A 66,595-nucleotide genomic window follows, 5' to 3' on the forward strand; every position below is an offset into this window, starting at 1 on the left:
ATGGGACAAGATAGAGTTGGTGGCGACCTCAACATCGGAGCCTCCATAGTAGCCGGTATTACGGAAACGTCAGGATAGGGTGCCATGCCAAATTGACAAATCTATATGTGCGGAAGAACAACATGGGGCCCACGATGACGGGAGGAAACCATGTCGTGTTCGTCGAGCCCCGGGGCTGAACCATGGGACCCGCCGCGCATTACCGCAGGGACGTCAACCATGAAGCTGCCGCAGGGGCGAGAGTAACGGGTGGCGCCATACCAAGATGCACTACTTCGTATGACCAGGGGAAGGGGGGGCCACCACAACAGACAAAGTACATTTTCTCCCTTTACTCTCTCTCTCACCCTCTTTCTCTCTAAAAGATACATCAATGTAAGGTATATCCCTTAAGATGTCAAAGGGAAGGCCCCTCTTTCTGTTACAGACAAGTACACAGATTGTAACACATTCTATTGCAATACTACGATCAGCACTACGCTGGACTAGGGGTACCCATGTTCTTCGCTCGAGTCCCAGCGATTCACATTTAGAGTGAGTCCGCGCTAGCATCCCTACCGAACATAAATCTTATTGTCCCCCGATTTTCGAAACCACGACACTAGGTCACTAGATTAACTAAATATATCATTACTTTAACATATTAATCAAATATTTAAGTATCTAAATTAACTACTGTCGGGTACCGTAATTAGGGATACCCCCAACACTCCTATACATGGCTGGTAACCACCATCAGCACAAACACTAACGGGCACGATTCAGGTCAAGGCTTCGTCTACTCAAGGGAAGTGATCTCGCCTCGCCCGAGCCCAGCCTCGGGCAGGAGCTGAAGTCCTGGACGAAGTTACGTCTCGCCCGAGGGCCTCCTCAGGCAGTGGGCACACCCTCGGCACGCCAGAGGCCCAGCTCGGGCAGGCTTCGTCGAGAAGCAACCTTGACCAAATCGCCTCTCCAACCGACCGTATCGCAGGCGCATTCAATGCGAGGATCGCTTGACATCTTATCCTGACACGCGTGCCTCAGTCGTCAAGGTCGAACTGACCGCAGTCACTTTGCCCTTTCACTGACCGACCTGATAGGAAAATAGCGCCGCTCGCTTCGCTCCGACTGCTGTGCCACCCACCAGGGTGAGGCTGACAACAGCCAAGTTCAGCCTCAGGTGCAACAGAAAGCTCCGCCTCGCCCGACCCCAGGGCTCAACCTGCACCTCAGCCTCGGAAGGTGGTCTCCGCCTCGCCTGACCCCAGGGCTCGGACGTTAACACACAGGCTCTTAGTAAATCTTCGAGGATCTTGTTGACTCTTTCCGTTTGACCATCTAACTGGGGGTGATAAGCGGTGCTGAAATCTAACTTGGTGCCCATCGCTTGTTGAAGGCCTTTCCAAAATTTTGAGGTGAACTGCGTCCCTCTGTCTGACACTATCTTTCGCGGAATACCATGGAGCCTGACTATCTCCTTAAGATATATCCGGGCAAGGGCGGCTCCTCCAAAAGTGGTTTTTACTAGAATGAAGTGGGCCACCTTGGTGAGACGATCGATTATTACCCAGATAGAATCATTCCTTTTTGTGTTCGGGGCAGTCCGGTTACAAAATCCATGCCTATTTCCTCCCACTTCCATTCAGGCACTGGGAGGGGTTGCAGTAGGCCTGCAGGCTTTCAGTGTTCGGCCTTTGTTCGCTGGCAGGTGTCACACCGGGCCACATACTGTGCTATCTCCTTCTTCATCCCTCTCCACCAGTATCTGGTTTTGAGGTCCAGGTACATCTTGGTGGTTCCTGGGTGGATGGAGTAAGCTGAGTTGTGGGCTTCATTGAGCAGGACTTCTCGTGCCTCTCCCATTGGTACACACAGACGGTTTTTGAACCAAAGAACTCCTTGTTCATCTGTCCTAAGGTCCGGAAGTTGCTCCTTGCGAGCTCTTTCTGTAAGTCTTGCAGTCTCCGCGTCCAGGCATTGAGCCTTGCATATGAGCTCTTCTAGCATTGGCTTGACTTTCAGGCTACTGTTGTCTCCCAGACATGCATTTAGCTGAGTTGATTCCTTCTTCCAATCTTCTAAAAAGTTGGTCCCCTTTATCCCGAAAGGTTTTCGGCTGAGGGCGTCTGCTACCACGTTGGCCTTTCCGGGGTGGTAATGGATCTCGAGGTCATAATCCTTGATCAATTCAAGCCATCTTCTTTGACGGAGGTTGAGGTCTGGCTGAGTGAAGATGTACCTCAGACTCTTGTGATCGGTGAAGATGTGGCATTTGTTCCCAATCAGATAGTGCCTCCATATTTTCAGGGCGTGCACTATGGCTGCCAACTCCAAGTCGTGGGTGCGGTAGTTCTGCTCATGCGGCTTGAGTAAGCGGGATGCATAGGCAATAACTTTCTCATTTTGCATTAAGACACACCCTAAGCCTTGCCTTGAAGCGTCACAGAAGATGACGAAATCCTGGTGTATATCTGGTAGTGTCAAAACGGGCGCGGTCGTAAGCTTCTCCTTGATGATCTGGAAACTTCCCTCACATTTTGGAGTCCACACAAACTTATTGTCCTTTTTGAGAAGTTCGGTCATAGGTTTTTCTATGCTGGAGAATCCCTTGATAAAGCGGCGGTAATACCCTGCCATTCCCAGAAAGCTTCGTACTTCACTGACGTTGGATGGTTGTTTCCATTTTGAAACGGCTTCTACCTTGGATGGGTCTACTTCTATTCCTTCTACGGTCAAGATATGCCCAAGGAAGGCTATCTTTTCTAACCAGAATTCACACTTGCTGAGCTTAGCATAAAGTTGATGTGCCCTGAGTCTTCCAAGGACGATTCGAAGGTGACGCTCATAGTCCTTGCGATTCTTGGAATAGATAAGGATGTCGTCGATGAAGACTACGACAAACTTATCCAATTCTTCCATAAATACCTTATTCATGAGGTTCATGAAAAAGGCGGGTGCGTTTGTTAGCCCAAACGACATCACTGTGAATTCATATTGTCCGTATATGGTGACGAATGCAGTCTTCTAAATATCTGCTTCCTTGATCCTCAGTTGGTGATATCCTGACCTGAGGTCTATCTTGGAGAAATATTTGGCTCCCTGCAGCTGGTCGAAGAGGTCATCGATCTGAGGGAGTGGGTACTTATTCTTGATTGTAACTTCATTCAAGGACCGGTAATCAATACACATTCTCATACTTCCATCCTTTTTGGTAACGAAAAGGACGGGTGCTCCCCAGGGAGATGAACTGGGACGGATGTACCCTTTTTGTTGCAGCTCTGCAAACTGGAGTTTCAATTCTGCTAACTCAGTGGGGCCATGCGGTATGGTCTCTTTGCGATGGGCGCAGTGCCAGGAATGAGATCTATATAGAACTCCACTCCTCTTTCTAGTGGCATTCTAGGCAACTCTTCCAGAAATACATCCACGAACTCTTCTATTACGGATATGTTTTTGCTGCCAGATTAAACATCATTGGATCATTGGCGGGCGGTTGGGCCTAACAGGAAACTGCTTTTCCTTGGCGGCCGATGAGAAGGACGGTCTTACTTGCGCAACTTATGATACCCTTGTGCTTAGTTAGCCAATCCATTCCTAGGATCACATCAATCCCTTGGGATGGCAAGACGGTTAAGTCTGCCAGGAACACTACCCCACTTAAAAGGATTCTGACTTGGGAGCACCTGAGCTGGCATAGAAGGTCTGACCCTGGGGTTCGGGTGACCAAAGGAATTTCTAGGGGTGTAGAGGGGATGCCATGCTTTTCCACAAACTTAGTGGCTATAAATGAATGGGATGCTCCTGAATCAAAAAGCACAGTAGCGGGAGTAAATTCAACAAGGAACTCACCAAGCACTACTCCTGGAGCTTGCTGGGCCTCTTGAGCGTCGACGTGGTTGACTCTTGCTCTGCCCTGGTACTGGGTCCTGCTCTGCTGACTGTTGGAGGGAGGTGCCTTGGAGGTAGGTGCCGAGGGAATCTTGGGGCCATTCACTGAGTTGGAGTAGGTAGGTCTGGGTGCCTTCAACTGGGGGCAGTTATTCTTGAAGTGACTCGGGTCTCCGCAGTGCCAACAGACATTTGCTGGCGGTTGGTTGCTTGCAACAGAGGGGGCCTGAAGGGAGCTCTGACTCTGCTGACTATAGCGTGATGGAGTGGGTCCAGCTGGTCTATTGAAGCTTGGTCCCCTGGGTGGAAGCCCAAAGGGTCGAGCTCTCTGGTGACGATCTTGCTGCTGAGCTCGGAGAACCTGGAATTTCCTCTTGAGGTGCCCTTTTTCTTCCTCTTTTGCCCTTTCCACTTGGATGGCTTTGTTGGAGAGGTGAGAGAAGTTGAGGAAGTCTTGGCTGACGAGGATGGTCTTAAGCTCGGGTCTTAGCCCTTTCAGAAAACGGGCCATCTTCCTGGACTCGATGCTGACATCGTCAGGCGCGTAACGGGCCAACTCTGTGAACTTGTGCACATACTCACTGACAGTTCTTCCACCTTGAGTTAGCTCCTGGAACTCATCTTCCTTGAGTTGAACTATCCCTTGGGGTACATGGTGCTCACGGAAGGCTGTTTTGAATTCTACCCAGGTAGCATCTCTGACGGCCTCGCTAAAGGTATCCCACCATGCTAGGGCCATCCCAGAAAGTTGACGAGCAACCAGTTGAACACGCTGATTTTCGGGGCATCTGATGGCTTCCAGTTTCCTCTTGATCGTGCACAGCCAGTCATCTGCATCGAGGGGATTGCTGGACCCCGCGAACGTGGGAGGCTTGAGTCTCAGAAATTCTCCCATCCTGTCCTGTGGTCTCCCACCACCTGGGCGCTGGTTTTCCAGACTTCTAGTGAGGACTTCAATGAGTCGGGTTTGATTGGCTAGAACTTGGGCCAAGTCTAGTGGTAGTTCTGGAGGTGTGGGGAGGTGGGTCTCACCCCCTTCTCCGCCAGCTTCTCCTTCAGCTCTTAGGGGAAAACCTGCTCCAATCCCGGAGGCGGTAGGCGTGGTTTTATCCGAAGCCATCTGCCAGGGGAAAAGAGTTACTATCATGCACATGCCAAATTGTTTTCAACCAGTTACTTTATTCATTACACCAGTTCATTACACATTACAGCACACAACTACCATAAGTTCATTACACGCGAGTGCTATCGAGGGTACTCCCGAACTCCTTCTCTAAAGTGTCCCCAAATTCCTTGAGAAGGTCATCAAGGCTGGCTAGGGACATTTCCTCGGTGTCGGACGAGTTTCTTATCCTGGTAGGAGGTAGGGCCTGAGGGGCTTTTTCCTTCTGCTCAGTCTGACATCCTTGACTTTTGGTCTTCTTGCGGATTTTTCTTACAGGGGCAAGCTTCTTCAACTTCTTGTCGTAATCCATTTTCAGTGTGCGGTAGGCCTCACGGGTGTTGGTTTCCTCGCCTTCTGCTATCTCAAGGTTCTCTTGAAGGGACGCCTTTTCCTTTGTAAGTTCCTTGACTTTTTGCTCCAGGCTTTCCACCCAGGAGTTTAGGTGAGTGCAGTGGGAGGCAAGGTCATCATATTGGTTATCGAGGGTGTGAAGGTATCCAGCCATGTAGACGATGGTGGGGTCATCCTCAATAGGGTCTCCTCCTGACAGGGCCTGAAGTCTTTTCCTCCAGGCAGGTGTATTTTTGTTGCTGGGTGGGAAGTAGCGAAGGGGGGTTTCAAAGATCACCTTGTTGTAGCTCTGGCATAGTTGTCGGAGGGCTTTCTGGGCAACATTTTGGCAAGTATCTGGGAAGCAGTATCCGGTGAAAGTGACTTGGAAAGAAGGATGGTTCGGATAGTTTCAGCTTTCTCCCAGGTAGACTGCCATAGAGCACTTTTCCATCCCATTCTAGAGATACTCCTTCCAAACATATTCTGGCTTTTTGCGGATTCCCATGCGAAGCGCACAACTTCGCAACAGATGTGGGAACCCCTCCACCTCTGAGCAGTAAGATGTCCTAATGACCAGAGAGTCTTCCATCTGGAATAGGAAAAGAAGGGTATGTTAATATCGGGGGAGAGGAGAGAAGACTTTTCTTGGGGTAAGAGGTATTTTCTTTTAAGGCAAGTTTTAAGGTCAGGGCTGCGACCTACGGCCAGTCCTATGGCTCTGATACCACCTGAAGCGTCCCGATTCTTTGGGACTCAAATGTGAAACAATTACTAGTCCTAGGAGGCTAGTAAACACATTCCTTACTTCAAATAGTACAGAGTTTAAATAGAGGTTATTACAATACCGGGGTACAAGCTCGAGAGAGCCAGAATAAAAAGCGTAGTAGGAAAATATACTAGCCCAAGCCACAGGCAGAACTGGGTGCAGACACAACCCTCTCAATCTAGCATAGCAGAAAAGAAGTCTTCGGCTGCTGAAAAACATAAATAAATCTGGGTGAATACACTAGGTATTCCGCAAGCCCGCCCCGCTCCCGTAAAGAGAAAGAGACCTATATCATACATGCTTTATTTGGTGGAGTTGAAGTCACTCTTCATTTTCTTAGATAAAGGCAGTTGCGGTAGGGTTTTTCCCAAGGACTTAAAAGTAACAAAATACTCAACCACCACTGAGCTTCCCGCTCCTGTGGCCTTGTTTTCTCTTTCAGTAAGCACTTACACACATTTCCCTGTTCTCGGAGGTTATAAAAACTAATTGTCATACCACACCAGACTCGTCCATACCAGTGGACACGGACTATTCGAATAGGTTTCAACTCTGCGCAGAGGGGTACACTTTACCCACTAGTCCGGTTTCTGCGATCTCACCGTCGCGAGACTCGAATGCCGAATCTCTTTCCTTCCTCACACGTCCTAACCTTAACGGTTATACCAGAAGGAGTCAGGCCACCGCCATGTCCAAACCGGACAAAACATTCCCCCTCCTTATCCTCCCGGTGCTCCCCAGCCTTCATAACCATGGGGCTGGACCGTACGAGTTCAGATTGAGTGACTGCCCACACAGTCCCGAGTGGTTGTACTTTTAAAGAGTACAGGTAGTGAAGATGACAAACCGGTCCTTATATGAGGGGACAATCCTTCCGCTCACGCCTAAACCAGCTGAGCCAACACCTTAGGCCCTCCCCTAAACCAGGGAGTCCTTGATCATCCCACTCCCAAGGTGATGAGGGTGAGTACCCTTCATCGCACATCCCTTTTTAAAAGAAACCTTATTTCAAGTATCATATTCCCCTTTCTCCCAACCCACATTTCGTATCGAAAGATATATGTGAATGCGGGCTATCTCTTTGCTCACAATGCAAGTATCCCACCCTGAAATCCCGGCTTAGGTAGTGGTAGAAAGAATAGGTAATTTATGCATCAAGGGAAGGATGGACTTGCCTTTGTCGAAGCTTTCCTGGCACAAAAGATCTACTTCTGGGAGATCGGGCTCCGGCCCTTCTTCCGGGGCTATGGGTTCCGGATCAACGGTCCCCGCTTCTTCTAGTAAAAACAGTCAATAAAACAATACATCAACGGTGGTTTACCAATTGTAGTGTGTCATTTTCTAACATTATTATTACATGTGACTTTAGGAATCATTTTGATAATTTTTGGTGCATAAAATATTGAGAAATACTAATTAAATGAGAAAAGGTTGGGAAAAGGAAAAAGAAAATGGATTCCCTCGCTGGTGGGCCGGGGGGGAATTTTGGCCCAGCCAGGCGCAGCGCGCGTGCGAGGGCGCCGACCCAAGGCGAGGTGACGGCGCGGGCGCGTGAGGAGAGGACGCCGTCATCGCGGGCCCACATGCCAGCGAGAGCGGAGGGGGAAACGGCGCCACAGGTCGACGGTGCGGGCGAACCGGTCGTCCGCGGGGGAAGAAACCCGGCCGCCGGTGGGCTCGGCGGCGATTCGCCGCCGGTGGCCCGGTTCTTGGGCAATGGGTGGTTGCTTTAGCACTGGGAGGATCTGGCGAACCTAGGGGCGGGCTTAATTTAGCTAGAGGGGTCCGGGGGGCTGTCCGCGGGGAGGTGGCGGGGCTCCACGGCGGGAGTCACCGTCGGTGAGCTTCGGGCAAGGGATTGGGGTGGGGGAGTGGTGTTCTGAGTTCACGGCGATGTGATGAAGCTGGTAGGCCAACCTAATTGCTCGCTGGACCAACAGAGAGGAAGGGAGAAGAGGGGGACGTCTTACCGGAGAGGAAGACGACGACGGCGCTTCCGCGAAATTTGGCTCGGGCGAGGGAGGAGGGTGGTGGCTGAGGCCGGTGCGGGGAAGGAGGTGCTTGGGGCAACCTTTTTATAGGCGCCCGAGGGAAGGGGAGCGGCGGAGCTCGGTGGGCACTGGTGAGGTGCACAGCGCCGGCATTAATGCCGCACAGCGGCGACGACGAGACCTCACGGCGGGGGCGGTACTGGGCAAGGACGCGGTCAAGCGGCGAGGACGGGGCGGTGCCAAACTCTCCTGTGTGGCGAGGGGATGGGCGAGGGGACGGCGATGGAGGGGACGACGATGGAGGGGACGGTGGCGAGTCGTACGCGAGGAGGACGACAAAGCGGCTGACCGGTGGGGCTGGTCTGCTAGCGAGAGGGAGCGCGCGAGAGGGAGCGGCTTGCAGGTGGGGCCGACTCGTCATCGAGAGAGAGGGAGGGGAGCGGGGTGGCTGCGCGCGCGCGGGAGCAGGCTGGCAATGGGCCGTAAGGGTGGAGTGCGGGCGCGAGGGGGGGGGAGGCGGCCGCGGAATGGGCTGAATCCAGCCCAGCAAGGGGGAGAGGGTTTTCTCTTTTTCTTTTTATTTTCTAATTCCTATTTCCCATTTTTGTATCTTTTTCTTTTGAACAATTTATTTAGTAGGTAATCTAAGTGCTGGAAAATAAAATCTAAGTGAGGTGTTCATATTCAAACAAAGTGTATGCATATGATGGGAAAAATCTAAGGGAGTTTTGGAATAGGTAATAAGAAGGGGAGGGGTTAGATTAGGGTTTCAAACCTAGGTTAGAAATTGGGATGTTACACTTGCGGTCACCACGTAGAACCTCGAGCCCTCGTGGGGAACACCTTCCGACAAGGCTTCTACTGGCCGACCGCAGTGGCCGACACCACTAGGATTGTACGCTCTTGCCAAGGGTGTCAATTCTACGCAAGACAGACGCACCTGCCCGCTCAGGCCCTGCAGACAATACCCATCACCTGGTCGTTTGCTGTGTGGGGTCTGGACCTCGTCGGTCCCTTGCAGAAGGCACCCGGGGGCTTCTTGCACCTGCTGGTCGCCATCGACAAATTCTCCAAGTGGATCGAGGTCCGACCCCTAACCAGCATCAGGTCCAAGCAGGCGGTGGCATTCTTCACAAACATCATCCATCGCTCCGGGGTCCCGAACTCCATCACCACCGACAATGGCACGCAGTTCACTGGAAAGAAGTTCCTGGACTTCTGCGAGGACCACCACATCCGTGTGGACTGGGCCGTCGTAGCTCACCCCATGACGAATGGGCAGGTGGAGCGTGCCAACGGTATGATTCTGTAGGGACTTAAACCGAGGATCTACAACGACCTCAACAAGTTCGGTAAGCGATGGATGAAAGAGCTACCGTCGGTGGTCTGGAGTCTAAGGACGACACCAAGCTGAGCCACAGGTTTCTCGCCGTTCTTTCTAGTCTATGGGGCTGAGGCTATCTTGCCCACAGACTTAGAAAATGGTTCCTCGAGGACAAAGGCGTACGACGACCGAAGCAACCAGACCAACCGAGAAGACTCACTAGACCAGCTTGAAGAGGCTCGGGACGTGGCCTTACTACACTCGGCGCGGTATCAGCAGTCTCTGCGACGCTACCACGCCCGAGGGGTTCGGCCCCGAGGCTTCCAGGTGGGAGACTTGGTACTTCGGCTGCGGCAGGACGCCCGAGGGCGCCACAAGCTTACTCCTCCCTGGGAAGGGCCGTTCATCATCGCCAAGATTTTGAAGCCCGAAACTTACAAGCTAGCCAACAATCAAGGCGAGGTCTACAACAACGCTTGGAATATCCAACAGCTACGTCACTTTTACCCTTAAGATGTTTCAAGTCGTTCATATACCTCGCTCTCTTTACATACATAAATAAAGTATAACCGTTAAGGAAGGGTTAGCCTTGCCTCGGCAAAGCCCGACCCTCCCTCGGGGGCTAGAAGGGGAGAACCCCCTCTGCGTCAAAATTTTCCTCAAAAAAGTTTTCTACCAAAATGACTTTCGTGCTTTCCGACTATATCGATAACAGAATCCTGCAAAGCGAGTAAGAGCGCACGTAAGCAGCAAGGCCGATCGAGCCGAGGGACTCCTACGCCTCCGGGATATGGATACCTCACTCGTCACCTTCCGCGAAAAGTAACTCTTGCTCGGATATGCGATTCTGCTACCGACGAACAAGTCCGGATACTCAAAACGAGAGGAAAAGAAACACAGCTTTATAACACGACAATAAGGTGTTTGGGCCTCGGTGGCCGCGAAAAACACATGCATACTCCAAACAAACTGCTCCGGCAGAATCAGACATCGCCCGGGGGAGGAGCGGCACCCTCGGCGTCGTCTCCACCCTCGGCGTCGTCTCCACCCTCGGCGCCGTCTCCACCCTCGGCGCCATCCTCAGACGGCGACGCGAGCGGAAGGATCTCTACCTCGAAGGAGGATGCCAGCACCGCACTTGGGCCCGCGACGGTCGCGTCAAGCCTCTGAACCTCGGCTAAGGCAGCCTCATCTTCGTCGGGTAGACAGTACCCCTCGCTGACCCGCTCCAGATCCACATCGTAGTGGGAAGCGAGCACGACGAAGGCACGCCTAACGCCGTGATGCAGCGCCCCGCGGAGTCTGCTGCGCACATGGCCGCCCAAGGCCCGCAGGCGACTCTGGGGGGAGCTACCCGAGGGGACGTCATCGAGGCCAAAGGCCTGGCAGAAGGCCGAGATAGCCTCGGACATGGCCACGTGGTCGACCTCCTTCTGCTCAGCCGCCTGGGCAAGTGCCTTGACGGACTCGTTAAGAGTTGTCTCGAACTCTGCAGACAGCCGAACAGAATTCTTCAGACACAAGTTGAAGAATGAAGCTGAATCGAAGTCGCAAAGTGGTCGAAACGTACCTTCAGCCCGGGCACGCTGCTCCGAGGCTACGGCTTGGGTGGACTGAGCAGACCCGACGGCCACGGCTAGGTCCTCCGCAAGGGCTCCGACCCGAGCAGACACCTCGGCCAGTTGACCCCCAAGGGCCTCAGCCCGGCCTACAGCCTCGGCAGCCTGGCTCCAAGATTGGTCCCGCTCGCCAATGACCTGGCCAAGCTCCAGCTGCCACTGCTGCGCCTCCATCCGTGCTGACGCGGCCTCTGCCTGCGCCGCCGCTGCCTCCACCTCCAGCTCGTCACAGAGCAGCCGAAGGTCCGCCACCTTGGTGCTCCGTTGGGCGAGGCGTTCATTAGCCTCGGCAAGCGCGGCCCTCAGGGACCGCAGCAAACCCCAGACGTCGGTCTCACGGCAGATGAACAGCGACTTGGTGGTGCTCACATCCGTCAGTTCCTGAGGAAGGGAAGCAGGGTGTTACAAAGAATGCCTTGGTCACGCAAGGGGTATGCCTAAAATCCTTACTTGGAGGACCCTGGGAACGTCCCTGGAAAGGATCTCCATGGTCGACCGAAGCGACCCCATCGCCGCCTCGGCATACTCACGGAGCTCATCCCGAGACTGCTCCTCCCGCTCATCGTCGAGGACGAAGAGGGGTTTCGAGGCGCCGCGGGTCCAGAACCGGAGCGCCTACCCACACCACTCATTGGGGTTGCGCTGCATGGAGATAAGGTCGTCGCTCCCCAAGATGGGCCGCGGTTCTGTGTGCCCCTCCTCCAAGGCGTCGGGACCCCCTGCAGTCGACACATCGGGTACCATCACTGACGACATACTGGGCCTCCCCTCGTCTAAGGAGGCGGGCCTCCGATCACCGACCTCAGCAACGGTGGCTGCCCTCTCCTTATGGCCGAGACTGGGGAGGTCGAAGACGACCTCGAGCAGCGGCACCTCAGCCATCCCAGCATCAGCGGCGACGGGTGGCTCCACGGGCAAAACAGCGACGGCCTCGACAGGAGCTATTGCCGGCGCTGGCAACACGTCAGGTGGGCTCGGGGCCGTGGCCACGTCAGCAGCCTCCCCCGGCACGATGGCCGCCCCGATGGAGGGGTCAGCCTGGGAGGCTTGCCCCATGGCAACTCGTGCCGCCTGGGCCCCCCGCTCGAGGGCGTCTTGTGCGGAGGCCAGCCAACCGGCATGGCGCGCTGCAGCACTGGCTACAGAAGCCGGCACTGTCTTAAGGGCCTTCTGGGGGGCCAGACCGGCCGAGCCCTGCCTCCGTTTGCTGAAAGGAAGAGATAAAGCAGGATCAGGGCACATGGAGAAAGAGCCAAAACAGAGGTATCTTCAGATACTTACCCGCTCTGGACCAAGGCCAATCGGGCCTGCGGGGAGGCCCCTCGGGCCTCGGTCCCCACAAGCGCTACCGAGGATTGCCCCACTGCCGGCTTCGGCGCCGTTCCCGCCTCGGGCGCCCGAGGCGTCGAAGGGACGGCCTGCCCAGGGGTCGTCATGACGGCCCGAGGATCAACCTCCTGTACAGCCGGCGCGGGCGCCTGCTCTTGGGGGATAGGCGGATCAGCCTGACTCCCTGGAGTCACCTCAACTACCTCGGCCAAGGGGTCAAGTACCCCCTTAGCCTACCCCCGCTCCTCGGACCGGGACCTTGATGTCCCGGCCCTAGATTCTGATGGCGCCAGCCCACTTGGAGGCTGGCTCGGCGACCCCTGGCCCAGCCTCAGATCCGGGCTAAGGCCAAGACGGGCCGCCATGTCATCGTCCTCATGATCATCGTCATCATCATCGTCGTCAGGCGTCTCCGGCGACGGCTCCCTTGGGAGCCCGTCCCTCTCCTACCTTCGACGACGCCTCTCCAAAGCTTCTCGAGCCCGCATCCGCTCGCGAGCCCGGGCCTTTTCCACGTCCTTCTTCTCCTTTTTCTTCTCCGCGGCGACCCTCCGCACGGCTCGGTCCACCACGTCCTCCGGGACCGGTGGCAGGGAGGGCTTGTAAAACCCCAACCCCTGGAGACGAACGGAAATCCCGACGGTAAGAATCAAAGGCAACTCGGCGCAAGATAGGAGAAGGAGTGGACACTCACCAGGGACACGTACCCACGCTCGAGACGCATCACGGGCTAGGTAAGGGCGTCGGCATCCAGCCTCCCTACCGTGCCCGCTACCCGCCTACGGAGGTCGGAGGCGGAGAGGGAAGCCGAGGACATCTGTGAACCCTCCAAATCAATCCCCGGCTTCATCTCCGAAAGCGGCAACCGCCGCTCTGCCAAAGGAAGCACCCTCCGGCGATGGATGGCGGCAACCACCCCCGCGGCGGTGAGCCCCCCATCTCGTAACCTCTGCAAGGCCTCCAGAAGAGGCTGGAGCTTCTCCTGTTTCTCGCGCGTGGCCCCCCAATGTCAGTTGCTGCCGGCGGCGGTCACCACTCATTGAGAAAACGACGGGAGCCTTCCGTCGTCGTTCCAGAGGTAAAACCACTGGTGCTGCCACCCCTTGTTCGAAGACACAAGGATGGCAGGGATGTACAGCTGCACGCGCCCCGCCCTCAGCTGGAGGGTGCATCCACCGGCCCGCACCACCATATGGACCTTCTTCGCCTCCGTTGTTGAGGCAAAGAGCTCCGCGGAGAAGAGATGGGTCCACAGATCCCAGTGGGGGTCAATCCCCAAAAAACCCTCCCAAACCGCCGCGAAGATGGCCGCTTGTGCGATGGAGTTGGGGTTGAAGTTATGCAGCTCCACCCCGTAGTAGTGCAGGAGCGCTCGCATGAAACGGCTCGCTGGCACTCCAAAGCCCCGCTTGTGGAAGGAGACAAAACTGACCACATACCCCGGTGGCGGAGTCGGGTCGGCCTCGCTCGCAGGGGCCATCCACTCCAGCTGCGGGTCACCGGAGAGGGGACAGAGCAAACCATCGGCGACGAGGGCCTCCAGATCATCCACCGTGACGGTGGAGAAAGGCCACGGATCGCACGGCGGAACAACGGTCACCTTGTCAGCCATCGCTGAACGAAGGGGGTGGAGGCGGAGGGGACAAGGTGCGTGGTTTTCTTTTCTCTGGCTATTCTCTTAGGTTGCGGAAACCAAAGTAGAAGGCAAGCGCAAATAGCAGAGTAAAGAACCACTGTCGGCCCCTCTTCCGGGTATATAAAGGCCCGGGCAAGATCCATTCAACACTTCGCCCGAACCCGCCGCGAAATTCAAATTCGAAGGCAAAACGCCCGTTCCTCGAACAGCTCGTGCACGCGGCCGCCCCGCGAACCACCTGTCCCGTCGCATTAACTCCGCGGCAAGGCAAGTAACACCTTTGGCAGGCGAAGCGGGCGTCGTTTCACCTCCGCCATGATGACCGCGTCAGAAAAGGTGCGCCACACCATTTAAATTCATATCCTTTTCCTCCTCCCCTTTCTCTCTCTTGCTATAGGGACCGGGAAAGGGGATATTCCGAAAGGGATCCTTCTCCGCGAAGGAAGCGGGCCCCGAGCCCTCCTACTGATCAGGGGTTTGAAGGCTGGCCCCTCGGAAGGGTTTGACAGCCGCCCCAGAGCACTCAGGCTTCAAGCTCATTACTGATTAGGGGTTCGAAGGCTGGCCCCTCGGAAGGGTTCGACAGCCGCCCCAGAGCACTCGGGCTCCGCGCCCACTACTGATCAGGGGTTCGAAGGCTGGCCCCTCGGAAGGGTTCGACAGCCGCCCCAGAGCACGCAAAGCGAGGGATGACTCTGGGTACGTCCGTTACGTGGCCGAGGCTCAGGCTACGCTCTCGAGGTACCCTAGGACATTTCCGAGACCAGCAGGAGCGATTTTGTAACGGAATCCCATCAGAGGGAGGCATCGAGCCCTCGGACCCTATCAAACGGGTCCGGTCCGGCAAATCACCTAAAGGTACTTTTGGAGTGCGCCTCTAGGCCACTAGCCGACCCTTATCGAATGGGGCACAGGCGTCCAATCGGATCACCCGTTAGCAACTCACTGGAGACACCATGTTCGGCGCCCTCCGAGGGCAACATGGCGCTTTCCCCCCTTCCTCCTTGCGGAAAGGCGACGAAGGGGCGTATAATAAAAGTCGAGACAGTCCTTGATCGTCCTCTCGCTCCGTGCAGAGGCTCGGGGGCTGCTCTCGCAACCCGACTACAGCCAAACCGTTGACAACGTCAACAAACCAGCCTGAAAACTCGGAACCTGACCATGCACCCGGGCTACAATCAGGTCGCATGAGGGAACAACCAGGCCAACCAAGGCATCACGAAAGGCATTAAGACATCAGAGGAGTCAAACCACTCCTCCGAGGCCTCGGGGGCTACACCCGGCGGGTGCGCTCGCGCGCACCCACCGGAACAAAGTGTAACCGAGAAAGGCCGGTCCCCTCGCAAAAAAGTGCGACAAAGCCTCCAAGCGAGTACCAACACTCCCTTTGAGGCTCGGGGGCTACTGTCGGGTACCGTAATTAGGGGTACCCCCAACACTCCTATACACGGCTCGTAACCACCATCAGCACAAAGACTGATGGGCACGATTCAGGTCAAGGCTTCGTCTACTCAAGGGAAGCGATCTCGCCTCGCCCGAGCCCAGCCTCGGGCAGGAGCTGAAGTCCCGGACGAAGTTACGTCTCGCCCGAGGGCCTCCTCAGGCAGTGGGCACACCCTCGGCATGCCCGAGGCCCAGCTCGGGCAGGCTTCATCGAGAAGCAACCTTGGCCAAATCGCCTCTCCAACCGACCGTATCGCAGGCGCATTCAATGCGAGGATCGCCTGACACCTTATCCTGACACGTGTGCCTCAGTCGTCAAGGTCGAAGTGACCGCAGTCACTTTGCCCTTTCACTGACCGACCTGACAGGAAAACAGCGCCGCTCGCTCCACTCCAACTGCTGTGCCACCCACCAAGGTGAGGCTGACAACAGCCAAGTTCAGCCTTAGGCGCAACAGGAAGCTCCGCCTCGCCCGACCCCAGGGCTCGGCCTGCACCTCGGCCTCGGAAGGTGGTCTCCGCCTCGCCTGACCCTAGGGCTCGGCCTCAACCTTGGCCTCGGAAGGTGGTCTCTGCCTCGCCCGACCCCAGGGTTCGACCTCAACCTCGGCCTCGGAAGGTGGTCTCCGCCTCGCCCGACCCCATGGCTCGGCCTCAACCTCGGCCTCGGGAGGAATCGTGTCCTCGCCTGACCCCGGCCTCGGCCTCAGGAGAAGTCTTCGCCTCGCCCGACCTTGGGCTCGGACTGACCGCGCCACGAGGATACATCATTACCCTACCCCTAGCTAGCTCAGGCTACGGGGGAACAAGACCGGCGTCCCATCTGGCTCGCCTCGGTAACAAGTAATGATGGCTCCCCGCGTGCGTCCATGACGACGGTGGTTCTCAGCCCCCTATGGAAGCAAGGAGACGTCAGCAAGCTCCCAGCAGCACCGACAGCTGTGCTTCTACAGGGCTCAGGCGCTCCTCCGACGGCCACGTTACCGCGTACACAGGGCTCTAGCACCTCTCCGACAGCCACGTTGGCATGTACACAGGGCTCAGGCACCTCTCTGCCGGACACGTTAGCGCATAGCTACACCCCCATTGTACACCTGGACCCTCTCCTTGCATCTATAAAAGGAGGTCCAGGGCCTTCATGTGGGAGGGTCGCGCGGGAGAACGGGCTGACGAACAGGCTCACTCTCTCTCTCGCGCGAACGCTTGTAACCCCTACTGCAAGCACTCCCCCCTGGCGCGGGGTAACACGAACCGCGTTTTCCCCCTTGTGTTCCATCTCGCGGCAACCCATCTGGGCTGGGACGCGCAGCGACAAATTTACTCGTCGGTCCAGGGACCCCCCGGGGTCGAAACGCCGACAACTACTACACTACTTGATGCAAATTAACCAACTAACTACATTGCATAGTAGAAAATTTACTTGGACTACCATGGCAGTGGTGAAACCTCGACGATGCGGTGGCACAAACAAGCCCTACATGATGACCCTGGCTAATGTTGATTACGTGTGCCCTAGCCCCTCGTTAGGCCCTCAACAATGAGCCATGGACCCCAGTCACTAGTGAGGCGAGCTCCCGCAGCGAGGCATGCCATAGGCCACCTTACACCCGACCCCCTAATGGGTCCTCCCTAGGATGTGCGGATGTGATGGCCACGTGTGAAGGGTTAGAGGTGATGCCTGCGGGGTGAGGTAGGGAGGCACCCTAGTGAAGTGCGAGAGAGTGGGCGGGGGGGAGTGGGCAGGCTTAGGATAGAAAAGATGAGAGTAAGAAGAGAAATGAGATGGCAACATGAGTTCTTATGCCAATCGGCTCAACACCAAGGTTGCACGCCAAGATCTACGATGTCAAACTGACCGCCAGGTCACCACCACTCATGTAGTCATGTTGCCTCCCTGGCCAGAGCATCTAGTCACGACATTATGTCTCATGGCACCGAGACTTGTTATAAATAGAATTAAGATGCCTAAGGGTCCAAATATGAGTAATTTGTTCAAATGGAATGAAATATACTCTATCCGTCTCAAATTATAAGCTATTTCGGGTTTTAGAGTCAATATAGCTTAAGTTTAATTAAATTTATATAATAAAGTAAAACATTTATGTACTAAATATATATAATTTGATTCTTTATTATTTTATAGTATGTCTATTTGATATCATAACTTTTATATTTTTGTTGAAACTTTAAATATTTTAACTATCTAATAAAATTAGAATAACTTATCATTCGAGATGGATGGATTAAAAAAAATAATAATGTTCTTATAACCTTGTGTTGTATGCCCGACTCGGGCACGCAACCTCGCTGGGCGCAAGCTGTATCCGACTATCCGAGGGTGGTGCTGGACTGCTGGTACCCTGGGCCCTTGGGGAAATTCCGTGCACTGTCACTGTTCTGTATGCTGAAATTTGTATTCCAGAACTTTCAGGTATGTCACCACATTTGAATTGATTGATACCCAGAAATTGAACGTTGTTGTCTTTAGAAACCAAATTCTCAGTTGAAAGTCTATTTGATATCATAACAAATGATGTCTGAATCCTGGGCGCCGTTCTTTGGATCCTCGTATCATGGCGTCATTTGGTATTATTGGCATGGACTTGTTGATAAGAAGAAGCCAAGTGAGCGTCCTAGTTTGCGGAGAACATCACGGAGTTTTGAACACATCCTGTTATCTATGCCTGTGAAAGCATTAACAAGAACTAGCAAACAAAACAAAGGATAAAAGTGATATTCCTCTCTGTCTCTTCCCCATCGCATATCTTGCATTCTCTATTTTTTTCCCGTTCTTTTTCTTTTTCAAACACCAGCTTCATCGTTCCAATTGCTCTAGACAATCATGATATCTTGCAAATTGGAAGATTTCCAGGTCACAACATCATGCTGCAATCTCAACTCATGGTGGTAGCTAGGGATCGACCGATGGATAAGATAGATACTACTGTCTGTAATTTTGGTATACAATATTTTGATTAACTGTTTCTTAGAAAATGGCATTCTTAGAAATTAGAAAGTGAAATACATGCTAATCAGAGAGTATTTATGGAGACGGATGTTTTTTTTTGGAGACGAGTAAGGTATCCGTCTCTATTAAAGGCATTTGCTCACCTGTGATAATGGTTCACCAATCACCACCTCTATTAATTGGTTTTTTTAGAAACCTAAAAAAATAAGCTATGTCTTTCTTGGTTCAAACATAAAACCTTTAACGCACACATAATCTCTACTAACTATTAAGGGGGCAGTGTAGACTGCCCCCGCTCCTACCCGCTCCCGCACGCGCAGTCCCGCACGCCCCGCTCCTACCCGCTCCCGCACGCCCCGCCGTCCGCCGCGCGCCCACGCGGCCAGACGCGCCCCGCTCCTACCCGCTCCCGCACGGCCCGTCGTCCGCCACGCGCCCACGCGGCCAGACGCCCACGCGCCCAGACGCCGCCGCAATTCCCGCAACGGCCGCATCCGACGCACGACCTGCCGCACGCCCGCGCCGCGATTTTGCTGCGAATCCCCACGAACCGCGCCAGCCCGCACTCGTGCCGCGAACCCCGCCCGGCGCTATCCGCCCGACCCGTACGCCGCGAACCGCCGTGATATGCCAGCCGCGAACCACGCCGCGAAGCGCCAAGTGGATGAGGCCCCGAAGCTTCCAAAACCCTAGCCGCCCGAAGCCTTTGGGTCACAGTTAACGGCACCAGTGGAGATAACGCGGAGAGAGAGAGAGGGGTTGCCGCCTCGACGATTCCTCGAAACGTTGCCGTTCTTGCTTCGGGGAAGGCGAGATTGGAGTTCACTGGCGCGTGCGGATTGTGTGTGTGTGTGCGCAATTTGGTGTGTGCACCACCGGCGTCAACCGGATTTCTCGCCGGTGTTGGGTGGCGCCGCGGATTCGTCTGCTGCCGTGGCCTGAGCTCTACACTGCGAACGCGCCGGTAAGAATCCCCTCCTTGTGCTCGCTTGGTTCTCCTACTTGTGTACGCGTCTCGGATTGGGTTATTGGGCACCGGAGGGCGAGCTGTGGGTGCTCCGGCGGGCGCTCCGCCGTGGTGTTTGGTCGCCGCCGCGATGCCTTCCCCGCCATCCGCCGCGAACCGCCGTGATATGCCAGCCGCGAACCATGCCGGCCCTGTTCCCCTAGCCCGCACAAACCCCCGCATCCGCCCCATCCCCTCCCCGTCCAGCGTCCCCTCCCTTCGCCCCTGCTCCCTCTGTAGTCGTCCAGGACGCCGCTGCTTTCTTCGACGAGCAGCATGCAGCCGTCGCTTCCCCTGTCGAAATCCGAGCAGCACTCGGCCGCGACGGCTCGGTCGCCGCGTCAACCTCCCGCGTCTGATCCTGTGAGAAGCGCAGGGACCGCAAGCCGCCGGAGCGCTTCAGGCACAGGGTATGATTAGATCATTCTATCGCCGATCGATTTAGCATTTATAATGAATATCCTGTGAAATCTCTACTAACTATGAAGAGAGTACCGTAGACTGCCCTCGCCCCCCTCCATCCGCCCGCCTGCCGAGAACCCCGCCGCACATGCCGCGACCGCCGCAAACCCCGCCGAGCCCATCGCTTGCAATTTGCAACCAAAGCATCGGGGGCAGCAGCCGAGAGTCCGCTAGCGAGCTTACCGAACCCAGCGGTGAGATCCAAGGGCCGGTCCAGGGGTAGCGCTCGTAGAGGTCCTCTGGGTCGTCCTTTCCCGCCCAAGCACGCAACCGGTGGAGCGAGCGCGATCTGAGCCGGCAGCGGCGCTGGGAGCGAGCCCGGGCTCTGGCGTGGAGAGGCGACGAGAGGGGCCTCCTGGACGCCAGAGAGCAGGGGAGGGAGGTGGAGAGCACGGTTGAATCGGCCATGGAATGGTGCGGCGCTCAATCCAATTTTTTGTTTGACCTGTAATCGTGAGTAGGTGACGTCCACCTGTGTGCACCAGATAGGTTGCATAGGGATTATGATTGTGTTCTTCCGTGGAAATTAGAAATTGCTTGGTTTCGACAACTGTTTAGTTTCTTGCGCTAGGTGTTGTGATTGTTTGCTACCAAAAAAATCTGCGTTGTATCCAATTAGAGATTGTTATAGCTTCCTGTTAGAAATCTGCGTTGTATCCAATTACAAACACCAGAGATTTCCTTTTTGTCGACCCTTTGCCTGAGTTTTAGGTTTGCTCCTCGGTGGACAAGGAGCAGACCTTCAGGACTTCAAGCAGCAGCTACAATGGTGTCTCGTCTCTTACAAATAGGGAATGACCTTGTCCAGAATGCATCCTCACTGATACAGGTTATGTGTTTGCCGTTGGTGCTGTTGGGGATTCTCTCTTCCACTTTGTCAAGGGTCTCCTCAATGCACCTTTTGGTGCATGATTTCCAAATCCTGGTCATAGTCCTGCTAGAAGTGCAAGTGCTTGATCTTTTGATGACACATCTGTAACTGCGGGTTAGTGATAATCATGTATCGAGTGAACCAGTATGTGCCAGTAGCATTTTATGAGCTGCTATATATGGTTCCACACTTGAGTTCCCTCATTGTACATTTTTCTTTGCTATCCGTGTTTTGCAGATTACACCGTTTGACAATAAAGTGCAGCTGAAGGAAGCTTTCAATATTAGGTATGAATATGAATTTATAGTTAGCAGTTATTTGCTGAAAAATATTTATATGATCTGGGGTATATTTGGTACTTCAGATTCAAAATGTGTTATAGTAAAAATTTATGTCCTTTGGATGCCTATTTACTGAGCTATTGATTTATCTTGTGGTATGCTTATTTAATAGTTTTAGAATAGTTGAAAATATATAAAAATATAAAATGTGTGTCATCCATGTAATATAATTGTTGTTATGACCTATGAACCAATAATATGGCTAATTGGCTATGACATACATGACAAACTAATTTAACAATTCTTGACATATCTTGCTATGACACTCAGGGCATGAACAGACAGCTATGTCAGTGAGTCAGTCATTATGCATAATTTGCTTAAAAATCAAACAGTAATAAAGGAGATACGAAACTATTTGAGAAGCCTGAGGTACATATTACCCACTTCGCGTCTCAGATTTCACCTCCTCTGTGCCTATCTGTGGCGCTCGTTTTGACGGATTTGATTGCACACTTCAGGGTATGCTCACTGGGCTGCTGCAACCTCTCGCCCCTCTCCTATTTCACCAAGAAGAGGGAGACGAAGGCTGTCATCTCCACCTATGCGGTCCTCGTGCAGCTCGCCATGGCGGAGTCCATGCTGGTGCCACAGTTCGTGACCGCCTCAGTTGTTGTGGCCATTGAGCTCATCCTAAACTTCCTCAATTACTTTGGCTGGCTCTCTAGAACCCTCTGGCTGTTGTGGGAGGATTACATCATAGCCGGCGGTCTTGTCGTGCTACCTCAGGTGAAAATGACTGTTTTTTATTTGACAACTTACAAATCTAGCTGATTCTACTATTCAATACAGTGTTGATACGAATTTTTCCTTCTATCTCTTTTTGGTGAATTGAAAATGCAGGTCATGTGGTTAACATTTGTTCCCTTCATCCACAATAGCGTACTACATGGCATAATTTCTGGTTCTTTGGCTGTTGCGATGGTACGACACATCAAATTAACTTGCATTAAGCAATATATGTTTATTAATTCTGGTGTCACCTGAATGACTCAAGTAAAACTAGAAAACTAAAAAATGTATTGTCTTTATGACTCTGAAGCAACCTTTTATCATTTGCATTGTACCAAATTTGTTGACCATGCTTGATGTCAAATTTAAAGCAGCCAATGTATTAGGAGAGACATTGTTCTAAGTAATCATGTGAACAATAATGAAGTCCGTGCAAATTTGTTTCCGAGCCCAGAGTACAAACGGCGCCTATGGCTTCACCGGTGGTGATGCTAGACCTTACATGGTTCTCCGCGTGCAAGATAGAGGCGACAGGTATGCTGTCTACACAAGCAATCACCCTAAATAGCAGTACACAAACCCTTCATCGGACTACAACGATGGAGCGCTCTGGAACAAGGTGTGGACAAACTATCCTACCACATGCATTCTGTTTCGCTTGCTATCAGATAGCTGTACAATCTTTAGATTATGAAAACTAAACTTTTTGCCTTGCAGATGGTTTCTGTCCCCAGTTACTATGGAGATGCAGGAGCTGTAGCCGTGAGCATCAGCCTCAGACCTATGGTCCCTGGGGCGGGAGTGGCAGCACCATATTTGATGACGGCGTGTGGCAGATCAACTAAACGTTTCGATGATCTGACGGCTTTTGTCTTAGTCTTGGCATATAATATTCACATATATATAACCAGGTTCTATGATTCAACAATAATCATGGGCCCGATCGTGGTCAGGTCTCTGACGTTTCACACGAACAAGCGGACGTATGGGTCGTATGGCGATAAGTACGACACGTACTTCTCCACGAGCTTTACCAATGTCAATGGGTAGTGGGGTTTCATAGCATGGAGGGGTGGTACATCGACGACATTGGAGTCTGATCCATGTTCAAGAAGGCAAGGTGGCACAGCAGCGGTTTGTTAGCAGGCCGAAGACACCGACTAGCCCACAGTGCATTACAACATGGTCGCTCAAGTGTCGAGCGCTACATATACGGACGACGAGGTAACTAAAAGGTTCTTGCAAGTCCGAAACTCTAAATCCGGTTCGGAAATGTGATCGATGCATTGTAATCGTTTTTGCAGGTTGCTTATGGCATGGTGAAAGAACCGGTTCCGATGAGACCAGGGCCATGGGGTGGGGAGGGAGGCTGGGAATGGGACGACTGGGTTTACACCGGCGTGAAGTGTTGTGCCGAATCAAGTTGCCAGGATATGCAATGAGCCTTGCATATATGTTTTCCCTTGAACGCATCTACAAGTGAAGTTGGACTTCTTGCACGAGGTGCTGACGTGCGTGTAAGGCTACTACAGCACGCACGAGCAGGGAGGGCGAGCCCCGGGTCCTGAGGTCGCTGACGTTCGTCACCAACTAGGCAAGTATGGGTCGTTCGACAACAAGTTTGGCGCCTACTTCTCGTCGGCAACGACGGAGGGCAAGGTGGTGGGGATCCACGGCCGCAGCGGCGTGCACATGCTAGCACTGGCTCGAGGACTGGAGGCCTGCCCCCAAGTACGTGTTGTCCAAGTACCTGTTATGATCACCGAGCAGCTGCTCGGTTTACACGTATCTTGTTTTGGGCGAGTGGATTTTGATTACTTGTAGCATTACCATTTATTTGTTCGGGGCATAATCATACGTGTCGATTTAATTGAAGAGATGTAGATGTCCAAGTATATCCTCTTTCTTGAATTTCAAGATATTCTATATTGATTCTTTAATATTTACCACACGGATTTTACATATTATAGTTATGCTTGTTGTTTCGTATCTATGTTTATACAATTTTTTTTAATCTCGTGGCAACGCACGGGTATAAACCTAGTACTTCTATATGACTAGACCACAAACTATTTTATGAGTATACATCTATTTCTAATTAAAAAATTATAACTCTGTATTAAAAATTTTAGCTCCTAAATAATTTCGAATGGAAATATAATAGTTTCAACTACAGAGTTTTAAGTCTCATCGAGTCCTACAATTTTAGGGGAGTGTCTCTATACTAAGTTATAATAAACATTAAAATTTTTAAATATCAAAATATATAAATTTAAAATAAATATTCGACATACTAAAAGACTTCAAATAACAAACTAATCAATAATAGATATGTAGATCAAGTCGTATTAACTATACGAATATTTAACATTACTTAGAAATTCTAATTTTAAAATTTTGAAATCTATGAACTTAAATCCTCTTGCCTACTTATTCGCTTCGTACCACAATATTGATTTGGGCCATTGTGACTTGTGATTGTCAACCGCATTCGCGCAATATTCTATATCACCTTAAAGACATGTTCGATTAGAAAGGGATTAAAAGGGATCAGAACGAATGAGATCTTCTCCTTGACGAAATTAAATTAAAGAAGATTTAATTTTCTCAATCTTCTTCGATCCATATACAATCGAACAATACCTTAACAAGTTGTATCCCATCGTCGCAACAGCATGTAGTGACCACATAAGAACAGAGCACCGAGCTATCTTAGGCACCAAAGATTCAAAAATAACGCAAAAAATTTCAAAAGTAAAAAAGATACGCAGTAGGATTTATATACTCATTTCCGATTGGCCAAACAAATAAATTCGATTATTGATGACGACAGTGACAGACATGTGCACAGAAGTTTGGTGTGTCGCTATCTATCCCTGACTAAAGGCCTAACACATTCCCTTGTCTTGTTAATTCAGATTTGGCGAGATGCCCTGATGCTTAAGAGCATGACCATGGTCCATGGGAATCGCTTGAAGATTTCTGTACTCTGACTAATAATTTGGTGTAATATCAAGTAATATCACAACATTATTCTTACAAAATTCCTGTAATCTTTAAGGTGATCTGAACCGCACATACCAACGCTAGTAGGCTATCCGTAGCGTTTGCTCTAAAATTTCTACCCTTATATCTCAATATATTTTACATGAGCACGAATTCTCCCTCTATATCACTACTCTCAACAGTCCTTCTAAGACCATGTTCGTTTTAACCCTAATCTATATGGATTGAAGGGAATTAAGTGATTTTCAATTCCTAGTAAATTAAAATCTCTTCTAATCCATATCAATCCTCTACCATCCATATAGATTAAAAAATAACCAAACAAGTCCTAAATCATCTCCTAAATCCTACTATACACATATAAAATAACTAGGTGAGTGCCCGTGCGTTGCAACGGGACCATATAATACCATGATAACTTATATATATAATAGCCAGTTGCCCGTGTGTTGCGATGGCACACAATCATGAAATCAGGGCGCGGAATATTTTTCAAAAACTGCAAGAAAACATCTGGGCTTTCGCCAAAGTTGTTGAGTGACTCACTGTATGCTCAAGGCTGCATGTATCACGCATGGTTAAACCAACCTCAGTCAATACTCAAACAATGCCTCACATAATGTCATGAAAAGGCAGTGGTGCTTTCAGCCAGCTCAAGAAAACCTGGGGGCGACATTGGCGGCCTCGCTGCTCCTTCCTGGGCATCAACCATTTCTAGGATCTTTCTGACGCTTACCTGCACCTTCCCGTGACCGCCTTCCAATTTGGACTGACCAGCAGTTCAGTTTAGCCGGATGTGGTCCTTGTTTCCGAGACCCATGTTTGATGACTTTGTTTTTTATTGTGCTTTCGCTGATGTTATTGCATTGATAGACGTCGGATTCCTTGAGGCCACCGATGAATGCCTACAAAGGTTAGGCATAAAAATGTAGCAGCAATAAGAAACAACCCCACCCGCCGAGCTAAAAGCCTATAAGATTGAGATTAGGACTAACCATGGGCACATATATATGTGTTAATACATCCTTCCTTAAAAGTTTCAAGTTGGTGTCTCTATCGGTCCATGCAACATGTTCCCGGTACCTAAAAAATATAGTCAGGCAAATGTTACCTTTCTTAATTCAGGTAGTAAATGATAGCTAATAACTAATAAGAGCCACATCCGTTTTATTTTGGGGGGGGGCAAATGTATAGCTGAGAACTTTGGTATAGTGACCATATTGGTCCTTAATCTAAATAAATCGGTGAAATTACAATAAGGAAGGCTATATGGTTCTCTGGCATGGATGGCTATACTTGTAAAGTGGAGAATGTACCATGCGAAACATTTCTGTGTTTTGTATAAGGCACGCAATAGCTACAACCAGTCATCCACTTACAGTTAAAAAATATACTACATGCACACTATAAAAAAATGAAATTGGCTCCACTCGTGACAGTTTCCTGTATCCACATGAAAAAATAGATGATATGCAGATACAACAAAAGAAAGAAAAGCTAGCTCACCAAACGGTCAAATTCCAAGATAAAACATTGCTTCACATCTTCTTTAGTTGGTTTGCAGCCACATCTATCCCTTCTTGAGGTTAGGTTTGAGAATTTTTTGTAGGTGTAATGCAGAATTGCAGCCTCCTCCAGTTTGATTTCACAGTACTAAGTACATCAACGCGCTCATCTCGTGCTCCTGGGTGACCAGTGTCAGCTATCAATAAATAAGCAGAGCACAATATCTCACATGAATGAGAGTGAATTATTGATAACCAAACAAAAATTCTCGGCTAGATGTCAAAGAATTTCACTGATCAACTCATTTTAGTATATTATCAATGGCACGCTTCATTCCAAAGCTGACAATTAGGTTGGCATTAGACATGTCATACACGCAAAGCCAGCTTTACTTCCACACGCTAGAGCTATGGCTTATTTGAGGTGATGTGTCACCATACATCACGGAGGTACCTGCCTTCCATCTGCATGCTCTTTACATAGCTCTCGGTTTTGGAGCTATCCAAAGATCTCTGAGGTAAAATACAAATAAGATGTTACAAACAACATACTGAAGTTTATAGTAACGTATTAGATGATGAATTGCGGTTGTCATCTACCTGCTCTTGGACTATTGTATGAAGCATTTTGTGTACATCTCTAGCCATTCCCTTGGCATCACCGCAAATATACAAGTAACCACCATTTGAGATGATGTTCCAAATTTCTATGGCCTGGTAACAAAAAGAAGTAAATCTAGTTGAGCACATTTTCTAGTGGACATTGAATACTCAAAACACTTGAAAAGTGATAGTATATTAAGGAAGGGTGAATGTTGTATCTGACCTTTTCCACCATCTTATGCATCACATATTCTTTCGTTGGCCCTTACCGAGAGAATGCAACAATTAGCTCAGAAAGCGCCCCCTCCTCAAGGAAAGTTTGCAACTCATCTTCATATATGTAGTCCTGAAGGGTGGTAATTCAGAACGAATTCCATCATTTTTTGCTGATAAACACAACAATAACACAATCAATTGTGCCCATAACCAGTGACCCTTACCATATTACGGTTCCTGCATCCAAAGAAAAGGATTGAAGTGCCCAGTTCTGCCCCAGATTGTTTCAATGCTAACCTTTCCTGCCAGGAGGGAGGGAGTGCAAGAATAAGTTAAACTACTCTCAAGCAGCCTTGCAAATACACACCCACTGTATTCTTGGAAAACAAACCTGCAAGAAGCCTCTAAAAGGAGCCAGCCCTGTCTCAGGACCAATCATGATAAAAGGAGTGGACAGATCAGCACGTAACTTGAAATTTGACTGCCTCACAAAGATGTGAGCCCAGCTGCATTCTTCGCTATATTACAGAAGAATTGTATTCTGTCAAGCATATGATCAAATCAAAGAATAACAAATCAGACTATTAGGAACTTCATTATTGCTGGAAATTCAGGAGCTCAATGACCAAAAAAGGAATTTTTACAAGAGCCTACCTTCATCCATGTTGAACAAACTCCTTGGTGGATCAAATTTCTGAGCTAATTGTTGCATTCTCTCGGTAAGGGCCAACGAAAGTTATGTATGTTTAGTATGATGTGCCACGTTACAGGAAAGCTTCTAGTCCATTTATCCATGCACCAAAAGTTCAAGTCATTTTGGTAGTCAAGAGGACCAACCATCTAAGCAACGCCACAAAATGGGAACTTTCATTGACATGCTAGACCATAATTTTGGACTCAATAATTCAAGTTCAAGAACATGGAATTGAATGAAAGAGGTCAACTACCTTTAAATTAAGATCAACTCACCTAAAGAACAAGAAAACTGGGCACAAGGTAGAACTACTTGCAGCTATCACTTGAGCCTCTCTGAATGAAATATCCAACATTATACCATTAATGCTTTCATTCTGCAAGAAGAAATGCATAAAAGAAACGAATGAATCAACCATACACACATCTAGAAATTAGATGAAGACCATCAATTGGCAACCAACAAAACTTTTATACCAAGACATTACAAATTTCAATATCTTAGATGCTCCAAGAGCAAGGTGTTTCAAGTAGTCATCTGTCGTGTGTTGTTTGTTGTACCTGAGACTGCATCATGATGCTGGGCAATTGCCATTGGGTCTTCCAAGCTGGTCGTGAACAACCCTAAGGAACTCCTCCTACCTACTAAAAATTCTATTTGACGTGCAGCCTGCAAACAAATACAGGTTCCCAAGGATTCTTCATATATAACATAATGAGTAGAAAATCATCATGAGTCATGTAGCTGTAGAGGGAATATCATACCAGGTAATAACCACTCAACACTCGAACATATCGCTTGAAAGTTGGACGGCTTGTATAGTACCCAGTCCAATATGAATTTTTTGAATCAGCATAGCTGCAATTTGTAGGTAAACAAGGTCATTATGTTTTTTTAGCATAGAATTTTTCATGCTGCTCAAATTAAATCAGTTCAAGGACTCACGGGAAATACTCATCATATTTTACTGGCCAAGATACATTTGACAAATGTTTTGCATCTGTGTAAATGGATGGGGTAGAATACAGTGCATGCACTTGGCCATCCTGCAGCAATCCGGGCATTATTTTCTAATTCATTGGTTCCACGACATCAATTAACCGTGGCATATTGCACATGACTAATGTGCTTAGGCAGCATCTTACAGAAAAAAGACTTTGTACGTAGTAGTATCATTGCAGAAAGGTAAATTAAAATGACAGTTGAACATGAAAACTGTGTATCAAAACTTGAGAGCTTCAGTTTAAAATCAGCAATACCTTGTTCACATGATAGATAAGTTTGTCCATATTCCGGAACCAAGATTCTGCATACTGATAACTAAAATCATCTCCCATGGTCCACATTATGTGGTTTGTACGCGTAAAATTTGCCTGATCATCACAAGTTAATTAAATCCAATTTCTTACTTTGAACGAAGCATAATTAATTGCTCTAGTGAACTACAGCCTGTGGCAACAATATTGAAAGTTTACCTGTTCTATGGCTACAACAACAAAATCATTAACTCGTTCTTCAACATTATAGTCAAACATCAGTATGTCATCCTACAAATTTCAATCTAAGATGCATGTAAGGTTCGAGGAGCATGGAAATGGTTGCGTACATGTACCTAGACATGCAAGATATTTTCATCTAAAACTTCAAAGCCAAAGCCATCTGGAGGGCTATAATCGACAGGAAATACATTTGTAAATATATGCAATTTAACCACCACAGAGTCAAATTCCCTTCAAAAAAATCAAAATTCGATCCATTGTGCTAATGAATGGAATAGACAGAACTAATTGTGGTGTAAGAAGAATAAGAACCTGTGAAGATGAACCAAAAGTTCTTGAGCCACACTATATAACCTCTAAGCCTTTGCCAGCTTTACACTTTTTCTTATCTTGGTAATCGATTCTTGCAAAATGCAAAGAATCGAAGCCAAGCTACAGTTTGCAATAAAAAATGTTATATTCATATGTTTTGCACAGTCGCATGTTGATTGTCAAGAAAAAAAATGTATTGAGAATTAAACACAGGAAAATCACTAAGGCTTAACATTTGCATCCACCGTACAAATATAATATTCATTTAGTAACTTTAATTAGTATATCATGTGCCTACAATGCCAGACTGAAAAATGATAATTATGAGAATTGTATTTTCTGTTTAGAAAAATGTAGGAGCTTATCATACTGGTTTTGGTAAAAAAATGGCTTCATCCCAAATATGATGTTAATAGTAGTTACCTCTGCTCCAAGCAAATAAGCTTGAACTGCAGAATGTCCAAAAGGATCGATTTGCCAGCCAGCTCTTGGAGTCTTGTTGAATTGTTTCTTGATCATCCGGTGACCAAGCGTGGTCTGATCAATCATGTCAATATAATGGACAACAGCTTCATCATGCATGCACCATCGCCTGGCATTTCTGAATCATAATACCCACCATTAATTTTGTAGAGAAAAACAGTATCGAGACAAAGCAAAAATAGAATAAGGAAAATCACATTCCATACATGAACTCTAGCTGACCCGAATGCTTATACATGGAACCTATATAGCAGTGGGGAACTGTTTGATTTTTTAAAAAAAAAGAGAAGAAAAACTAAGGGGATGAACTTCAGGTTTGGAGCTGTCGAAGAACAGCAAAACATTGTTACAAGGTGCAGTTACCGCACTCTAAAAATGCTCTAGTTTCACGCCTAACCGGTATAGCCCGCAGTCCAGCTGTTTCGAAACATTGAAAAGGAAAGTATGTCGATGAGACCCCAAATATCTGAAGTCATTTGCTCAGTTGCCAATATGTGTCTCACACTACCTCTTTGATTGACATATAGCGAAGAGATGTCGCCATTCCAAAAAAATGGTAGAGATGAGTGAAAACTTGTTATTAGCTAGCAGGTTGGTATCCAAAAAATAAGAGAATATGAAAAGGGTATATCAAACAATTGTTTTCCAACTCCAAGTACCTTATCTACTATTTTCCCATATGCAAAAGATATGTAACAAGCGACTCAACAAGTTGACTTAGTTAAGCTCTGTAAATCTTGTAAAGACCGGAGCAACTTCAATGATGGCATGTCTAAAAATTTTGGCATCAAAATACCTCAAAAGTCCTACTTTAGAGCCCATAATGTTCTGGTGATCACATAACCGACTGAAGCCTGAAGCGACATATTGTGCCTGTTATGCCAAAAGTAAATGATAACTAAATGAACCAAAAAATGAGTGGCATGCATGTGCGTGTATGTGTGGTTGCAGGTTTCCTCTCATAGAGGAAAACTACACCAGACATGACAGAACTGAGGAACTGAGGAAGTGGTAATTTGTCAACGAACCAAGCTAGAGCAAGCAAGCCTGCCATGAGAAACAATGAGGTGGTCTTCGACGACAGATCTCCGTCCTTTGTGCAAACAATGCTAAAAATCAATTGGCAGATTGGAGTCCAACGAGAAAATACATTAATCATGTACTAAACTCGCGAATGAAACTGAAACCCTAAACTATTTGCAATATATTACCCTGATGCATGCCATTGCCTATTGCCAGCAACGTCTGCCGCCTGCTAGTGGTTGGTGGCGGTAGAGATGCCCTCTTTTTTCAGTCGAGAAGACTACAACGCAGATCTGGGGTTGGGGCTCGCCTTCTGGAGTTGTTCTCTGCCCTCTTTTTTCAGTTGAGAAGACTGCATCGCAGATCTAGGGGTTGGGGCTCGCCTTCTGGAGTTGTTCTCTGCGTCCTGTGTACGCGCTGTGGTAGTACGGTTGCTCCACCGCCGCCAGTTGAAGGACTCCTGCATTGAGCGCAGGACCAGCACGCGGTCGACGCCGTGGATGATGTCGACCACCGCACTGGGGCACATGACGGCTTGGCAAGCTCCAATGAGGTCGAGCGGCTCGCCGGTAAGCGTGGGGTGCAGGAGGGAGTGGGAGCATGGGGGCTGCAGGGCTTCTCCCCCTAAGATCTCACTACCGACTCAAGCGGTGGCGAGCAGCGTCTTGTTGGCCGCACCCTAGCGCTGGTGGAGCCTCCCATCGACAATCTCCACAATCGCACGATGATTTCGCCTTTTCTGGGAGTCCGCATAGCTTCTCTCCATGAGATCTTGCCGCCACTATTCTCAACTGCCGCGACAACGGCAACAGGGAGAAGGGGAGCGGTGGAACAGAGCTAGGGTTTTGGGGTGGGGAGGGCGACAGCTTTGAGGCGGTTGAGCTACAGAGGGTCATGTGTACGATGCGGAAGAGGCGGAACAGATGGGGCTTAGCGAGCGTGGCGAGAGTGCGACGGCTGCTGGGCGAGGAGCGAGCACACGAGCGTGGGCAGCGTCCGACGCACGATACAATTAGACGGTCCAGATCGCTGGAAGGCAGAACATAAAAAGGCAGGCTACCCTTCCACTCTTAATAAGTAGTATAGATATAGATTTCTATTCCAAATACCATTACCATACCATCCTCCTAACTTTTTTTCAGGTCTTTGTTTTTTTACATTTAACTGACTCATACATTAACGTGCAAACTAATTATAGTTTAAAAATGATAACAACAATCTTGTACGTCCGGGTGCCAGACCTTTTCGTCGTCTCTGGATTCCGTTTCGATTCCTCCTGATTGAGCACATCTGTCTCCTTGTCTGGTTTCGGGCGGCCGCCAATGGCCTCCGCGTCCGCCGCCTCCACCCATCGCGCTTACACCAGCAACATCTACACCAACCAGCTATTGAGCCCCCGTTGACCCTCTCCTCCTTCCGCTCTTCATTGGCCGACTCCATGGCTCATCGCCAGACGCAGACGCCAGGCTAGAAGATGAAGCGGAGGGAAGGAGGGAGACATGTTGCGACCAGGTGGGTTCGCTGCGCCAGCGGCCAGGGTGACAAGCGGGGCTAGCATGGATGCAACTAGAACTAGATATCAAGCCAGCTAGGACTAGATATCAAACCAGTTCGGCTCGACTCTTTCGAGTTTGAGCTGCCCCGTTAAGTTAACAAGCTGTCTCGGCTCAGAATCAATAAGCTAATGATAACTCGACTCGTTTACAAGCTCGAGCTAACTCGTTTAGCTTACGAACCAGAGCAGAAAAAACAAATGTATATATTAATTAATTTCTAGTTGATTTTAAACTAATTTAACAACATAAAATAGTAATTATACTTATAGTTACATAGACCACATCAATGTAGCACCAAATTAACACAATTCAGCACTCACCAATTCATAATTCACACACGTGTTTATTAGTTTAACCCACAATTATATTCGCATAGACCAATTTAATATAGACATAATTCATCAATCAATAGTTTAACTCATAGACAATAGACACCACACATACATATAACATGTCCATCAAATGTGACGTAAATGATATGCATATAGTTTCATTTTGAAGAAATGTGACAACTCGTTTAGCTCGCGAGCTGGCTCGTTAACAAACCGAGTTGAGATTTCAGCTCAGCTCGTGAAAAAATTTAAACAAGCCGATCCGATCCGAGCGAACGGACGAGCCACCGGCATTTCGTCCAGCCCTATATGCAACCATCCTTGGGTCAGCCACGTGCGGAGTCAGAAGACAAACGATGACGCTGGGACTGGCGACGGGTGGGCACGATGGAGTTCATGGCGCGCGGGGAACGAGATGTAGGGAGACGCTAAATCGAGAGAGAGAGAAGCACCCCTTATTCCTTGTTCCGTTAGAGATGGATTGAGGAGGATTGGAGGGGATTAAATTTGTATAGGAGGGGATTTAATCCCTTCCAATCCTCCTCAATCCACTCCTAACCGAACAAGCCCTTGGATGGAGGGCCTAATAGACGACATCGCTGCAGGCAGTAGGGGCATGATGTATCCTTTAAGGGCTAGTTTAGTAACTTCATTTTTCCAAGGGATTCTCATTTTGGCAAGGAAAAATGAACTAATTTCCCTTGGAAAAAATGTAAACCTCTTGGAAAAAATGTAAACCTCTTGGAAACCCCATTGGCATTCAAAACACGAGAAAGCCCCCCCCCCCCCCCCCCTTTTAAAGCGCACTTCATAGTCGTCCTCTAGGAGTTGCAAAACCGAAATTAGATTGAAATGGAAATTAGAAACCTTAAAGTTCCCTTTGTCAGGGGGTGAATAGGTGAATGAAATAAAACACCAAAAAACTTAGAACTTCTTATTCTACTCGAAGTCTGGATCACAGCGAAATGATCAAGTCGAGTAGATCGCAACAGAATTGTAGTCTCTGTCAAAATAGACTGCACTTCAAGAACTGCTTATACCACAAATGAGTAGTGAAGTGCAAAGAATAAAGCAACACAACAACAGAACAGAGATAGAATCGAACAGAGCAGAGCAGAGACAAGACACACAAATTTATCTCGTGGTTCGGCCAAGCCTAAAATGCTTGCCTACATCCATATTGGAGTTAGCCAATCTGGCTCGGAGTCTATTTCAATTCATTCCTCTGTTTGCTCAGATCTATCACCGGGTAGCAGATTGAGGCTTCCACTACGTCGATGTCGGTTACAGCAGAGTGGCGGCTGTTTACAAGTCTTTACGACACTCCGATAGAGTAACACTACTCACTTGCTCAAGATCTTACTAGCTCTATCTCCCAGCAACACTTCTTTTTCTTTTAGCTTATAATTGCGTCAAGCATTAAATCTATCAAATAATACAATAGAGAGGGACATAGAATGATTCTACAATTGTTTGGTGCCTTGGGGTATCACTTGTGTACTAGTTGAGGTCATGAGAGGGCCTATTTATAGACTTGAGGCCTCCCATAGCCGTGGCAAAAAAAAATGTAAAGTGGTCTCGTGGGTGCATCGGACCGGTCCGGTGCACTAGACCTCCAATGGTCACCTGCCTCCACGTGATCAGATTGGTTGTTTCCTTCTCTGAAAGGTCTAGCCGTTGGTGTACCAGACCTGTTCTGTAGCAGGTCCGGTGCACACAGGACCAGTCCCGTAGAAGGTCCTGTTCACCTAAACAACATGTTCTAAGTCATTGTTCCTCCATTCTTTCTCCAATTGGCTTTCAACTCTTTGGAGGACTTTACTGTGACTTAGACACACATAATAAGAGAGTACTCGAATTGACTAAGTCTTAGGAACTTACCTCTTTCTTAATCTTTCTCCAACTTTTCTGTTTCTTCTCAAACAGAGCCTGGAATGGCACTTTCTTTACAAATTTATTAGAGAGCAAACCAAAGTATCAAACACATAGTAAAAGGTGTACACAACTTATCTAAACACGCAAACTTTACATACTTAAGGATGTTTGGTTTCTAAGAGCTAATTTTTAGTCACTACATTTTACACTAATTTTAGTCCATAAATTATTAAATACGGAAACCAAAACTCTACAAAGTTGACACATCTACTTGCATCGCACATCTATGTAATTTCCAATAATGAAATTTATTAAAAGAAACTCCATTTGAAGAATTTAACCACCACGAACTTGGCATTCGAGCACGTATTCTGAGTCGGACGGAGGCAGAGACCAGAGAGAGATCACGATTCAGTCGATACTTGCTGGTGAATCTGCCAGCTGCCGGGCAGCGCAGTTGTAGTTACAGCAGTACATTTTTGACGACGACTTCGTAGCCGCAAATTATTTTCCATTAGCAAATTAGCGTCGACACCGAGGATACATTAGCGAAGCGAATCAATCGGGCGTTTTAGCCCCCCGCATTTGCCATTTATCACAAATCTACCCTACCCTACATACACACAAGAATGCCGAACGAAATGATACAGCAGCTCCGTGCTAAGCTAGCTTCCATTCCACTTCCACCACCGTCGGGCCGCGCTGCGTCACGGCCGAGCTGGCGGCGTGGGGCGAGGCTCTATGACTCTGTCTCAGCACGCGTAGTACTCGACGAGCTCGTCGAGGGACTCCGGCGGCGGGTCCGCGTTCTCCAGCATCCACAGCAGGTGCTCGAACAGCACGACCTCGCAGCCGACGACGGTACCCGCCGCCGCTGCCCCGGTGCCGCCGCCGCCGATGCGGTCGAAGAGGGTCTGGAACAGCGGGTGGCCCACCAGCTCCTCGGCGACGAGGTACCGGCGGCGCGACTTGCCGACGTACACCGGGTGCAGGCCCTCGGGCACCTCGTCCGCGCCGTGGAACGACGCGCCGCGCGCGGCGCAGCGGTCGTCCTCACCGGGGCCGGGAGACGGCGGCGCGCGGGCGATGCGGCTGGACGAGTGCCACCTCTTGATCATGCACCGAAGCTTGGACAGCCCGCCCTTCGCCATTGCCTTGCTTCGCGTAGCTCGCTCCCGTGCGCCTCTTTCTTCGATCGACGCGGCGAGTAACGCGCACACACACCAGATGGTGCAGAAGAGAGAGGAGAGGAAGAGTTGAGGAAGACGGTGGTGAACTGGTGATGGAATAACGAGGAAGGGAGGTCGAGGCGACCGGCCTGCTTATATATTCGGGAGGAGTCGGAGAGGAGGGACGAGGGGACCGCATGTCGGCGAGAGGTGGAGCGCCAGCTTGCAGCCGCTATGCTAGCGACAGTGCATCGGCAACTGGCCGGCTTGTTATGCCCAGGGGCAGCTGGCAGCTGAGGGACTGGACTGCTCACTGCTCGGAGCATAGCAGAGAACGTAGCCTAGACCTGGCATTCTCTGTCACTGTCACTCAGCGTCAGCAAACTCCTTTTTCTCGCAGGAATTTTACAGAGGTCTAAACTGCACGGAATGCGTAAATATAGGGGGTGTTTGATTACCACCTTCTAAACTTTACTGATTAAAGTTTAGTCACTTTTAGAATATCTCTAGTAGTTTTATAAAATTAATAAAGCTCACTAAAGATAGTTGTGAGGAGTTGCTAAACGATACTCCCTCCGTCCCAGTATATAAGGCGTAATTACGTCTGGTTCAAAGACCACAAAATGTATTTAATTCTCTCTATGTCACTGCATTGATGTATTTGTGCTTAGAGAGAGCACGCCTTATATTATAGGGGAGTAAAAAATTTTATGTTCTCCCGTAGTTCTTTATTTTTAGTTACTAAATATTTTAAATTATGCCCGCCATAACTCCTGTCCCTCTAACGTTCTAGAAATTTTATGTTCTTCCCATCAAACATGATATTGTTCTTGCAATGGTTCTAAAGTTTACGTACATAGTTCTAAAATCTACGTACAAAATAGACACAAATCTCTACGATTCATCGATTCCAAATATGGCCTAAATTGCTTGATTAGATATGTCGGTGTTTCGAACCTCGCTCTAACAAGTAAATTTATTACGTGTATTCCGGGCTCGAGAGGGTTGCGTGGTGCGCTATACTGGCTTGAGCAGAACGTCCTTACTTCCAGTCATCGACGGCTTACGCTACCGGCACCAATGATGATCAAAACTCGTAGTAGGGTCTACAAGCGGGCGAGAGAGGAAGTAGAGGCTCTCAATTCACTTTATAGGGGTGGAAGTGGAGCTTAAAAGCTACAGAGTGGAATCCTAGCTAAGTCTTGGCTTGGCGGCGGGGCTCTGGCCTCCTCGTCCTCGTTGGCGCTACTCCTCCTATTTGTCAGTTTGTCAGGGGTTCGTCTTTGTGGGTGTGTGTCCAGATGAACTCAACTCCGTCTACCGTAGTCTCTATGTTTTGTCCGTCTGTCCTCCCTTTCATGAGGGCTAACTCCTCTCATTTATAGGCCTAGAGAGGGATCGACCAGCGGTGGCTTCCTTAAAAAGGAGCCATGAGGCAAGGTTAAAACAAATGTTATTTCTCGGGGTAAAACCACACGTACTCGTGGACCCCTGGGCCACCCGGCTATCTCGTATTTACTGTGGCAGACAGCGTGGGGCTGCCTGGGTTCCAGGCTCCATCATTTAGGCTAAGCCGACCCCTGACCTTCATAGCATGGGGATCGATGTGGCCGGTCTTGTTGCATTTTGTCAGTGGTCTGCGTACTCAGGTCTAGTCCGATACGCCATGAGTGCGCCGCAAGCTGAGGGCGTGCGGACCATAAATACGCCGCAATCTTGGGGCTCGTAGATCATGAGTGCTATGCAGACGGATGGGTTTATAGGTCATGAGTAGAAAGCGGACCGGCGCCCGCGCTGTGGTTGGGTGCCAGAGTGGTTAATGCGACTTGGTATTCATGGCGGGTCAGCCTGGGGCCAGGCACGGGATTCACTCGAGTGATTCCCCTCTGACACGCCCAACCCCTTTTGTTAGCTTCTGCTACACTCGACCTTAGGCTCGGTGCCGCAGAGTTCGACCGGGGGTGGGTTCTTTTAGGGTTGACGCATCAACCTCTTTAGGCTGACCAACGGGCCCCAACGGCTAGGTGCTCTTTCTTAGCGCGCTCTCAAACCGATGGAACCAGGGATCATTTCGCCGACACGATGCTCTCTAGGGAAATATTGCAAACTGTAGAAATAACAAAATCAAACACGCAACAAGATTCTTTTCTACATAGTAGCTCAAAGTTTATTAATAAAAAGTAAAAGAGAATAAAAACAAAAGGCATAGAACACAAATTTCGCACGAAAAAAGTGCTTTAGAGAGTCCCTCTCGACTTGCCAAATGTAGGGACAAGAAAGAATAAACTAGCAACTTCTTATAGGCATTTCCAATAGGACTTTTAGGGATTAAAATTTAGTCACTAAAATTTAGCAGGGTGATTAAAGGAAGCAAACACCCCATATACTCGTATGATATGATGAAAAATTACTGATCCACGGTGTCGAAGCTAGAGTTAATGAGAGGAAGGTGCATATGTTTCGAAGGTGTATAATAATAATTTATAAATGGTGTATATATAGTAAAAAAATTAGTCCTTTTGTAAATTTGCATGGGCACAGTCTAGCTAGCTTCGCCCATGATGACCCAAGAGAATAACCAGCAAGTAGAAACGGTGAATTTCAAGCGCCGATCGTCCGCCTCGTCTCGTAGAGACTGATTTCTGCAAGCACGAAAGAAGATCTGCTAGCTAGCTGGGTTGCAGCAAGGTTGGAGAAGACACAAATCAAACTCTGTTTGGAAAGACCTCCTGAACCGACACGTTAGGCCTGGTACTGGTAGAATGGGGAAAAGGAGGATGAATTTGAATGTGACATATATCGAGAGGACCTTCGGGGAGCCAACGATCAATCAAACCAAAAAGACGTGGAAGTGCCGTTGTAGACATTGACACATAGATAATTGACGATCCAGTAAATGTAAGACGGAGAGCCATTAGAGGGAGTGTTCGATAAAATTTATCTGGGTTCAGTACATTTTATGATTTTCATGTTTTTTTAATCAACTGCATATATTTTCATGATTGTTTTTACAAAACGTATCTGTCTTAGCTGCACGACAGGTTTATTGTTGGTCCTGAAAAAAAACCATTGCTACTTGCTCTAGCCTATAATTTTAAACCATAATAATCTTATATATATATATATATATAAACCATAATATATATATAATCTTACATATACATTATTATGGTTTATATATGTGTGTGTGTTAAACTTCAAATTATTCCACTCATCGAGAAACAAAAATCGTATTTTTTAGACTGCATTTTTCTAGACACATAAGAGATTTTGTTGACTAGACTGTAAATAATGACATAAAGATATAGAGTAACCGCAATGGAGATAGTCTAAACCGTGCTACGGCTTACGCCAAATGGTATGCATGAGGGACTGTTTGGGGACTGTATTTCTTAAAACCGTAGTTTATTATATGTCATGTCATAACTATACTATATTTTATATCAGTCCAAACTAGCACATGTTTGGAGACAAAATATTTTAGTTGTAATGTAGGAGAAGAGAAGACCGCAGCTGTATGCAAACCAAATTTTTTGATCTATACTAAAGTTTTTTTACCTAAAAATACCGTGGTAGCGTGTAAAACCATGATTTAAAATATAGAGTTTTTAGATATGCTCACAAACATCTTTTAGTCTAAAATATTATGGTATAATTAAATATCATAGTATTGTTTCAGGAAAAAAATGTTGTGTTTCCAAACATACTCTTAATGGCGACGAAAGAAGACAGCTGCTACTCTGCAAATCTGTAGTAGAGTAGGCAGATTCCTCGTAGGACCGAAGCACAAAAAACGTGGCCGACTGTCATGCAAGCTGATGTCCAAAACCAGTGCTCGTACGTCGTACTGCTAGTCTGTAACTACAAAACGCCATGGCTTATAGCTGGAGCACTAGGTGCCTGGCCCCTACTAGGCAAAACTTGACTGGAGCAGCCAGTAACATATATATACTGACATTATATATAGGCTGGTACCAAGGGTATCACATCGGACCTGTTCATACTGGTCTAGCTTCAGAATAGATCAGTACCGACGGATCGGTACCGATGGATCAATATACATTATACAGGCTTGTCAGTACCGATCCAAATTGATTGGTAACAATTGTTTTCAAAGAGGAATGGACAAATAAGCTACTGTCATATAGTTTTGGTGATTAATGTTTAACACAATCTATTGGACTAACTATTAGCTAAGTCTATGAGCACAATTTTATTTCAAAGCAAATTGAGTAAAGAAAAGTTCAACTCAGCTCAACGAAGGCCTAGAAGTGAAATATTTGGTGAAAAGGTAAAACTGTGAGGTTTGAACCTTTAAATATGTTGCACTTACCTATTTGAATGTTTTTATCACTTTGGTTTGGTCACTAACGAAGTCTTTAGCAAAAAAATTGCATTTTGGCTTGAGTTTGAGTTGAAATAGGAAAATTACAAGGGAGATGGGCTAAAGGTATGAACCAATGACTTAGGCATTTCAAACACACTCTAAATATGTTTGTCTAAGTCATAAAATAACTCTCAAAAAAAGTCAAGTCGATTTTGTCGGCGTTTCGACCCCGGGGGTCCCTGGACCGACGAGTAAATTGTCGCTGCGTGTCCCAGTCCAGATGGGTCGGCGCGAGATGGAACACAAGGAGGAACAAAAAAAGGGAACCGCGGCTCGTGTTATCCTGCGCCCAGGGCGGATGCGCTTGCAGTAGGGGGTTACAAGCGTTCGCGAGGGAGAGAGAGAGAGCCTGTCCGTCAGCCCGTTCTCCCGCGCGGCCACCTTCTCGTACGAGGGCCCTGGACCTTCCTTTTATAGATGTAAGGAGAGGGCCCAGGTGTACAATGGGGGGTGTAGCAATATGCTAACGTGATTAGCAGAGAGGAGCCAGAGCCCTATGTACATGCCGACGTGGCTGTCGGAGAGGTGTTAGTGCCCTGTTCATATGATGTCGTGGCCGTCGGAAGAGCGATTGAGCCCTGTAGAAGCACAGCTGTCGGGGCTGTCGGGACCTTGCTGACGTCTCCTTGCTTCCGTAAGGGGCTGAGAACCGCCGTCGTCATGGGAGCACGCGGGGTGCCATCATTACTCGTTTACTGGAGAGAGCCAGATGGGACGCCGGTCTTGTTCCCCGTAGCCTGAGCTAGCTAGGGGTAGGTGTAAAGCCCTAAAATTGGTATAATAAAAAAAATAAATGCATATATTGATATAAAAGTGTTTTGGAGTTGTGGAACCTTTGGAGATTTATTAGGTTTTATTTCTTTGTGCATATTCAATTAATAGGAATTAAAGTAGTCAAATAACAAATAAATAAATACGGAAATAGGCATCTAACACTGAGGTTCTTGTATTTCTGTATTTGTGCTCAAAATTGTGAAAGCAAGTTTAAGTTTGGAAAGTAGGAATGGAAAATAGAAAAGAAAAGAGAAGGGAAATGATATACACTATAGCAAGAAAAATAGTATTAATGCAAATAGCAGAAAATATATCATTTTGGGCTACTACTTTTATTTGAGCACTTGATCCCAGTATGAAACCTATGAGCAAATTGAATTCAAGTTATGAATTGAGTAGGAATATGAAATTAGAAGATAGAAATGATAAAAAGGAAAAAGATAAGAACCTAACTGCGCCTGCTACCTTGTTTTCGGCCCACTTGCAACATGCCCTCCTGCGCGCGGCCCACTACTTCTTCCGCCGCGCATACCGTTTTTGGCAGGGCGGGGCCCCGTGTCATCCACCCAGTCTGCGCGCGCATTTTCATATTGCAAATCGCCCCTCTGCCGGGTGGGACCGTCTCGTCAGAAGCTCCATCTCAACCGAACGGCAACGCGACCAGAGCTGTCTTCCGCCGACTTCGCCGCGGACTTCTCCAATCCAGCGATTATCTCGGGGTCGGGCCGGCCATGGATGTACTCATCCCCGTCTATAAAACTATGACGTGATCCTCTTCCTCCATGATGAGAATCACCCATCTCGGGCGCCAGGGAGGTAGTGAAATCGATGGGTGGCGTCGACCACACAATTCCGCCGTCGTCGCAATGGAGCCCGGGTTACGCCGTCGATCTGGCCTATACTGGTGGATTGAGAGTTTCGTGAAATTGAGCGAATCAGGCGTTGGGTCGTCGAATCTGGGAGCCATGGCGTGCATAACTGGGACTGCGCACCGAAGAAAGAACACCGCCGTGGGCCGCGCGACACCGTGGCCGGGGCGGTCTGCGCCCACATCACTGGTGAGAAGTCCTCCTTTGAGTTCGCTTCGGCCTCCTCATCGCGTCGCACTGGTCGGGCAAAGCTTGGGACATCGACTCGTGGAATGGCGTGTCGCCGGTGCGCCCTCCGCAGCAGAGCAGGGCGGCGCCGCCGCGTGCTGTCTGCGGTAGGAGAGATGGGCGGGAGAATGGATTGCGAACGTTGATATTGGGATTAACGGTCGTGATTAGAGGGCGCATACTGCTTCGGCGTGATTGATCCCAGCCGTTGATCGATAGATGGAGGGTTGGGAGGAGATCGCGGTTGTTTAAATCTGAGGCATTGACACAGGATCCAACGACATCGGGTGGTTACCGGTTCACATAAGATGGCGATCTAATCCAAGCCCTCAAATGTCGATCCAACGGTTGAAACCTCTTTGTACCCCTTCGCCGAGTGACTTATGCATAAGAGACCCTATCTTTTCTTTATATAAACCCGCCGTCCTCGGCCACATACACATCTTTACCCTAGAATTCTAGAAATTACAAATTAGTCCCCGTGTATTCAAAAAACACAACTAGAATAGAAATAGGCTTCAGAAATTCATAATCAATTCATTTTAACTCCGATTTGATCCGTTCGAATTGCGTTAGCTTCGTAATAAAATTATTTACACTTTGGTAACCTTATTTTATCATGATACATGTTGTAAATAATTAATTTGTTTATCCTATGTTAATTGTATTAATTTATGTCTATTGGATTAACTTCTTTAATATTAATATAGTATTATGATCTTATGGTTATAATTTGACTAGATGATCTTTAATCAAATAATGATTTAGATTAAAGTTGAGATAGTTATTTATAGAATAATCTCTCATATGATTTACACCAACCAATTTATAATATAGTTTAATATTTTAATCACATAGATCTTCTATAAATCATAACTCCTTAACCGTAACTCCGAATTTAGTGATTCTCGTTCCCACGATCTCATAGCGACGTGTAGATTATTATTACACAATTTGTTTTTATGTTTGGTGTAATGTTAATTTTGCCTACACCATGTTTGTTTGTATTGCTACGACTAGCGTGAGGTCACGAGTCATCTGAAAAGCAAGTTGGTACCTGGAATCTCAAGTCCCAGGCATGTTGTGCCCTTGATCACTTATTTTTACCCACTCATGTTCTAATTAATCATAATGATCTGCATAGGTTAATTTTGATGGGACCCAATAGGTTACCCTAGTTTGATTATCTTTATACCTTGTTTACCACTGAACTTTTTGGGTAGTACTTGCTAGTGCTTTATGTGGTTTTGGGTATGAAGATACATTATTCATGATCACACTTTTATTATCTGTTTATTATTACTGTTCATGATAAGATCATTATGTTAATTGGAACATGGAGCGACCACCCGGGAAAATAGTGCTACCACAAGGGTTTAATGGGACGCCCTTGGCTGATTAATTAGGAAAGCTAGTGGAAGACTACCTTACCCGAAAGGGGCAAGGGCAGTAGGGGAGTGATCAGTGTGGGGAGGTCCTTGGGATGATTTTGCTGCGATGGCGGTCATGCGAGGGGTCCCTGCATTGGAGCTTCCTATAAACTGTAGCGGGTTTTCTGAAGCTAGTGGAACTTTGTAAAGGCCTCGTAGTGTTACGCTGCCTCGCCTCCTTGGTAGAGGTGTATGGGAAGTCGCGATCCCTTGGCAGATGGGTAACATGACTTGTGGATAAAGATGTGCAACCTCTGCAGAGTGTAAAACTGGTATACTAGCCGTGCTCACGGTCATGAGCAGCTCGGACCCTCACATGATTAATTTATGGAACTAAATTCAATATGTCATATGCATTGCATCGCAGGTGATGCTATTACTTTTGATCTATTACTTAATTGGGTTGGTATTTACTTATACTTAGTAATTGCTAATAAAATTTTGACCAACTTTAAAAGCAATGCTCAGCTCTAACCATCCTCTTTGGTAAGCCTTACACTTCACATGAGCTCCCACCTTTGGCGAGTTCATTCACATTATTTCCCACAACTTGTTGAGCGATGAACGTATGTGAGCTCACTCTTGCTGTCTCAAACCCCCCACAGGTCAAGAACAGGTACCACAGGATGAGGCGCATGGAGGATGCTGTGATGAGTTCATGAGAGGTCTAGGTCGTCGTCTCCCAGTCAACTTTGGGTTGCTGGACCGTTGTCTCCTTTTTATGTAATTATTTCTTTATTTTGTATAGAACTCCTATTATATAGTAAAGATGTGACATTCAATCCTATGCCATGATTCATCATATGTGTGAGACTTGGTCCCAGCACACCTGGTGATTATGTTCGCGCCCGCGTCTTGGTGCCCCGAAACCCGGGTGTGACAGAAGTGGTATCAGAGGAATGTTGACTGTAGGACGAAACCTAGATAGAACTGGACAACCATTGTCTACTTAACTTTGCTACTCTGATTCTTTCTAAACTTCTCTTAATCTTTTCTCATCTATTTCCGCTTACTCTGATTATTCTTACCTTTTCTTTCTAAAGACAAACATGGATTTCACACTTTGAAATCCTCTACCTAATGTGACTCTTAGGAATAGGAGACCTAATCTTAGGCACAAAAACAAAACTATTTTTTTTAATATTTATATGCTTGAGTGGTTGTTCTTATGACAATTGTTTGATTTGATTTTTTGATTGAGTGTGATGAGTTGTGGAGTAATGTTCACAATTACATCTGCATATACATACAGGAAAAAAATGCTTATCAAAATAACTAGACAAACTAGATTATCCCTCATTAAAGTATCTAGCCTAACAATAACCATCTCATCTTGAAAGATTCTATCCTACACTCATAGATCCATCTTATCTCAAAAGATTCTACCTTATCTTTATGGATTCATCTTGCCCTAATTAGCATATTTATCCCACTCTAGAATAACAACCATGATCTAATCCAAAGTAATTAGATGTTATCTAGTCTAATCTAGTTATACCATCTAATCTAATAAGATCCAATCTAAAGTGAGTTACTTAACGGACTAGTTAATACTAGTGAAATAGATTAGATCCTGCTGGCCATGTTTTAACTTAAATTAGTACATCAGACCAAACCACCCATGAACAAATAACTTACCAGCATATTCATGGTGACCATCCATCCCATCATAGATGTTGCCATAATACACTTATCTTATGCCACCAGTCTGTTAACCATCTGTCCATACCTACAAGTTATCCTAACTACATGTCCCTAATTCGGATAAAAACTTCAAGAACGAAGATCGAAGATGATCGAGCTCATCAAATCAAGGAAGGATAAGATTCAAGCTAGATCTTCAAAAGTAATCAAGATCCACAATCTTGGATAGATTCTTTCCTAGCCCTACCCTTTCATAACTAAAACTATCTATGCTCTAAAGACATCTTCTATCCTACATAATAAAGTGGACATACATATATATACGCATGCTCTCCTAATCACTCACTGATGAAAAAAAGAGAGACTCTTGATTTTTAAACTAATTAGAAACTAAAAGCTAAATTACAAATCACTCTTCCTATATCCTCTTTCTTACAAATCTCGAGGACGAGATTTCTTGTAAGGGGGGTAGGATTTGTAAAGCCCTAAAATTGGTATAATAAAAAAATAAATGCATATATTGATATAAAAGTGTTTTTGGAGTTGTGGAACCTTTGGAGATTTATTAGGTTTTATTTCTTTGTGCATATTCAATTAATAGGAATTAAAGTAGTCAAATAACAAATAAATAAATACGGAAATAGGCATCTAACGCTGAGGTTCTTGTATTTCTGTATTTGTGCTCAAAATTGTGAAAGCAAGTTTAAGTTTGGAAAGTAGGAATGGAAAATAGAAAAGAAAAGAGAAGGGAAATGATATACACTATAGCAAGAAAAATAGTATTAATGCAAATAGCAGAAAATATATCATTTTGGGCTACTACTTTTATTTGAGCACTTGATCCCAGTATGAAACCTATGAGCAAATTGAATTCAAGTTATGAATTGAGTAGGAATATGAAATTAGAAGATAGAAATGATAAAAAGGAAAAAGATAAGAACCTAACTGGGCCTGCTACCTTGTTTTCGGCCCACTTGCAACATGCCCTCCTGCGCGCGGCCCACTACTTCTTCCGCCGTGCATACCGTTTCTAGCAGGGCGGGGCCCCGTGTCATCCACCCAGTCTGCGCGCGCATGTTCATATTGCAAATCGCCCGTCTACCGGGTGGGACCGTCTCGTCAGAAGCTCCATCTCAACCGAACGGCAACGCGACCAGAGCTGTCTTCCGCCGACTTCGCCGCGGACTTCTCCAATCCAGCGATTATCTCAGGGTCGGGCCGGCCATGGATGTACTCATCCCCGTCTATAAAACTGTGACGTGATCCTCTTCCTCCATGATGAGAATCATCCATCTCGGGTGCCAAGGAGGTAGTGAAATCGATGGGTGGCGTCGACCACACAATTCCGCCGTCGTCGCAATGGAGTCCGGGTTACGCCGTCGATCTGGCCTCTACTGGTGGATTGAGAGCTTCGTGAAATTGAGCGAATCAGGCATTGGGTCGTCGAATCTGGGAGCCATGGCGTGCATAACTGGGACTGCGCACCGAAGAAAGAACACCGCCGTGGGCCGCGCGACACCGTGGCCGGGGCGGTCTGCGCCCACATCACTGGTAAGAAGTCCTCCTCTGAGTTTGCCTCGGCCTCCTCATCGCGTCGCACTGGTCGGGAAAAGCTTGGGACATCGGCTCGTGGAATGGCGTGTCGTCGGTGCGCCCTCCGCCGCAGAGCAGGGAGGCGCTGCCGCGTGCTGTCTGCGGTAGGAGAGATGGGCGGGAGAATGGATTGCGAACGTTGATATTGGGATTAACGGTCGCGATTAGAGGGTGCATACTGCTTCGGCGTGATTGATCCCAGCCGTTGATCGATAGATGGAGGGTTGGGAGGAGATCGCGGTTGTTTAAATCTGAGGCATTGACACAGGATCTAACGGCATCGGGTGGTTACCGGTTCACATAAGATGGCGATCTAATCCGAGCCCTCAAATGTCGATCCAACGGTTGAAACCTCTTTGTACCCCTTCGCCAAGTGACTTATGCATAAGAGACCCTATCTTTTCTTTATATAAACCCGCCGTCCTCGGCCACATACATAGCTTTACCCTAGAATTCTAGAAATTACAAATTAGTCCCCGTGTATTCAAAAAACACCACTAGAATAGAAATAGGCTTCAGAAATTCATAATCAATTCATTTTAACTCCGATTTGATCCGTTCGAATTGCGTTAGCTTCGTAATAAAATTATCTACACTTTGGTAACCCTACTTTATCATGATACATGTTGTAAATAATTAATTTGTTTATCCTATGTTAATTGTATTAATTTATGTCTATTGGATTAACTTCTTTAATATTAATATAGTATTATGATCTTATGGTTATAATTTGACTAGATGATCTTTAATCAAATAATGATTTAGATTAAAGTTGAGATAGTTATTTATAGAATAATCTCTCATATGATTTACACAAACCAATTTATAATATAGTTTAATATTTTAATCATATAGATCTTCTATAAATCATAACTCCTTAACCGTAACTCCGAATTTAGTGATTCTCGTTCCCACGATCTCATAGCGACGTGTAGATTATTATTAAACAATTTGTTTTTATGTTTGGTGTAATGTTAATTTTGCCTACACCATGTTTGTTTGTATTGCTACGACTAGCGTGAGGTCACGAGTCATCTGAAAAGCAAGTTGGTACCTGGAATCTCAAGTCCCAGGCAAGTTGTGCCCTTGATCACTTCTTTTTACCCACTCATGTTCTAAATAATCATAATGATCTGCATAGGTTAATTTTGATGGGACCCAATAGGTTACCCTAGTTTGATTATCTTTATACCTTGTTTACCACTGAACTTTTGGGTAGTACTTGCTAGTGCTTTATGTGGTTTTGGGTATGAAGATACATTATTCATGATCACACTTTTATTATCTGTTTATTATTACTGTTCATGATAAGATCATTATGTTAATTGGAACATGGAGCGACCACCCGGGAAAACAGTGCTACCACAAGGGTTTAATGGGACACCCTTGGCTGATTAATTAGGAAAGCTAGTGGAAGACTACCTTACCCAAAAGGGGCAAAGTCAGTAGGGGAGTGGTCAGTGTGGGGAGGGCCTTGGGATGATTTTGCTGCGATGACGGTCATGCAAGGGGTCCCTGCATTGGAGCTTCCTATAAACTGTAGCGGGTTTTCTGAAGCTAGTGGAACTTTGTAAAGGCCTCGTAGTGTTACCCTGCCTCGCCTCCTCGGTAGAGGTGTATGGGAAGTCGCGATCCCTTGGCTGATGGGTAACATGACTTGTGGGTAAAGATGCGCAACCTCTGCAGAGTGTAAAACTGGTATACTAGCCATGCTCACGGTCATGAGCAGCTCGGACCCTCACATGATTAATTTATGGAACTAAATTCAATATGTCATATGCATTGCATCGCAGGTGATGCTGTTACTTTTGTTCTATTACTTAATTGGGTTGGTATTTACTTATACTTAGTAATTGCTAATAAAATTTTGACCAACTTTAAAAGCAATGCTCAACTCTAACCATCCTCTTTGGTAAGCCTTACACTTCACATGAACTCCCACCTTTGGCGAGTTCATTCACATTATTCCTCACAACTTGTTGAGCGATGAACGTATGTGAGCTCACTCTTGCTGTCTCACACCCCCCACAGGTCAAGAACATGTACCACAGGATGAGGCACATGGAGGATGCTGTGATGAGTTCGTGAGAGGTCTAGGTTGTCGTCTCCCAGTCAACTTTGGGTTCCTGGACCGTTGTCTCCTTTTTATGTAATTATTTCTTTATTTTGTATAGAACTCCTATTATATAGTAAAGATGTGACATTCGATCCTATGTCATGATTCATCATATGTGTGAGACTTGGTCCCAGCACACCTGGTGATTATGTTCGCGCCCGCGTCTTGGTGCCCCGAAACCCGGATGTGACAGTAGGGTAATGATGTACCCCCCTGTAGCGTGGTCGGTCCGAGCCCAAGGTTGGGCGAGGCGGTGACTCCTCCGAGGTCGAGGCTGAGTCCGAGCCCTGGGGTCGGGCGAGGCGGAGACCGTCTTCCGAGGTCGAGGCTGAGTCCGAGCCTTGGGGTTGGGCGAGGCGGAGACCGTATTCCGAGGTCGAGGTTGAGTCCGAGCCCTGGGGTCGGGCGAGGCGGAGACCGTCTTCCGAGGTCGAGGTTGAGTCCGAGCCCTGGGGTCGGGCGAGGCGGAGCTTCCTATGGCGCCTGAGGCTGGACTCAGCTGCTGTCAGCCTCACCCTAGCGGGTGGCACAGCAGTCAAAGCAGGGCAGGCGACGCTATTTTCCTGTCAGGTCAGTCAGTGGAGGGGCGAAATGACTGCGGTCACTTCGGCCCTGTCGACTGAGGAACGCGCGTCAGGATAAGGTGTCAGGTGATCCTTGCATTGAATGCTCCTGCGATTCGGTCGGTTGGCAAGGCGATATGGCCAAGGTTGCTTCACTGCGAAGCCTGCCCGAGCTGGGCCTCGGGCGAGTCGAAGGTGCGCCCGTCGCTTGAGGAGGCCCTCGGGCGAGGCGTGAATCCGCCTGGGTCTACTGTTCCTGTCTGAGGCTGGGCTCGGGCGAGGCGAGATCGTGTCCCTTGAGTGGACGGAGCTTTGACCTGTATTGCGCCCATCAGGCCTTTGCAGCTTGTGCTGATGGTGGTTACCAGCCGAGTTTAGGAGTCTTGGGGGTACCCCTAATTATGGTCCCCAACAGTAGCCCCCGAGCCTCAAAGGGAGTGTTGGTACTCGCTTGGAGGCTTTGTCGCACTTTTTTGCAAGGGGACCGGCCTTTCTCGGTTACATTTTGTTCCGGTGGGTGCGCGCGAGCGCACCCGCCGGGTGTAGCCCCCGAGGCCTCGGAGGAGTGGTTTGACTCCTCCGAGGTCTTAGTGCCTTTCGTGACGCCTCGACCAGTCTGGTTGTTCCCTCATGCGATCTGGTCGTAGCCCGAGTGCATGGTCAGGTTCCGAGTTCTCGGGCTGGTATGTGTTAGAAATATGCCCTAGAGATAATCATAGAGATGAGCATATTTCTTTGTATCCATGATATATATATTGCTTAATTGAATATCCATGGAAGGCACCTTGTACTGATTAGCAATTATGTGAATTGTTTGTGAGATTCTTTACTTATATGGTTATTCTAAATGATGTCCCTAGTCAGAGTCGATGACTAGCACATGTATTAGTTGATGACTACATTTCACAAGTCATGAACATGGAGATGTTAAACTAATAATGTGGGCGCATGTATGACATGAGGCTGGACCGACCCAACGTGAGATATTGTAATATAGTTCTCTTTTTGCAACATGAATACTGTATCCTTAGACCTGAGATTGTCGCATGTTCTCAAGATGTGAATTGACTTACTTAGGGACTATCAAACGCTATTCCATAACTGGGTAGTTATAAAGGTAGTTTTGGGTTTGTCAGGAAGCATGCTGTGAGGCATGGTCAGTCAAGATGGAATTTGTCCCTCTCTTTGTGAGAGAGATATCTCTGGGCCCCTCGAGTGATTGGATCAAGAAATGCATGGCCGTGCTAGGGTTAAGAGTTAACCATTGAAAGGATTCCAATTCACAGTATCAAGAAAGAGAGGTCAGCTTAGAGCCAGACCAAATATCGTGAGACAAAGGGAACAACATGTACGTAATGTTGCAATGGTTCGTCTGATATGATCTTTACGTGCGCATAGGAGTTGACATGTCTTGCTAGAGGCCGCTGTCAATTATTGGGCCAAGTAAGAGTACTCGGGCCATGTCTATTTGTACGTGAACCTATAGGGTCACACACTTAAGGGGAAGGAAGCCTAACTCGGATTAGATCCGAAATTAGACTGGGCTTTAGGGTTAATGATGGGCCTCGGTGTCAGAAGCCCACCATAACACCTATATAATGAGGGGCGGGGGCGCGGTTAGGTTTAACCTAATTCGCCACCAGCAAACGTGCAGTCGTCGCTCACCTCTCGCCCTCGCCAAGCCGCCGTCGCGAACCTAGCAGTTCGGTACGCGGCGCTTCCTCCCTGTACGTGTGGATACCTCGGAGGTGCTGCATCTGGAGCACTAGGACGAACCGTGCGAGGACGTGAAGGACGCTAACGACTGCACGGCACTGCTCGACGCGTTCGTCTACATCGAGACGTCTTCCGCTGCTCTGCGCGTCTAGTGGTAATTCCATGACCTATAACCGCAGTAGTTCTTGGTATTATGGGGTTGAAAATTTTGTTTTTGCGCTAGTGTAGCCTCCCCGTAATCGCACAGTGGTATCAGAGGCAGGTTCTGCGTAGTTTTAGGTCTGGATGCACGGTTTGATTAGATCAATTGGTTATAAAGGGTTGAAGTAGATTACATCGGATATGACTGAAAAGATTAGTTCGTCCTTCTCGGTTATGTGCGCGACTTGCCCCTACCGGCTGGAATCACCATCAGGGCTAACTGCGTACACAACCAGCAGATTGACGTAACAGATCGACGTCATGAGTGTAATCTTCTTCGGGTCGAAAGTCTCGGATTTGTGTTTGTCTAACCTGTTTTTGCAGGGCATCTTGTGATCGGTATGGCTATTGTGTATATGATGCATATTAATGAATTATTCATGACCTGCGTGTCATGACCTGGGCAATACGGCTGGAGCCATATGTATTGTCCAAATTTAATGTAATGACCTGCGTGTCAACATGTGATGATCCAAAGCGTATATGTAATTTGTTTACCATCATACGTTAGATAGGTCTTGAAGGACTCATCACCTGAAGGATGGCATACCTATATCATGGAGATGGAGATCATCGTGATGGACAGATTATTGGAGATGGGGATCACCATGTGACAGCAAGCCATACCGAATCACAACTGTTGTGTGAATGCCATTCTTAATGTTCTACTTGTTCATATTACATATATGTCCTTGCGTGCGATGATGTAAGTAGGACGATCCCTCATAAATGTTTAAGCTTAAATGCCTCTCCAAACCTTGCACTATCATAAGTCTTGTACAATTGGTGGTGGGTCTATGAAATTAGGGTGCCACCAGTTTTCCTTGACTAGATAGGTTTGTATCGGATACGAACTGCAGAAAGGGTTGGTTAACTTAAACAAAGTCAGCTTAATGGTTAAGGACTTTGAGGCATAAGGTTGGGAGCCGAGACATAGAGATGTCACCCAACAACAGGAGTCATATATATGATATGATTAGCAAGGAGTTGCTTACCGATCTACCTTGTCTTCTAGCGGTGATGCTAAAGCTCACTAGTAGACTTGTTAGTTGTGGGTTCTGAATCACTAAGTATCAATCGAGGGATATTGATTTTAGTGGGAGTAGACTATTAAATATTTAATATGATTTACTCTGTCATGGATATTTTTGTCTTATTATTTTGCATTATTTTGTTGTAGATAAATGGCACCTAGCACACCAACATTTACTTTGCGATCAATTCTTGAAAAGGATAAGTTAAATGGAACAAACTATACGGATTGGATCCGTAACCTGAGAATTGTTCTCAGGGCTGAAAAAAAGGAAGACGTTCTAGACACCCCACTACTAGAGGATCCTGGTGAAAATGCAACTGCTGCAGCTAAAACCGCTTACAAGAAAGCAATGGATACTAATCTTGAAGTGAGTTGCCTAATGCTTGCTTGCTTGGAGCCTGAGCTACAGATGCAGTTTGAGACAAACCATGAGGTGCACGATATGATCGTGGCGCTCAAGGATATGTTCCAGACTCAGGCTAGGACTGAAAGGTTGAATGTGTCCAAAGCCTTTCTGGAATGCAAGCTAGCATAAGGCGCAGCAGTTGGGCCACACGTAATCAAAATGGTTGGTTACAGTCAGAGGTTGGAGAAGCTAGGCTTCCCAATAAGCCAAGAGTTGGCCACTGACTTCATTTTGGCATCTCTTCCGCCCAGCTATGGAAACTTCATCACGAACTACCATATGCATGGGGCGGAGAGGGGCCTCAATGAACTATGTGGCATGCTGAAAACAGCAGAGGGGGACATAAAGAAAAGCGCTGGCAGCAGCGGCCATGTGATGGCGGTCCAAAACAAACCCAACTTTAAGAAGGGTAAATCTCAAAAGAAGAAGGGCAGGGCAAAGGATACAGTATCCAAGCCAAATCAAAAGCCCAAGGCTGGACCAGCTGCAGATGCAGAGTGCTTTTATTGCAAAGAACTTGGTCACTGGAAAAGGAATTGCAAGCAGTACTTGGCCTCTATTAAGGATCGCGGCGGTAAGGGTACAGCCGCAGTAGGTACACTTGCTATTCACATTACAGAAATTTTTCTTGCTGATTCTTATATTAATCCTTGGGTATTTGATACCGGATCGGTTGCCCATATTTGCAATTCGATGTAGGGAATGATAAGAAGTAGAAGCGTGAAAAGAGGAGAAGTTGATTTCCGGGTAGGCAATAATGCAAGAGTTGCTGCGTTGACCGTCGGGACGATGCAACTCCACCTCCCATCAGGATTTATTTTGGAGTTAAATAATTGTTATCTAGTTCCTAGTATGAGTCGAAACATTATGTCTCCTTCATGTTTGATGAAGGATGGTTATTCATTTGCGAGTGAAAACAATGGTTGTGTGATCTCTAAGAATGACATGTTTGTGGCTTTTGCATCCATTATGAATGGGTTATTCATTTTAAATCTTGATGATGCACCTATCTGTAATATTAGTGCTAAAAGGCCTCGGCCTAATGATTTAAGTCCTACCTACATGTGGCACTGTCGTTTGGGTCATATAAGTGAGAATCGCATGAAGAAGCTTCATTCTGATGGGCTTTTAACTTCGTTTGATTTTGAATCATACGAGACATGTGAAGCTTGCTTACTTGGTAAGATGACCAAGGCGCCTTTCACGGGTTTACCTGAGAGGACATTAGATTTATTGGAACTCATACATACTGATGCGTGCGGACCAATGAGTACGACAGCTAGGGGAGGATTCCAATACTTCATAACCTTCACTGATGATTTTAGTAGATATGGGTATGTCTACTTAATGAAACACAAGTCTGAATCCTTAGAAAAGTTCAAAGAGTTTCAGAATGAAGTAGAAAATCAGCGTGACAAGAAAATTAAAGCACTGTGATCAGATCGTGGAGGTGAATATTTGAGTCATGAGTTTAGCAATCATCTAAAGAGTTGTGGAATTGTTCCACAGCTTACGCCACCTGGAACGCCTCAGAGGAATGGCGTGTCTGAGCGACGTAATCGAACTTTATTGGATATGGTTCGATCAATGATGAGCCAGTCGGACCTACCTTTGTCGTTTTGGGGATACGCTCTAGAAACAGCAGCTTTCACACTAAATAGGGTACCGTCTAAGTCCGTAGTTAAGACACCATATGAGATGTGGACTGGGAAGACTCCCAGTTTGTCTTTTCTGAAGATTTGGGGTTGTGAGGTTTTACGTCAAGCGACTTCAGTCAGATAAACTCACTCCAAAATCGGACAAGTGCATGTTCGTGGGATATCCAAAGGAAACTTTAGGATATTACTTTTACCACCGATCAGAGGGCAAAGTGTTTGTCGCCCGGAACAGTGTGTTCTTAGAGAAAGAGTTTCTCAAAAGAGAGAAAAGTAAACAAAAGGTGTATCTTGAAGAAGTTCAGGATGAGCTAGTGGGACAAGATTCAACAAGTGATGCTTATGTAGCAGAACAAGTTGAGACGTCTATGGCAAGAGAATCACCACCACAACCACGAAGGTCAGCAAGGCTTCGCGAGGCACGAGGAGAAGTGCTATTGTTGGGCAATGGGGAAGTGTTGTTGTTAGACAACGACGAACCTGCAACATATTCAGAAGCGATGATGGACCCAGATTCCGAGAAATGGCATGTCGCCATGAGATCCGAGATAGATTCCATGGGAGAAAATCAAGTTTGGAACTTGGTTGACACGCCTGATGGTGTTAGACCTATAGAATGCAAATGGATCTATTAAGAAGAAGAAAGACATGGATGGAAATGTTCACATCTATAAGGCTCGACTTGTTGCAAAGGGTTTTCGACAAGTTCAAGGAGTTGACTATGACGAGACATTCTCGCCAGTAGCGATGCTTAAATCTATTTGGATCATTCTAGCTATTGCCGCATATTTCGATTATGAGATTTGGCAGATGGATGTCAAAACAGCTTTCCTTAATGGAAACCTAGATGAGGACGTGTATATGATACAGCCCGAGGGTTTTGTCGATCCGATCAATGCTGGAAAGATATGCAAACTTCATAAATCCATTTATGGGTTGAAGCAAGCATCTCGGAGTTGGAACATTCGTTTTGATGAAGTGATCAAAGGGCTTGGTTTTCATCAGAATGAAGAAGAAGCTTGTGTTTACAAGAAGGAAAGTGGGAGCGCTGTTGTATTTCTGATCTTGTATGTGGATGACATATTATTGATTGGGAATGACATTCCTATGCTGGAGTCCGTCAAGGCTTCACTGAAAAAGAGTTTTTCTATGAAGGACTTAGGGGAAGCAGCATATATTTTGGGCATAAGGATCTATAGAGATAGGTCGAAGAGGCTTATAGGATTAAGTCAAGATACGTACATTGACAAGGTTTTGAAACGGTTCAACATGGAACAGTCCAAGAAAGGTTTCATACCTATGTCACATGGTAAACACCTTAGCCAGATGCAATGTCCTGCGACGGCTAATGAGCGGGAGCGCATGAGTAAGGTACCATACACCTCAGCGATTGGATCAATCATGTATGCCATGATAAGTACACGCCCAGATGTTTCATACGCTATAAGTGCTACGAGTAGGTACCAGGCTGATCCAGGTGAGGATCACTGGACAGCGGTAAAAGGCATTCTTAAGTACTTAAGAAGGACTAAAGATATGTTCCTGGTATATGGGGGTAAGGAGGAGCTCGTTGTAACTGGTTACACCGATGCTAGCTTCCAAACTGACCCAGACGAGTTAAAATCGCAATCAGGTTTTGTGTTCACAATAAATGGTGGTGCTGTTAGTTGGGAGAGTTCCAAACAGGAGACTGTGACTGATTCTACAACAGAAGCCGAGTACATTGCAGCTTCTGAATCTGCGAAGGAAGGTGTTTGGATAAGGAAGTTCCTCATCGAGCTTGGTGTGTTTCCTAATGCTTGTAGTCCATTGAACCTCTACTGTGACAACAATGGGACTATTGCGCAAGCTAAGGAGCCAAGGAACCACCAGAAAAACAAACACGTACTGCAGAAGTTTCACCTCATACGGGAATTCATTAGGCGGGGTGAGATAAAGATATGCAAAATACATACAGATTTGAATGTTGCTGATCCTTTGACAAAACCTCTTCCACAACCTAAGCATGAGGCACACATGAGATCTATGGGTATTAGATATCTTCTAGATTAACTCTAGTGCAAGTGGGAGACTGTTAGAAATATGCCCTAGAGATAATCATAGAGATGAGCATATTTCTTTGTATCCATGATATATATATTGCTTAATTGAATATCCATGGAAGGCACCTTGTATTGATTAGCAATTATGTGAATTGTTTGTGAGATTCTTTACTTATATGGTTATTCTAAATGATGTCCCTAGTCAGAGTCGATGACTAGCACATGTATTAGTTGATGACTACATTTCACAAGTCATGAACATGGAGATGTTAAACTAATAATGTGGGCGCATGTATGACATGAGGCTGGACCGACCCAACGTGAGATATTGTAATATAGTTCTCTTTTTGCAACATGAATACTGTATCCTTAGATCTGAGATTGTCGCATGTTCTCAAGATGTGAATTGACTTACTTAGGGACTATCAAACGTTATTCCATAACTGGGTAGTTATAAAGGTAGTTTTGGGTTTGTCAGGAAGCATGCTGTGAGGCATGGTCAGTCAAGACGGAATTTGTCCCTCTCTTTGTGAGAGAGATATCTCTGGGCCCCTCGAGTGATTGGATCAAGAAATGCATGGTCGTGCTAGGGTTAAGAGTTAACCATTGAAAGGATTCCAATTCACAGTATCGAGAAAGAGAGGTCAGCTTAGAGCCAGACCAAATATCGTGAGACAAAGGGAACAACATGTACGTAATGTTGCAATGGTTCGTCTGATATGATCTTTACGTGCGCATAGGAGTTGACATGTCTTGCTAGAGGCCGCTGTCAATTATTGGGCCAAGTAAGAGTACTCGGGCCATGTCTATTTGTACGTGAACCTATAGGGTCACACACTTAAGGGGAAGGGAGCCTAACTCGGATTAGATCCGAAATTAGACTGGGCTTTAGGGTTAATGATGGGCCTCGGTGTCAGAAGCCCACCATAACGCCTATATAATGAGGGGCGGGGGCGCGGTTAGGTTTAACCTAATTCGCCACCAGCAAACGTGCAGCAGCCGCTCACCTCTCGCCCTCGCCAAGCCGCCGTCGCGAACCTAGCAGTTCGGTACGCGGCGCTTCCTCCCTGTACGTGTGGATACCTCGGAGGTGCTGCATCTGGAGCACTAGGACGAACCGTGCGAGGACGTGAAGGACGCCAACGACTGCACGACACTGCTCGACGCGTTCGTCTACATCGAGACGTCTTCCGCTGCTCTGCGCGTCTAGTGGTAATTCCATGACCTATAACCGCAGTAGTTCTTGGTATTATGGGGTTGAAAATTTTGTTTTTGCGCTAGTGTAGCCTCCCCGTAATCCTACAGTATGTTGACGCTGTCAACGGTTTGGCCGGAGCCGGGTTTGCGAGAGCAGCCCCTGAGCCTCTGCACAGGGCAAGAGGACGGTCAAGGACTGACTCGGCTTTTATCATACGCCCCTTCGTCGCCTTTCCGCAAGGATGAGGGGGGGAGCGCCATGTTGCCCTCGGAGGGCGCCGAACATGGTGTCTCCAGTGAGTTGCTAACGGGTAATCCGAGTGGACGCCCGTGCCCCATTCGATAAGGGTCGGCTAGTGGCCCAGAGGCGCGCTCCAAAAGTACCTGCAGGTGATTTGTCGGACCCGGTCCCGTTTGATAGGGTCCGAGGGCTCGATGCCTCCCTCTGATGGGATTCCATTACAGAATCGCTCCTGCTGGTCTCGGAAATGTCCTAGGGTACCTCAGGAGCGTAGCCCGAGCCTCGGCCATGTATCGGACGTACCCAGAGTCATCCCTCGCTCTGTGTGTTCTGAGGCGGCTGTCGAACCCTTCGGGGGGCCAGCCTTGGAAGCCCTGATCAGTAGTGGGCGCGGAGCCCGAGTGGCCTGAGGCGGCTGTCGAACCCTTCCGAGGGGCCAGCCTTCGAACCTCTGACCAGTAGTGGGCGCAGAGCCCGAGTGCTCTGAGGCGGCTGTCGAACCCTTCTGAGGGGCCAGCCTTCGAACCTCTGACCAGTAGTGGGCGCGGAGCCCGAGTGCTCTGAGGCGGCCGTCGAACCCTTCCGAGGGGCCAGCCTTCGAACCTCTGATCAGTAGTGGGCTCGGGGCCCGCTTCCTTCGCGGAGAAGGATCCCTTTCAGAGTATCCCCTTTCCCGGTCCCTGTAGCAAGAGAGAGAGAAGGGGAAGAGAAAAGGATACGAAATTAAACGATGTGGCGCACCTTTTTTGACACGGTCATCATGGCGGAGGTGAAGCGTCGCCCGCTTCGCCTGCCAAAGGTGTCGCCTGGCCTGCCACGGAGTTAATGCGATGGGACGGGTGGTTCGCGGGGCAGCCGTTGCGCGAGCCGTTCGAGGGGCGGAACACAGGCGCGTCGTCTTCACGTCGTGGGAGAGGGCTTCCTGCTGCTCCAGGAGGGGACGTGAGCCTGCAGATGATTTGACTGCTGCTTCCGTCCGCTTGCTGTCGCCATTACTTCTGGCCCACTTTTGGCCATATCGACCGTCGCGCCTTCTCCCGCGGCTGACTGACCCGTGACCGATGCGCTTGGTTGGCACTGCTGGGCCGTGCGCAGGGTTGCCTCGAGTCGTGGCACCGGTTCCGCAGTCGAGGAGGCGTGACATTGGCGTAAGTGGCGGTGCAGTTTTTCGCACGTAGTAACCGACGCGCCAGTTACATGACGTGTGGGCCTGGGCCGCCACGCTGGATGTGTCGAAGTCGAAAGGGTGCATCCCCTTGGTGCAGTTGCATGCTGCCTGCATGGCGGTCCGCCCTTTCACCCGCTGGTTTAGGCGAAGATGGAGGAGTGCTTGTAACCGCTGGGTGGTTACACGCTCCGCGCGCGGCGGTCTGGCTGCTTCTGTCCCAGGCCAGCTTGCATGTCATGTGGGACCCAACCCCCGTGTCGTAGGGGAAGGACCCTGGAGCGCGTTGGTGAAGACTTAGTCCGTGATGCCTGAGGACGCGAGCAGGGAGAGTCGCCTTTAAAAAGGGATCGACCCCCTGGGTGGTAGCCATTCCTTCGCACTCTCCTCATGCATCATGCCCTTCCACCTTCTGAGCCCCCGGATGGGGAGCGCCCGCGTTGCTTTCGTCTTGCTGCTGTTGGAGGAGCGCAACTTCGTGGAGGTTGGCACCTTTCAGCCATTGCTCGGCTTCAAGGATTTTCATCAGGCAGCCCGGCTGCATCCCCTCACCAATGGTCACCCAAGACGGTGACCACCAGTTCGATGGTGGGGAGAAGCAAGCCGGGCTGCGGCCTCTGCCCCGCCCTCAGCTTCAAGGATCTTCATCATCCTTGCTGAGGAGGAGGGCGAGGCGAGCCGGGGCCTGCCTTCGCGTGGGCTGGAGTCCCGCTTCTTCCTCCGACATCTGGGGTTGGAAACCATCCTCCAGCTCTGCGGAGGAGGCATCCTCCAGCCATGCCGGGGAAGGCGAACTGCTGCTGCCCAGCCAGGGTGCAGCATTCCGTCCTCTGTCCGGGTGACGATGGCCAGCCGCACCGGGGAGTCTCACAACACGTCGTACGCCGCGAGGGCGGTACTCGTGTTCTGGGACGGTCCCATTCTCGTTTTTGTGGCGAGGACGGGAGTGAGGACCTGTCGGTGCGCTTTGGGGCGGCCGGCGCTCACTGGTGCGGTGTTGGTGGGCAGGTGGACGCCACCGTCGGTGCTGAGGTGGTGGCAGCTGGAGAAAGCTTCTCCGCCGACGAGACCGTCAGCGCTACCCGCGGACCGACCCCCGGCTCTTTGGCTTTAATATCTGGTTCTCGTCCTCCACGAGGGGACGCGAACGAGAGCCTTCCAGCGGTAGCGTCCGCCCTGGGACCATCACTGCTGCTACAGAGGTCGCCGACGAGTCACCCGGAGTTCGTCGTCTCGCAGGCCCTCTGATGTGGGGGTTGTTCGTACCCGCGGGAGTGGAACCGGAGTTCCGTTTGTAATGGCATTTTGAGTGCTGGTGTATGTTCATTGTGGCTGTCGGGGCCTGAACATCTAGGTATTTGAGTGCACTACCGTGTATCTTCCTCATTTCGAGCACCTGGACTCGCCTGTCGGCTAGCTGGACCGCTTAACCAAGTGTGAGTTGCCCTGTGCGGAAGGTGACGAGTGAGGTATCCGTGTCCCGGAGGCGTAGGAGTCCCTCGGCTCGATCGGCCTTACCACCCAAAGCTTCTCTTGCTCAGTTAAAGAAACCCTCGGCCGCTCTGTGATGAGCCGGAGCCGGAGGCAGCGGTGTGAGCGTGGACAGAGGCGGAGTCTGCTCGAGAAGAAGCTCTGTCAGCCCAGGAGCAGGGGGCTTCCCAGGCCGAGGAGGCGTAGCAGCGGCGGCTGGAACCTGGCCAGGTCGTCCACTAGCGGGACCAACCCCGAAGCCGGGCTACCGAGGCCATGAGCCGGGTTGATGTCCTCGGGGGACAGTTGGCTGAGGCTACGGAGCGGCCGGTCAAGCCGTCTGCTTGGGCCGGGTTCCTGGAGGAGACCCTGGTGGCGATGGCTCAGGCGCGGTGCTGACATCTTCCTTCGAGGTGGAGATCCTTCGCCCGTGTCGCCGTCCGAGGCCGGGCCAGATTCCGCCGAAGGTGGAGACGATGCCGAGGGTGCTGCTGCTCCCCCTATTGATGTCTGAACCTGCAGGAACAGTTTGTCTGTAGTACACGTATGTTTTTTGCGGCCGCCGAGGCCCAAACATGTCATCGTCGTGTTATAAAGCTGCGTTTCTTTTCCCCTTGTTTCGAGTATCAGGACTTGTTTGTCGGTAGCAGAATCGTTTATCCGAGCGAGAGTTACTTATCGCGGAAGGTGATGAGTGAGGTATCCGTATCTCGAAGGCGTAGGAGTCCCTCGGCTCGGTCGGCCTCGCCGCTTACGTGTGCTCTTACTCGTCCGCAGGATTCTGTTATCGATATAGTCGAGAAGGCACAAAAAATCGTTTCGGCAGAAAAGTTTTCGAGCGTTAAGACCTATTAGGTCAGCGGAATCACTTATCCGAGCGTGAGTTACTTATCGCAGAAGGTGATGAGTGAGGTATCCGTATCCCGGAGGCGTAGGAGTCCCTCGACTCGGTCAGCCTTGCCGCTTACGTGCACTCCGTCGTTTTCAGGATCCCACTATCGAAGTAGTCGAAAAGCACGAAAGACGTTCTGACAGAAAGACTTTTTCCGAGGAAAATTTTGACGCAGAGGGGGTTCCCCCCTTCTAGCCACTGAGGGAGGGTCGGGCTTTGCCGAGGCAAGGCTGACCCTTCCTTGATGGTTAGACTTTATTTGCGTATGTAAAGATAACGAGGTATATGAACGACTTGAAAACATCTTAAGGGTAGAAGCGACGTAGCTGTCGTATGTTCCAAGCGTTGTTGTAGACCTCGCCTTGACTGTTGGCCAACTTGTATGTTCCGGGCTTCAAAATCTTGGCGATGATGAACGGCCCTTCCCAGGGAGGTGTGAGCTTGTGGCGCCCTCGGGCGTCTTGTCGTAGCCGAAGCACTAAGTCCCCCACCTGGAGGTCTCGGGATCGAACCCCTCGGGCGTGGTAGCATCGCAGAGACTGCTGATACCGTGCCGAGTGTAGTAAGGCCATGTCCCGAGCCTCTTCCAGCTGGTCCAGTGAGTCTTCTCTGCTGGTCTGGTTGCTTCGGTCGTCGTATGCCCTCGTCCTCGGGGAACCGTATTCTAAGTCTGTGGGTAAGATAGCCTCGGCCCCATAGACTAGAAAAACGGCGTGAAGCCCGTGGCTCGGCTTGGCGTCGTCCTCAGACTCCAGACCACCGAGGGGAGTTCCTTCATCCATCGCCTGCCGAACTTGTTGAGGTTGTTGTAGATCCTCGGCATAAGTCCCTGCAGAATCATGCCATTGGCACGCTCTACCTGCCCATTCGTCATGGGGTGAGCTACGGTGGCCCAGTCCACTCGGATGTGGTAGTCCTCGCAGAAGTCCAGGAACTTCCTGCCAGTGAACTGGGTGCCGTTGTCGATGATGATGGAGTTTGGGACCCCAAAGCGATGGATGATGTTGGTGAAGAACGCCACCGCCTGTTCGGACCTGATGTTGTTTAGGGGTCAGACCTCAATCCACTTGGAGAATTTGTCGATAGCGACCAGTAGGTGCGTGAAGCCCCCGGGTGCCTTCTGCAAGGGACCGACGAGGTCTAGACCCCACACAACAAATGGCCAGGTGATGGGTATTGTTTGCAGGGCCTCAGCGGGCAGGTGTGTCTGCCTTGCGTAGAATTGACACCCTTGACAGGTGCGTACAATCCTAGTGGCATCGGCTACCGCGGTTGGCCAGTAGAAACCTTGTCGGAAGGCATTTCCAACGAGGGCTCGAGGCGCTGCGTGATGACCGCAAGCCCCCGAGTGTATTTCTTGCAATAGCTCCTGACCTTCGGCGATGGATATGCATCGCTGGAGGATGTCTGAGGGGCTGCGGTGGTAGAGCTCCTTTTCGTCACCCAGCAAGACGAACGACCTGGCACGCCGCGCCAGTCGCCGAGCTTCAGCTCTATCGAGGGGTAGCTCTCCTCGGTGGAGATATTGCAGGTATGTGGTCTGCCAGTTTCGATTAGGCGTGACCCCATTCCGCTCTTCCTCGACGCGCAGTGCCTCACCCTCGGCGGCCGAGGGTGCCTCGGGCTGGGCCGAGGCCTCCTCGGGCTCGGGCGTGTCGTCGGTCTTGACGGAGGGTTGATGTAGGTCTCGGGAGAAGACGTCCGGGGGAACCGTTGTCCGTCCCAAGGCTATCTTAGCCAGCTCGTCCGCAGTCTCGTTGTATCGTCGAGCGACGTGGTTGAGCTCGAGCCCGTAGAACTTGTCTTCCAGGTGCCGAACCTCGTCGTAGTAGGCTTCCATCTTCGGGTCGCGGCAATGGGAGTTCTTCATGACTTGGTCGATGACAAGCTGCGAGTCGCCACGAGCATCGAGGCGCCGAACCCCTAGCTCGATGGCGATGCGCAACCCGTTAACCAGAGCCTCGTACTTGGCCACGTTGTTTGACGCCGGGAAATGGAGGCGCAGCACGTAGCGGAGGTGCTTCCCGAGGGGTGAGATGAAGAGCAGGCCCGCGCCCGCTCCTGTTTTCATCAACGACCCGTCGAAATACATGGTCTAGAGTTCCGGTTGAATCGGAGCTGCTGGAAGCTGGGTGTCGACCCATTCAGCCACTATGTTCGCCAAGACTTGGGACTTGATGGCCTTCCGAAGAGCGAACGAGATTGTCTTGCCCATGATCTCCACCGCCCACTTTGCAATCCTACCCGAGGCCTCTCGGCACTGGATGATCTCCCCCAGGGGGAAGGATGACACCACAGTCATCGGATGAGACTCGAAGTAGTGTCGCAACTTTCGCTGCGTCAGAATTACCGCGTACAGTAGCTTCTGAATTTGCGGGTAGCGGATTTTGGTCTCGGACAGTACTTCACTGATGAAGTAGATCGGCCTCTGGACGGGCAATGCATGCCCCTCTTCTCGTCTCTCGACCACGATTGTAGCGCTGACCACCTGAGTGGTTGCGGCTACGTAGATCAAGAGGGCTTCTCCGGCAGCGGGGGGCACCAGGATGGGCGCGCTTGTAAGGAGCGCCTTTAAGTTCCCGAGGGCTTCCTCGGCCTCAAGGGTCCAAGTGAAGCGCTCGGTCTTCCTTAAGAGGCGGTACAAGGGTAGGCCACTTTCGCCGAGGCGCGAGATGAAGCGGCTCAGAGCCGCAAGGCATCCCATGACCCTCTGTACTCCTTTCAAGTCCTTGATAGGCCCCATGTTGGTGATGGTCGCGATTTTCTCCGGGTTGGCCTCGATGCCCCGCTCGGAGACGATGAACCCCAGGAGCATGCCTCGGGGGACTCCGAAGACACACTTCTCAGGATTGAGTTTTACGCCTTTCACCTTGAGACACTTGAATGTCGTTTCAAGGTCCGAGAGGAGGTCGGAGGCTTTCCTCGTCTTGACTACGATGTCATCGACGTAAGCCTCGACCGTTCGGCCAATGTGCTCTCCGAACACATGGTTCATGCACCTTTGGTATGTCGCGTCTGCATTCCTCAAACCAAATGGCATAGTAATATAGCAGTACATGCCAAAAGGTGTGATGAAAGAAGTCGCGAGCTGGTCGGACTCTTTCATCCTGATTTGGTGATACCTTGAGTAGGCATCGAGGAATGACAGGGTTTCACACCCAATAGTGGAATCCACAATTTGATCGATGCGAGGCAGAGGGTAGGGAACCTTCGGACATGCTTTGTTTAGACCAGTGTAGTCTACACACATCCTCCATTTCCCACCTTTCTTTTTCACAAGCACAGGGTTGGCTAGCCATTCGGGATGGAATACCTCTTTGATGAACCCTGCAGCCATCAGCTTGTGGATCTCCTCGCCTATGGCTCTGCGCTTTTCTTCGTCGAATCGGCGCAGAGGCTGCTTCACGGGTCGGGCTCCAGCTCGGATATCCAACGAGTGCTCGGTGACATCCCTCGGTATACCAGGCATGTTCGAGGGACTCCACGCAAAAACCTCGGCGTTCACGCGGAGAAAGTCGACGAGCACTGCTTCCTATTTGGGGTCGAGCTCGGAGCCGATCCGGACTTGCCTGGAGGCGTCGTTGCTGGGGTCGAGAGGGACAGACTTAACCGCCTCTGCGGGCTCGAAGTTGCCGGCGTGGCGCTTCGCATTTGGCACCTCCTTGGAGAGGCTCTCCAGGTCGGCGATGAGGGCCTCGGATTCGGCAAGGGCCTCAGCGTACTCCACGCACTCCACGTCGCATTTGTATGCGTGGCGGTACGTGGATCTGACGGTGATGACCCCGTTGGGGCCCGACATCTTGAGCTTGAGGTAGGTGTAGTTGGGGACGACCATGAACTTGGCGTAGCATGGTCTCCCCAGCACTGCGTGGTAGGTTCCTCGGAACCCGACCACCTCGAACGTGAGGGTTTCCTTTCGGAAGTTGGAGGGAGTCCCGAAGTAGACGGGCAGATCGAGTTGCCCAAGGGGTTGGACGCGCTTCCCGGGGATGATCCCGTGAAAGGGCGCCGCACCGGCCCGGATCGTGGACAGATCGATCTGCAAGAGCCCGAGGGTCTCGGCGTAGATGATGTTGAGGCTGCTGCCTCCGTCCATGAGGACCTTGGTAAGCCTGACGTTGCCGATGACGGGATCGACAACGAGCGGGTACTTCCCCGAGCTCGGCACGCGGTCGGGGTGGTCGCCTTGGTCGAAGGTGATGGGCTTGTCGGACCAGTCTAGGTAGACTGGCGCCGCCACCTTCACCGAGCAGACCTCCCGGCGTTCCTGCTTGCGGTGCCGAGCCGAGGCATTCGCCACTTGCCCTCCGTAGATCATGAAGCAGTCGTGGACCTCGGGGAACTCCTCTGCTTTGTGGCCCTCCTTCTTGTCGTTGTCATGGCATTTGCCACCTTCCGCCGGGGGCCCGGCCTTATGGAAGTAGCGCCGAAGCATGACGCACTCCTCAAGGGTGTGCTTGACGGGACCCTGATGATAGGGGCACGACTCCTTGAGCATCTTGTCGAACAGGTTGGCCCCTCCGGGAGGCTTCCGAGGGTTCCTGTGTTCGATGGCGGCGACAAGATCTGCGTCGGCGGCGTCGCATTTCGCTTGCGACTTCTTCTTGCCCTTCTTCTTCGTGCCGCGCTGAGCGGACGCCTCGGGGACGTCTTCCTGCTGGCGTCCCTGAGGCTGCTTGTCCTTCCGGAAGATGGCCTCGACCGCCTCCTGGCTAGAGGCGAACTTGGTGGCGATGTCCATCAGCTCGCTCGCCCTGGTGGGAGTCTTGCGACCCAGCTTGCTCACCAGGTCGCGGCAAGTGGTGCCGGCGAGGAACGCGCCGATGACATCTGAGTCGGTGA

At 49.0% G+C, this 66,595-nt stretch overlaps 3 protein-coding genes and 1 pseudogene across 6 annotated transcripts; 1 reads left to right on the forward strand and 3 right to left on the reverse strand.

The window, feature by feature from the left end:
- The first annotated feature begins 20,677 nt into the window (after positions 1 to 20,677).
- LOC103645262 (jacalin-related lectin 3-like) lies at positions 20,678 to 23,614 on the forward strand (annotated as a pseudogene).
- A 1,712-nt stretch (positions 23,615 to 25,326) lies between these two features.
- On the reverse strand, positions 25,327 to 28,454 carry LOC103643242 (NADPH--cytochrome P450 reductase). The gene is given in 10 exon segments (XM_035961839.1): positions 25,327 to 25,766; positions 25,857 to 25,944; positions 26,368 to 26,879; positions 26,967 to 27,080; positions 27,193 to 27,315; positions 27,410 to 27,487; positions 27,577 to 27,726; positions 27,840 to 27,879; positions 28,155 to 28,255; positions 28,440 to 28,454. Coding segments are annotated over 8 exon segments (702 nt in total). The 3' UTR covers positions 25,327 to 25,766; positions 25,857 to 25,944; positions 26,368 to 26,798.
- A 58-nt stretch (positions 28,455 to 28,512) lies between these two features.
- Positions 28,513 to 32,166, reverse strand: LOC118471907 (alpha-mannosidase). 4 transcript variants are annotated; one of them, XM_035964234.1, is made up of 7 exons: positions 31,385 to 32,166; positions 31,202 to 31,282; positions 30,970 to 31,046; positions 30,114 to 30,291; positions 29,355 to 29,426; positions 29,139 to 29,252; positions 28,644 to 28,737 (listed from the first exon to the last, which is right to left on the reverse strand). In XM_035964234.1, exons 1-7 carry the CDS (start codon positions 31,397 to 31,399, stop codon positions 28,729 to 28,731), a joined length of 546 nt encoding a protein of 181 aa, XP_035820127.1. In that variant the 5' UTR covers positions 31,400 to 32,166; the 3' UTR covers positions 28,644 to 28,728. The 4 variants fall into 4 exon arrangements, 1 of the variants encoding a protein (XP_035820127.1); XR_004855475.1 differs by lacking the exon at positions 31,385 to 32,166 and adding an exon at positions 28,513 to 28,548 and having other exon boundaries at positions 29,355 to 30,291; XR_004855473.1 differs by having other exon boundaries at positions 29,139 to 29,426; positions 31,385 to 32,164.
- Positions 32,167 to 35,456: 3,290 nt separating this feature from the next.
- LOC100304064 (SAUR33 - auxin-responsive SAUR family member) lies at positions 35,457 to 36,257 on the reverse strand. The gene has a single exon (NM_001165570.2). The coding sequence runs from the start codon at positions 36,108 to 36,110 to the stop codon at positions 35,712 to 35,714; it is 399 nt and encodes a 132-aa protein (NP_001159042.2). The 5' UTR covers positions 36,111 to 36,257; the 3' UTR covers positions 35,457 to 35,711.
- Positions 36,258 to 66,595: the final 30,338 nt, after the last annotated feature.

Source organism: Zea mays, chromosome 1 (genome assembly GCF_902167145.1).
Source record: "Zea mays cultivar B73 chromosome 1, Zm-B73-REFERENCE-NAM-5.0, whole genome shotgun sequence".
Taxonomy (NCBI): Eukaryota; Viridiplantae; Streptophyta; class Magnoliopsida; order Poales; family Poaceae; genus Zea; species Zea mays.

Excerpts from the sequence above, each read along its gene's own strand:
- LOC118471907 (XM_035964234.1), bottom strand. Across the intron at positions 31,047-31,201 it reads GGCTTGCTTGCTCTAGCTTG|GCACAATATGTCGCTTCAGG; the intron begins GTTCGTTGACAA and ends TTGGCATAACAG. Across the intron at positions 29,427-30,113 it reads CTTATTTGCTTGGAGCAGAG|GATGACATACTGATGTTTGA; the intron begins GTAACTACTATT and ends TGAAATTTGTAG.
- LOC100304064 (NM_001165570.2), bottom strand. The coding sequence starts at position 36,110 with ATGGCGAAGGGCGGGCTGTCCAAGCTTCGGTGCATGATCAAGAGGTGG.